Genomic DNA, 72,089 nt, shown 5'->3' with positions numbered 1-72,089 from the left:
GCTGTCATTACGGCAAAAAGTGGCTACTTTGAAGAATCTAAAATATATTTTGATTTGTTTAACCTCTCTTGGGTAGGGGGAATTATTTTCACCTCCGGATGAAAAGCGTGCCCAAAGTAAACTGCCTGCTACTCAGACCCAGAAGCTAGGATATGCATATACCATGGGGCAAAAAAGTATTTAGTCAGCCACCAATTGTGCAAGTTCTCCTACTTAAAAAGATGAGAGAGGCCTGTAATATTCATCATACGTGCACTTCAACTATAACAGACAAAATGAGGGGGAAAAAAATCCAGAAAATTACATTGTAGGATTTTTTATGAATTTATTTGCAAATTATTCCGGTTGAAATATTATCGATTATTTAGGCTAAAAATAACCTGAGGATGGATTATAAACATCGTTTGACATGTTTCTACAGACTTTATCTATTTGGAATTTTCGTCTGCCTGTTATGACCGCATTTGAGCCATTGGATTACTTAACAATTCGCGCCAACAAAATTGAGGTTTTTGGATATAAAGCGGAACTTTATCGAACAAAACAAACATTTATTGTCTAACTGGGAGTCTTTTGATTGCAACCATATGAAGATCAAAGGTAAGTGATTCATTTTATTGCTATTTCTGACTTTCGTGACTAATCTACTTGGCTGGTAACTGTATGTAATGTTTTGTGTGCTGGGCTCTGTCCTTAGATAATCGCATGGTTTGCTTTCACCGTAAAGCCTTTTTGAAATCTGACACAACGGCTGGATTAACAACAAGTTAAGCTTTATTTATTACACTTGTGATTTCATGAAAGTTAAATATTTCTAGTAATTTAATTTGCATTCGGCGCTCTGCAATTTCACCGGATGTTGGCCAGTGAACCCTATAGAGGTTAACACTTTTTTTATAACTACATGATTCCATGTGTGTTAATTCACAGTTTTGATGTCTTCACTATTATTCCACAGTGTAGAAAATCGTAGAAAATAAAGAAAAACCCTGGAATGAGTAGGTGTGTCCAAACTGTTAACTGGTACTGTATATAGTTTGAGTGCGCGATCCTACTGAAGTCAATATTTACAGCTCCATATTGTTGTCAGGTGCAGACCCATCGTCTTACCTGTATTCCTGGTTGCTCCCAGAACAGAGGAATGGAACCACGGATCTGGATGAAGGAAGACACCTGGTCATCCAGGAAAATCACCTGCAGACAGAAGAAGAAGAAGGAAGAAGACGGAAGAAGACAGAAGAAGAAGGTGACAGAAGAAGAAGACGACAACGGAAGACAGAAGAAGAAGGAAGAAGACAAAAGAAGAAGAAGACGTAAAACAGAAGACAAAAGAAGAAGGTGACAGAAGAAGACAAAAGAAGAAGAAGACAAAAGAAGATGACAGAAGAAGAAGGAAGAAGACAAAAGAAGAAGAAGACGTAAAACAGAAGAAGACAAAAGAAGAAGAAGACAAAAGAAGAAGAAGACGTAAAACAGAAGAAGACAAAAGAAGAAGAAGACAAAAGAAGATGACAGAAGAAGAAGGAAGAAGACAAAAGAAGAAGAAGACGTAAAACAGAAGAAGACAAAAGAAGAAGAAGACAAAAGAAGATGACAGAAGAAGAAGGAAGAAGACAAAAGAAGAAGAAGACGTAAAACAGAAGAAGACAAAAGAAGATGACAGAAGAAGAAGGAAGAAGACAAAAAGAAGAAGACGTAAAACAGAAGAAGACAAAAGAAGAAGGTGACAGAAGAAGACAGAAGCAGAAGAAGACCGAAGACAGAAGGAAGAAGACAAAAGAAGAAGGTGACGGAAGAAGAAGAAGACCGAAGAAGACAAAAGAAGGAGACAGAAGACAGAAGAAGGAAGAAGACAGAAGAAGACAAAAGAAGATGACAGAAGAAGAAGGTGACAGAAGAAGAAGAAGACCGAAGAAGACAAAAGAAGGAGACAGAAGAAGGTGACAGAAGAACAAGGAGACAGAAGAAGAAGAAGACCGAAGACAGAAGGAAGAAGACAGAAGAAGAAGGTAACAGAAGAAGACAAGGAGAACAATACTTTAGTCATCCATAGAAGACAGTCATTTGTCTCCCAGGTCCTCCGACATACACAACCATACATTTATTTACTTTTTTTTTTTTAACCCTTTATTTAACTAGTCGAGTCAGTTAAGAACAAATTCTTATTTTCAATAACGGCCTAGGAACAGTGGGTTAACTGCCTGTTCAGGGGCAGAACGACAGATTTTTACCTTGTCAGCTCGGGGATTCGATCCAGCAACCTTTCAGTTACTGGCCCAAATGCTCTAACCACTAGGCTACCTGCCTCCTCTACACTCTAACCACTAGGCTACCTGCCGCCTCTACACTCTAACCACTAGGCTACCTGCCGCCCCTCCACTCTAACCACTAGGCTACCTGCCGCCCCTCCACTCTAACCACTAGGCTACCTGCCGCCCCTCCACTCTAACCACTAGGCTACCTGCCGCCCCTCCACTCTAACCACTAGTCTACCACTCTAACCACTAGGCTACCTGCCGCCCTCCACTCTAACCACTAGGCTACCTGCCGCCCCTCCACTCTAACCACTAGGCTACCTGCCGCCCCTCCACTCTAACCACTAGGCTACCTGCCGCCCCTCCACTCTAACCACTAGGCTACCTGCCGCCCCTCCACTCTAACCACTAGGCTACCCTGCCCCCTCTACACTCTAACCACTAGGCTACCTGCCGCCCCTCCACTCTAACCACTAGGCTACCTGCCTCCTCTACACTCTAACCACTAGGCTACCTGCCGCCTCTACACTCTAACCACTAGGCTACCCTGCCGCTACCTGCTCCACACTCTAACCACTAGGCTACCCTGCCGCCTCTAACACTCTAACCAACCACTAGGCTACCCTGCCGCCTCTACACTCTAACCACTAGGCTACCTGCCGCCCCTCCACTCTAACCACTAGGCTACCTGCCGCCCCTACACTCTAACCACTAGGCTACCCTGCCGCCTCTACACTCTAACCACTAGGCTACCCTGCCGCCTCTACACTCTAACCACTAGGCTACCCTGCCGCCTCTACACTCTAACCACTAGGCTACCCTGCCGCCTCTACACTCTAACCACTAGGCTACCCTGCCGCCTCTACACTCTAACCACTAGGCTACCTGCCGCCCCTACACTCTAACCACTAGGCTACCTGCCACCCCTCCACTCTAACCACTAGGCTACCTGCCACCCCTCCACTCTAACCACTAGGCTACCTGCCGCCCCTACACTCTAACCACTAGGCTACCCTGCCGCCTCTACACTCTAACCACTAGGCTACCTGCCACCCCTCCACTCTAACCACTAGGCTACCCTGCCGCCTCTACACTCTAACCACTAGGCTACCTGCCACCCCTCCAGTCTAACCACTAGGCTACCTGCCACCCCTACACTCTAACCACTAGGCTACCTGCCACCCCATACTATAGTCAGAGAGATATGCATGGACACACAGACTCAGACACTAGTGTGGATAGGCTGGAGTAGAGGACAGCCACAGTCCCTAGAGAAACGTTAGTTATTGCCTTCTGTAATTGTTGTGATTAAGGTTGGTACGAAATGAAATATGAATGCATAGGACAGTGTTAATGTTGATATTACAGATGGGCATGATTATAGCTCAGTTGGTAGAGCATGGCGCTTGTAACGCCAGGGTAGTGGGTTCGATCCCCGGGACCACCCATACGTAGAATGTATGCACACATGACTGTAAGTCGCTTTGGATAAAAGCGTCTGCTAAATGGCATATATTATTATTATTATATATTATTCGAATATCAGAGCGGAAGTTAGTATTCGATTAATTGGGAGAGTATACCTTTTTTTTTTGATAATTACAAAGTGACATTGCTACAATAGACCATTTACATTTAAAACGTGAATAGTAAAACAAACATTTTTATGACATTTTTTTTCTTCCGTCTCCCTCCCACGAGACCAACCTGTTCAGTCTCTACGAAGTTGGCCACCTGTCCGTCATCGTTGGCCCCTCGGACGTTGAAGCGCGTCCCGGCCCTCTCTGAGCTGAGGCGGGAGATGACGCAGGCCTTGGCCTGTTTGTGACCTGCGTAGATCGTCCTGATCTCCACCCCGCCGCACATCAACCTCAACAACCAGTCATCACAGTTCACACCGTAGTGCTTTAGGTGAAGGTGAAGGGACTGGTTCCTAGGGGAGACGAGACACACGTCAAGCGCAACACCAGCAGATCAGCCACACTATGAGACTGCATATGAGATGCAATATGAGCTTTAGGATAATGAGGTGCAATATGAGCTGCGATAATGAGGGGCAATATGAGCTTTAGGATAATGAGGTGCAATATGAGCTTTAGGATAATGAGGTGCAATATGAGCTTTAGGATAATGAGGTGCAATATGAGCTGCGATAATGAGGTGCAATATGAGCTTTAGGGTAATGAGGTGCAATATGAGCATTAGGATAATGAGGTGCAATATGAGCATTAGGATAATGAGGTGCAATATGAGCTTTAGGATAATGAGGTGCAATATGAGCTTTAGGATAATGAGGTGCAATATGAGCTTTAGGATAATGAGGTGCAATATGAGCTGCGATAATGAGGTGCAATATGAGCTTTAGGATAATGAGCTGCGATAATGAGGTGCAATATGAGCTGCGTTATGAGGTGCAATATGAGCTTTAGGATAATGAGGTGCAATATGAGCTGCGATAATGAGGTGCAATATGAGCATTAGGATAATGAGGTGCGATATGAGCTTTAGGATATGATATGAGTTTTAGGATATGATGTGTACGGTACAATAATACGACTTGGATTGAGAAAATAAATCATTTGTATTGAGGTTTCCATTTTAGTGACTGAACAGATGCTCTAATCCTGTCAGTTCATTCATCTGAAAGTAGTAGCAGCAAGACGAGACTAGGTAGGACCTAGGTTAGGACTAGGTTAGGACTAGGTAGGACCTAGGTTTAGGACTAGGACCTAGGTTAGGACTAGGTAGGACCTAGGTTAGGACTAGGTAGGACCTAGGTTAGGACTAGGTAGGACCTAGGTTAGGACTAGGTAGGACCTAGGTTAGGACTAGGTTAGGACCAGGTTAGGACTAGGTAGGACCAGGTTAGGACCAGGTTAGGACCAGGTTAGGACCAGGTTAGGACTAGGTAGGAACTAGGTTAGGACTAGGTAGGACCAGGTTAGGACCAGGTATGACCTAGGTTAGGACTAGGTAGGACCTAGGTTAGGACTAGGTAGGACCTAGGTTAGGACTAGGTTTGAACTAGGTAGGACCAGGTTAGGACCTAGGTTAGAACTAGGTAGGACCTAGGTTAGGACTAGGTATGACCTAGGTTAGGACCAGGTTAGGAACTAGGGTAGGAACTAGGGTAGGACTAGGTAGGAACTAGGTTAGGACCAGGTTAGAACTAGGTTAGGACTAGGTCGGAAGTAGGTCAGGACTAGGTAGGACCAGATAAGGTAAACCAGGTAAGGGCTAGGTAGACCAGGTAAGGACTAGGTAAACCAGGTAAGGGCTAGGTAGACCAGGTAAACCAGGTAAGGACTAGGTAAACCAGGTCAGGGCTAGGTAGACCAGGTAAGGACTAGGTAAACCAGGTAAGGGCTAGGTAGACCAGGTAAGGAATAGGTAAACCAGGTAAGGAATAGGTAAACCAGGTAAGGACTAGGTAGACCAGGTAAGGACTAGGTAGACAAAGGTAAGGGCTAGGTTGACCAGGTAAGGGCTAGGTTGACCAGGTAAGGGCTAGGTTGACCAGGTAAACCAGGTAAGGGCTAGGTAAACCAGGTAAGGGCTAGGTAGACCAGGTAAGGGCTAGGTAGACCAGGTAGACCAGGTAAGGGCTAGGTAGACCAGGTAAGGGCTAGGTAGACCAGGTAGACCAGGTAAGGGCTAGGTAGACCAGGTAAGGGCTAGGTAGACCAGGTAAGGGCTAGGTAGACCAGGTAAGGGCTAGGTAGACCAGGTAAGGGCTAGGTAGACCAGGTAGACCAGGTAGACCAGGTAGACCAGGTAAGGGCTAGGTAGACCAGGTAAGGACTAGGTAGACCTGGTAAGGACTAGGTAGACCAGGAAGGACTAGGTAGACCAGGAAAGGACTAGGTAGATCAGGTAAGGACTAGGTAGATCAGGTAAGGACTAGGTAGATCAGGTAAGGACTAGGTAGATCAGGTAAGGACTAGATATGGACTAGTAAGACATCATACTCAATCACTTTCAGCGAAACACATTTAGGATTCTCAGAATCACTTTAATATTGTGAGTATAAAAATATAATTGTCCCACCAGAAGAAGCTGTTTTATATATATATATATATATATAATATGTGTTCCACTCCCCACTAGAAGAGGTTAGTATATATAATGTGTTCCACTCCCCACTAGAAGAGGTGAGTATATATAATGTGTTCCACTCCCCACTAGAAGAGGTGAGTATATATATACTATGATATATACTCCCCACTAGAAGAGGTATATATATAATGTGTTCCACTCCCCACTAGAAGAGGTAGTATATATAATGTGTTCCACTCCCCACTAGAAGAGGTTAGTATATATAATGTGTTCCACTCCCCTACTAGAAGAGGTGAGTATATATAATGTGTTCCACTCCCCACTAGAAGAGGTGAGTATATATAATGTGTTCCACTCCCCACTAGAAGAGGTGAGTATATATAATGTGTTCCACTCCCCACTAGAAGAGGTTAGTATATATAATGTGTTCCACTCCCCACTAGAAGAGGTTAGTATATATAATGTGTTCCACTCCCCACTAGAAGAGGTTAGTATATATAATGTGTTCGACTCCCCACTAGAAGAGGTTAGTATATATAATGTGTTCCACTCCCCACTAGAAGAGGTTAGTATATATAATGTGTTCCACTCCCCACTAGAAGAAGAGGTTCCACTCCCCACTAGAGTAGTATATAATGTGTTCCACTCCCCACTAGAAGAGGTTAGTATATATAATGTGTTCCACTCCCCACTAGAAGAGGTGAGTATATATAATGTGTTCCACTCCCCACTAGAAGAGGTGAGTATATATAATGTGTTCCACTCCCCACTAGAAGAGGTTAGTATATATAATGTGTTCCACTCCCCACTAGAAGAGGTGAGTATATATAATGTGTTCCACTCCCCACTAGAAGAGGTGAGTATATATAATGTGTTCCAGAAGAAGCTCCCCACACTAGAAGAGGTGAGTATATATAAAGAGGTTAGTATGTTCCACTCCCCACTAGAAGAGGTGAGTATATATCATGTGTTCCACTCCTCACTAGAAGAGGTTAGTATATATAATGTGTTCTACTCCCCACTAGAAGAGGTTAGTATATATAATGTGTTCTACTCCCCACTAGAAGAGGTTAGTATATATAATGTGTTCCACTCCCCACTAGAAGAGGTTAGTATATATAATGTGTTCTACTCCCCACCAGAAGAAGAGGTGAGTATATATAATCCCCACTAGAAGAGGTGTTATATATATGTGTTCCACTCCCCACTAGAAGAGGTGAGAAGAGGTAGTATATAATGTGTTCCACTCCCCACTAGAAGAGGTTATTATATATAATGTGTTCCACTCCCCACTAGAAGAGGTGAGTATATATAATGTGTTCCACTCCCCACTAGAAGAGGTGAGTATATATAATGTGTTCCACTCCCTACCAGAAAAAGCTGTTTTGTATATATATATATATAATATGTGTTCGAAGAGGTGAGTGTCCACTGAAGAAGCGGTTGTCTGTCCTCTTTGATCCGGCGGTGAGCGTTGAGGCTGAGGTCCATGCTGATGCCGCTAGAGGACCAAGCAAAATAAAAATTCCCAGAGTTCAGGACTTTCCTGACGTCAGTGATGCGGTCCTCGTCACTCGGGTCGTTCTTCAGAGAAACAAACTCTGTAGACGTGACCCGGAACACCTCAGAGTCCTGCACCTTCCCTACGGAGCTACAGCCTGCTGCTACTACCAAGCTGTGGAGCATGGAATCACCTGGAGAGAGGGAAGAGGAGGGGAGGAGAGAAAAGGAGATGGAGGAGAGGTGGGAGGGGAGGATGGAGAGGAGAGTTGAGGAAAGGAGGAGATAGGGAGGAAGAGAAGAGAGAGGAGACGAGGAGGAAGGAGGAGAGGCGGGAGGGGAGGATGGAGAGGAGAGTTGAGGAAAGGAGGAGATAGGAGGAAGAGATGAGGATGAAGGGAAGAGAAGAGAAGAGGAGATGAGGAGGAAGGAGGAGAGGAGGAAGCAGGAGAGAGGGAGAGGAGACAAGGAGAAGGAGAGGAGTCGAGGAGGAAGAGGAGAGGCAGATGAGGAGGAGGAGAGGGAGAAGGAGGGGAGATGAGGAGGAAGAGGGAGAGGGAGGGGAGATGAGGAGGAAGAGGAGAGGCAGATTAGGAGGAGGAGAGGAGGAGGAGAGGGGGTTGAATGATAAGAGAGAGAACAGGAGGAAGAGGAGGAGAAAGTAAAAACATGGGGAGATGGAAATAGCAGGAGGGAAAAGAGAGATGATAGGATGAGAAGAGAGATAGAGGGAGAGGAAGAACAGTGTGTTAAACCCCATGCCATCATACTGTCATTACCAGTATAGGGTTAACTGAGCTTGTTGTTTGCCTTCCCTTCCTTCAGAGTCAGTAAACAAGTAGTGTTATATCAGCGTGATCTGATCTGTAAAACTGGCTTTAATCTGTTTGAAGCGCAGCTTCCTACCATGTTATCATAACAGGCAGGCTTTCAAGATCAAGCAGAGGGCAGGAGACAGAGAAGCTCTGCAGTCAACAGGCAGGACTTACTATATAGACTACAGGCTCCCTAAAGAAGAAGGCTTCTCACAACCCTACAGTTCAACACATTGTTTTAGCAACCCTCTGTAATGGCATTGATTACAACTAGGAAGAATGTTGTGCACTTGCCATGTGATCAACCATGCTTCATTGGGCTGGGCGATATGGCCAAGATATCATATCACATTTTGACGTTATCTGGCAGTATTTTATATTTATTAATAATAAAAATGTTTAATATTCATGACCCTAGGGTGGTAAACACAAACATAAGCGATTTAAAATGGGTATTTCTATATTTTGATGGTTTTATACAGTTCAACCAAACCATTTTCAGCATTATCATAAAGATTTCAGCATTACCATAGCGCTTTTTCAGCATTATCATAAAGATTGTCGGTGTTACCTTAAAGATTTCGACATTGGCATACAGATTTCAGCATTATCATAGAGATTCGACAGTATCGCAATGGCTTCCGCATTATCGTAAAGACCTTCGGCATTATCATACAGATTTCAGCATTGCCGTAAAGACCTCAGCATTATCGTAAATGCTTCAGCATTATCGTTGAGATTTTTGACATTGTCGTAAAGATTTCAGCATTAGCGTAAAGGTCTCCACATTATCGTAAAGGCCTCAGCATTGTCGTAAATGCCTCTGCATTATCATAACTGCTTTGGCATTATCGTAACGATTTCAGCATTATCGTACCTGCTTCGGCATTATCGTAGAGATTTCGGCATTATCGTAAAGATTGCCACATGATCATAAAGATTTTCATTATTTCCTGCACTTTTTTTGTTATCCTTTCCACACTGTGCCACTCAGGGCTGCATGATATGGACAAAACATCCAGGCCTTGTTATATTGGTGAACTGTTGAAATCATGGAAATGTAAAGATTATTCTAATTCAATAGTTGGAATATAGTGGGCAGCGCCTTGAATTAGAGGTCGACCGATTTCAAGTTTTCATATCAAGGTAAAGAAAAAACCCAAACCGGTCCGTACATCAATACCGGTATCCACGGAGTGGACAAAACATTAAGAACACCTTCCTAATATTGAGTTGTACCACCCACTTCAGCCTTCAGAAACCCTTCCGAAATGGACTCTATAAGGTGTTTAAACCTTTATGTTGACTCCAATGCTTCCCACAGTTGTCAAGTTGGCTGGATGTCCTTTGAGTGGTGGACCGTTCTTGATACACACGGGAAACTGCTGGGTGTGAAAAGCCCCAGCAGCGTTGCAGTTCGTGACTCAAACCGGTACGCCTGGTACCTACCAACATACCCTGTTCAAAGGCACTTAAATATTTTGCCTTGTCCGTTCACCCTCTGAATGGCACACATACACAATCCATGTCTCAATTGTCTCAAGGATTAAAAATCCTTCTTTAACCTGTATCCTCCCCTTCATCTACACTGATTGAAGTGGATTTAACAAGTGACATCAATAAGGGATAATAGCTTTCATCTGGATTCACCTGGTCAGTCTATGTCATGGAAAGAGCGGGTGTTCTTAATGTTTTGTACACTCAATGTATAGTAAAATACATTACACCACCCAGCCCTAATACTTCTCAAAGGGTAGGCGGACCCATCCTCACAGGGATAACATTAGATCCATGCTAGGCTATATGATTACACGGTGTTGCATCCAATAGGGTGTTTTACAGTAATCAGACCCCCCCCCCCCCCCTGGGTGTGAAGTGACTCACCCAGGTTGAGGCGTAGGACTCCCAGAATCCCATAGGCGTCCATCATCTTGGTGTAGGTGTTCTTAATGGCCTCCTTCTCTGCAGCCGCTGGCGGGTGGACAAGAGACAGGACATTATACGAAAAGACAACACTAATAATGTAACGTAAAATAGTTACTGGACAAGGCCTCAGAAAGTGTTCACAACCCTAGACTTTTACATAATTTGTGGGATTAAAATGGATTTAATTGTCTTTTTTTTGTGTCAACGATCTACACAAAATACACTAATGACAAATTGGAAGAACAAATTTGAACATTTGTTTAAAAAAGATATGACAAATTAAATCTTGAATAGGTAAATATTCAACCCCTGAGTCAATATATGTTAGAATCACCTTTAGCACCTTTAGCAGTGACTACAGCTGTGAGTCTTTCTGGTTGAGTCTCTAAGAGCTTTCCACACCTGGATTGGGCAACTTTTACCCATTTATTCTTTAGAAAATTATTCAAGCTCTGTCACAATTGGTTATTGATCGTTTCAAACAGATTTAAGTCAAAACTGTAACTCAGCCACTCAATGTCTTCTTGGTAAGCAACTCCAGTGTAGATTTGGCCTTGTGTTTTACATTATTGTCCTGCTGACGGGTGAATTTATCTCCCAGTGTCTGGTGGAAAGCAGACTGAACCAGGTTTTCCTCTAGGATTTTGCCTGTCCCCAGTCGTTAACGATTACAAGCATACCCATAACATGATGCAGCTACCACTATGCTTGAAAATATGGAGAGTGGTACCACAACGGTGTAGTCCTCAGTCCCCTCGTGTACACTCTGTATACCCACAACTGCATCGCCTCACACGGTTCCAACTCCATCATCAAGTTCTCTGATAACAACGACAGTAGTAGGCCTGATTACCAACAACAACGAGAGTGCCTACAGGGACGAGGAAGGCATTCTGACGATGTGGTAAACAATCCCATCAATGTCAGCAAAACAAAGGAGCTCATTATGGACTTCAGGAGGAACCAGGATGGGCACGCCCCCCCATCCTCATCAAAGAGGCCGCTGTTGTGATTGTACAAAATGTCCAAGTTCCTCTGAGTCTTCGAAAAGCTGAAACGGTCAAACCACACGGACACTTCAACCTCACAGAGCACCATCGAGAGCATACTGTCGGGCTGCATCACATTGTTCTACAGGAGCACCATCGAGAGCATACTGTCGAGCTGCATCACTGTGTTCTACAGGAGCACCATCGAGAGCATACTGTCGGGCTGCATCACAGTGTTCTACAGGAGCACCATCGAGAGCATACTGTCGGGCTGCATCACAGTGTTCTACAGGAGCACCATCGAGAGCATACTGTCGAGCTGCATCACCGTGTTCTACAGGAGCACCATCGAGAGCATACTGTCGGGCTGCATCACAGTGCTCTACAGGAGCACCATAGAGAGCATACTGTCAGGCTGCATCGCAGTGTTCTACAGGAGCACCATAGAGAGCATACTGTCGGGCTGCATCACAGCCTGGTACGGCAACTCCACCGCCGCGGACCACAAGATGCTACAGGAGGTGCACTAAGCTGAACGCATCACTGGGTTCACACTGCCTGCCCTCCAGGACACCTACAACACAAGGTGTTGCAGGAAGGCCAAGAAGTTAATCAGGTACCACCGCCACCCGAGCCACGGCCTGTTTTTCCCACTTTCATCACTCAGACATGGGCAGTACAGGAGCATCATGGCTAAGAATGAGACTGGCCAATAGCTTGTATCTTATGATCATATGATCGTATCTTATGATGTTATGATCGTATCTTATGATCGTATCTTATGATCGTATCTTATGATCTTATGATGATCTTATGATGTTATGATCGTATCTTATGATCGTATCTTATGATCGTCTTATGATGTTATGATCGTATCTTATGATGTTATGATCGTATCTTATGATCTTATGATCGTATCTTATGATGTTATGATCTTATGATCTTATGATCGTATCTTATGATGTTATGATCGTATCTTATGATGTTATGATCGTATCTTATGATGTTATGATCGTATCTTATGATGTTATGATCGTATCTTATGATCGTATCTTATGATGTTATGATCGTATCTTATGATGTTATGATCGTATCTTATGATGTTATGATCGTATCTTATGATCTTATGATCGTATCTTATGATCTTATGATCGTATCTTATGATCGTATCTTATGATCGTATCTTATGATCTTATGATCGTATCTTATGATCGTATCTTATGATCTTCTTATGATCTTATGTATCTTATGATCGTATCTTATGATGTCTTATGATCTTATGATCGTATCTTATGATGTTATTATGATGTTATGATCGTATCTTATGATCGTATCTTATAATCGATCTTATGATGTTATGATCGTATGTTATGATCGTATCTTATGATCGTATGTTATGATCGTATCTTATGATGTTATGATCGTATCTTATGATGATCTTATGATCGTATCTTATGATCGTATCTTATGATGTTATGATCGTATCTTATGATCGTATCTTATGATCTGCATGTTGATGACATTCTCCCGTATAATCAATCTATCCAAACACAGCGTGGTTTAAGGTGGGGAATGTCAATTTAAGCATTTTTATTAAATTGGCCTTTAAAAAAAATATGTATTTAACGAAAGTATCTGTGATAATCTATTAGACCAATCAGTGTGCGTCTTACATAGCACGGCGACGGCGCCCGACTCGAACATGAGGCATTCATCTCTGTTCCTGGTTTCCACGATGACGCTGTACGGGGGCGGGTCCAACTTGTGGTAGATGCGATATCCTTTGCTGAAGGCCATGCTAGATCCAAGATGAGGCTGCCAATGATGTCACACCTGGAACAAAAAAGGACACAGGAAGTAAGTGCTGATTTACAATGACTGTGATGTGGTTGTTTTAAATGCACTGACTGTGAGTCGCTCCGGATAAGAGCGTCTGTTAAATGACCAACATGTAATGAATGCTAAATGTATGACAGCTAGCCTGTTTCACCAGGAGAGGAGAGATACTGTACGTGTGAGCGTAGGAGTCAGATTTGGACCGCCCCCCACAAAAAAAAACATTTGCAAAATGCATATCTGCATGCTGAGTGTTCGTGCTCCTTACATGCTGACCACATCGCTCGCGTTGCAAAATAAATTGTACATGTTATTCAATCATTGCACCCACATTGCTAGCGAGGTTATGCGTAGCCAGGCGCTAAAATAGAACTTTGTTCTATTTGTGACGCTTGACGTGCTGCAAGTGCATTTCAGGTATCCCAGGACAAATGCAACAGCAAGCTAGCTAGCTAAATGGCCGTGAATGTTTCATGTGTTTCGACCTGTCGCCAAAATAATATAGTTGGTTCAGAGTTCGTTTTGATATTTCAACCTGTATGTCCTGATCGCGTCTGGTGTGGGTGGACAAAAATCAACATCCACGCAATGGGGAACGCACGCGCCCGGTCTAGTCAGGATGTCGCACGCGCCCGGTCTAGTCAGGATGTCGCACGCGCCCGGTCTAGTCAGGATGTCGCACGCGCCCGGTCTAGTCAACCACCCGAACCACTGCCTGTTCACCCCACTATCATCCAGAAGGCGAGGTCAGTACAGGTGCATCAAAGCTGGGACCGAGAGACTGAAAAACAGCTTCTATCTCAAGGCCATCAGACTGTTAAACAGCCACCACTAACACTGAGTGGCTGCTGCCAACACACTGTCATTGACACTGACCCAACTCCAGCCATTTTAATAATGGGAATTGATGGGAAATGTAAATATATCACTAGCCACTTTAAACAATGCTACCTTATATAATGTTACTTACCCTACATTATTAATCTCATATGCATATGTATATACTGTACTCTACATCATCGACTGCATCCTTATGTAACACATGTATCACTAGCCACTTTAACTATGCCACTTTGTTTACTTTGTCTACACACTCATCTCATATGTATATACTGTACTCGATACCATCTACTGTATGCTGCTCTGTACCATCACTCATTCATATATCCTTATGTACATGTTCCTTATCCCCTTACACTGTGTATAAGACAGTAGTTTTGGAATTGTTAGTTAGATTACTTGTTGGTTATCACTGCATTGTCGGAACTAGAAGCACAAGCATTTCGCTACACTCGCATTAACATCTGCTAACCATGTGTATGTGACAAATAAAATTTGATTTGATTTGATTTGATGTCGCACGCGCCCGGTCTAGTCAGGATGTCGGACAAGCGCCCCCGGTCTAGTCAGGATGTCGGACAAGCGCCCCCGGTCTAGTCAGGATGTCGGACAAGCGCCCCCGGTCTAGTCAGGATGTCGCACGCGCCCGGTCTAGTCAGGATGTCGGACAGGCGCCCCCGGTCTAGTCAGGATGTCGGACAGGCGCCCCCGGTCTAGTCAGGATGTCGGACAGGCGCCCCCGGTCTAGTCAGGATGTCGGACAGGCGCCCCCGGTCTAGTCAGGATGTCGGACAGGCGCCCCCGGTCTAGTCAGGATGTCGGACAGGCGCCCCCGGTCTAGTCAGGATGTCGGACAGGCGCCCCGGTCTAGTCAGGATGTCGGACAGGCGCCCCCGGTCTAGTCAGGATGTCGGACAGGCGCCCCGGTCTAGTCAGGATGTCGGACAGGCGCCCCCGGTCTAGTCAGGAAGTCGGACAGGCGCCCCCGGTCTAGTCAGGAAGTCGGACAGGCGCCCCCGGTCTAGTCAGGAAGTCGGACAGGCGCCCCCGGTCTAGTCAGGATGTCGCACGCGCCCGGTCTAGTCAGGATGTCGCACGCGCCCGGTCTAGTCAGGATGTCGCACGCGCCCGGTCTAGTCAGGATGTCGCACGCGCCCGGTCTAGTCAGGATGTCGGACAGGCTCGCCCGGTCTAGTCAGCATGTTAGGCTACGGGACTAACTGTCAAAAAGGCTCCAAAGTGTTCTAGTTCTGAAAGACTTCAACTTACAGTTGTGATCATATTTCTGATCATCTCTTGTCTGTTCTACCGCACCGTGGAAAGGCCAAGGAACTACTATACTCTCTGCTGACAGACCATCACCATTTCTATTGTCAGTCCATCAAGTAGGCAGGGTAGCCTTGTGGTTAGAGCGTTGGACTAGTAACCGGAAGGTTGCCAGTTCAAACCCCCGAGCTGACAAGGTACAAATCTGTTCCTAGGCCGTCGCTGTAAATAAGAATTTGTTCTTAACTGACTTGCCTAGTTAAATAAAGGTTAAAAAAAATGTTATTTTTTATTTTATTTTTTAAGTAGGGTGATGGACAAATAAGGCACATAACATGTGCAGTATAAAGGATTGGAAGCATTTCATACAATCACAGGCTACGGCTTTCCATATAGAAATATAGAGAGTATTCAGACCCCTTGAATTTTTCCAGATTTTGTTACATTACAGCATTATTCTAAAATGTATTAAAATTGTCACTCTCTCAATCTATACACAATACCCAATAATGACAAAGCAAAAACAGGTTTAGAAATTTTTGCAAATGTTTTTTTTTTTTTTAAATACAAAAACTGAAATATCACGTTTACATAAGTATTCAGACCCTTTACTCAGTACTTTGTTGAAGCACCTTTGGCAGCGATTACAGCCTGGAGTCTTCTTGGGTATGACGCTACAAGCTTGGCACACCTGTATTTGGGGAGTTTCTCCTCATTCTTCTCTGCAGATCCTCTCAAACTCTGTCAGGTTAGATGGGTTGTGTTGCTGCACAGCTATTTTCAGGTCTCTCTAGAGATGTTAGATCGGGTTCAAGTCAGGGCTCTGGCTGGACCAATCAAGGACATTCAGAGACTTGCCCCGAAGCCACTCCTGCGTTGTCTGGACCAGGTTTTCATCAAGGATCTCTCTGTACTTTGCTCGAGACTATAAGTGCTGCACAACGTGCATCAACAAAGTACTGTATACATGGTCTGAATACTAATGATATGTCTGGGTTTTTTTTGTGCAAAAATGTCTAAAAAACTGTTTTTGCTTTGTCACTACGGGGTATTGTGTGTAGACTGATGAGGGGAAAAAAATGTGGGAAAAAATCAAGGGGGTCTGAATACTTTCTGAATGCCCTGTGTATAGGGGGATAGAACCATCCCAGCTATACAGATTTTTCTATGAAAAGTCAGAATCATTAAATCAACATTTGAAAATAAATAACCAAATTAAATATTAAAAAAGAATATAATCAAATAAAAAATAAAATACATTTGGTACTGTCCGTATAGAACTTATTTTGGGGTAGCAGGTTCAGGAATGGCTGAAGAATTGAAACATTTACCTATATTGAAGTCAACTCTGCAAATAGCACTGCTGGGTGATTTGAAAAGTCATAGTCAATCGATCAATAGCATAATAATACTCAATACTCAAAAATGTCTATCTTTAAATTTACAATCTCTCAAAACTATGAGAATAAAAAGGTTGAGCTTTTGTGAAACATCATAGCGGAAAAATATATGGCAAATAGAAATCCAAAATGGATGGTGTTGAGAGACAGATGGGAGGAGTTGAAGGATGGGACTGGATGATGTTGAGAGAAAGATGGGAGGAGTTGAAGGATGGGACTGGATGGTGTTGAGAGAAAGATGGGAGGAGTTGAAGGATGGGACTGGATGATGTTGAGAGAAAGATGGGAGGAGTTGAAGGATGGGACTGGATGGTGTTGAGAGAAAGATGGGAGGAGTTGAAGGATGGGACTGGATGGTGTTGAGAGAAAGATGGGAGGAGTTGAAGGATGGGACTGGATGATGTTGAGAGAAAGATGGGAGGAGTTGAAGGATGGGACTGGATGATGTTGAGAGAAAGATGGGAGGAGTTGAAGGATGGGACTGGATGGTGTTGAGAGAAAGATGGGAGGAGTTGAAGGATGGGACTGGATGGTGTTGAGAGAAAGATGGGAGGAGCTGAAGGGTGGGACTGGATGGTGTTGAGAGAAAGATGGGAGGAGTTGAAGGATGGGACTGGATGGTGTTGAGAGAAAGATGGGAGGAGTTGAAGGATGGGACTGGATGATGTTGAGAGAAAGATGGGAGGAGTTGAATGATGGGACTTGATGGTGTTGAGAGAAAGATGGGAGGAGTTGAAGGATGGGACTGGATGATGTTGAGAGAAAGATGGGAGGAGTTGAAGGATGGGACTGGATGGTGTTGAGAGAAAGATGGGAGGAGTTGAAGGATGGGACTGGATGGTGTTGAGAGAAAGATGGGAGGAGTTGAAGGATGGGACTGGATGGTGTTGAGAGAAAGATGGGAGGAGTTGAAGGATGGGACTGGATGATGTTGAGAGAAAGATGGGAGGAGTTGAAGGATGGGACTGGATGATGTTGAGAGAAAGATGGGAGGAGTTGAAGGATGGGACTGGATGGTGTTGAGAGAAAGATGGGAGGAGTTGAAGGATGGGACTGGATGGTGTTGAGAGAAAGATGGGAGGAGCTGAAGGGTGGGACTGGATGGTGTTGAGAGAAAGATGGGAGGAGTTGAAGGATGGGACTGGATGGTGTTGAGAGAAAGATGGGAGGAGTTGAAGGATGGGACTGGATGGTGTTGAGAGAAAGATGGGAGGAGTTGAAGGATGGGACCGGATGGTGTTGAGAGAAAGATGGGAGGAGTTGAAGGATGGGACTGGATGGTGTTGAGAGAAAGATGGGAGGAGTTGAAGGATGGGACTAGATGGTGTTGAGAGAAAGATGGGAGGAGTTGAAGGATGGGACTGGATGGTGTTGAGAGAAAGATGGGAGGAGTTGAATGGAGCTGAAGGGTGGGACTGGATGGTGTTGAGAGATAGATGGGAGGGGTTGAATGATGGGACTGGATGGTGTTGAGAGAAAGATGGGAGGAGTTGAATGGAGCTGAAGGGTGGGACTGGATGATGTTGAGAGAAAGATGGGAGGAGTTGAATGGAGCTGAAGGGTGGGACTGGATGGTGTTGAGAGAAAGATGGGAGGAGTTGAATGGAGCTGAAGAGTTGGACTGGATGGTGTTGAGAGATAGATGGGAGGGGTTGAGGGTAGCTGAAGGACTGGATGGTGTTGAGAGAAAGATGGGAGGAGTTGAATGGAGCTGAAGGGTTGGACTGGATGGTGTTGAGAGAAAGATGGGAGGAGCTGAATGGAGCTGAAGGGTTGGACTGGATGGTGTTGAGAGATAGATGGGAGGGGTTGAGGGTAGCTGAAGGACTGGATGGTGTTGAGAGAAAGATGGGAGGAGTTAAATGGAGCTGAAGGGTGGGACTGGATGGTGTTGAGAGATAGATGGGAGGAGCTGAATGGAGCTGAAGGGTGGGACTAATAACAACAAGATAACCAATGTAAAACATATGATGTCTGTAAAATGTGTATAGTATGTACAGTCTATTAGATGGAAGTAGAAGCCTAAGTTTGGTTGTCCATTAGTTTACTCCAATTAGGGAAGGGGTGGTAGGGTTAGGGGACAATAAAGGAAATATAAAAATGGATGCAGACAATTATACTGATGGAAGACCTCAATCTGAAATATTAAAGCTGATCTATCCCTTAAAAATGGTTTAGCCTACACTGCATTACACACTACAATGGACAGGTTGTCCCAATCATAATCCCTGGTGATTTAAACCTTAACTAATGGCTCTATGTGGCCAGTCAAATGGTTCTTCAAAAAAGTTCAAATGTATTCGTCCTAAAAAAAAGGCAATATCTGTACCCGTGTACTAGGTACTGATGTCCCGTTCAGTTAGAGAGGGAAGACTAGGTCCTACTGATGTCCCATTCAGTTAGAGAGGGAAGACTAGGTCCTACTGATGTCCCATTCAGTTAGAGAGGGAAGACTAGGTCCTACTGATGTCCCATTCAGTTAGAGAGGGAAGACTAGGTCCTACTGATGTCCCATTCAGTTAGTTGAGAACACCTTTATTTAGCCAGGTAGGCTAGTTGAGAACAAGTTCTCATTTACAACTGTGACCTGAAGTTAAAACCAGGGCTCGAATCGAGGGCGTATATGCTGAGGGTATATCGAGGGGGCATGCTGAGGGTAAAACGAGAGGGCATGCTGACAGTATATCGAGGGGTATGTCGAGGGGGCATGCTGAGGGTATGTCGAGGGGGCATGCTGAGGGTATGTCGAGGGGGCATGCTGAGGGTATGTCGAGGGGGCATGCTGAGGGTATATCGAGGGGGCATGCTGAGGGTATGTCGAGGGGACATGCTGAGGGTATGTCGAGGGGACATGCTGAGGGTATGTCGAGGGGACATGCTGAGGGTATATCGAGGAGGCATGCTGAGGGTATATCGAGGGGGCATGCTGAGGGTATATCGAGGGGGAATGCTGAGGGTATATCGAGGGGGGTATGCTGAGGGTATGTTAAGGTAAATGGCTAAAAGCATAGGCTTTTATCCCTGTTAGCTTAACATTGAAAATAATTAAATGGACCTGATTATAAAAAGCGATCTATAACAATGCTTTATGCTAGAAACAAGCTGTAAAATGTCGTGGAAAGACTGGTGACGCCGAGGCATATATGGGATATATTCAGAGTCTGCGCTACAACCTTCTACATTTACATTTACATTTAAGTCATTTAGCAGACGCTCTTATCCAGAGCGACTTAGTCGAGGAGAGAAAATATTTACTTTGCTTAGGAAGTAAATGTGTAATTCTGTCACTATCAATTGACATTGAAAATTTCAATAGGCTGTAGAAAACTAAATTAAAAATACATGTATATATATTTCAATAGGCTGTAGAAAACTAAAAAAAAAATATATATATTTCTTAGAATTACATAATAAGTAAACATAAAATGCCTTATTAGGCTATATGGTCATTCTAGAGTGCCTTTCCATTCACTTTTATAAGCAGGAGTTTAGCCAGTGTTTGGTTTGAGAATCATGCAGTGAGCTATGCATGCCGAGTTGGTTCATTTAGCCTAGCAGATGTTCTTATATTTCCATGCCCTAATCACAGCCAACACAAATCTATTTTATTACAATATCATGGAATTAAATACATTAAAATAAGAAAAAGATCGTTTTCCAAATAGAAGATTTGTGTTCGCTGTGTAAAAAAAAAAAAAAAGAAAGTACTTTTCTTTAATTCATTGATGACCAGATAGTTCAGTTGTTCCTGGTTCTGTTGTTCCTGGTTCAGTTGTTCCTGGTTCAGTTGTTCCTGGTTCTGTTGAGCTAAAATGTTTAGAGTTGATAGACAACTTTATCATTGTTCCAAACTTTTTTTAAACAATAGCCTGAATAGAAATTAAAATGTCTCCGGTGTTCCAGCAATGTGCTCATTGGTCGTCATGCTCTGTGGTGGATTATTTTGTTATTTTATTTTTAAGTTCCTGCTCGTCTCCAGTCATGTAAAATGATGTAGAACTGCATGAAATGCGTTTATAAAAGGCCCTTTTTTCCCCCATTCGGACCGTAAATAAGAGTAGTAAGTGTATATCTAATGCTCTGGTCTGTGTTGGGAGTCAGGGTAAACGGTAGACATGTTCTCTGCTGTCCACGTTATGTTTTAATTATTGTTTTGGGTAGAGGGTCGCCTGTTATTTTTCATTCTTAACTGCTGCATCAGATTCATAGCTTTAAATATATCAGGCCAACTGGTTGTAGGAATTGGGGATCTATCGTCCCACAACTGTCCCCAGAGTCTGTTTGGGCTATTTCTTTGTCGACAAAGACCAATAGAATAGGTCAACGTCTCTGATACCAGCTGTAGCCTGGTACACTACACGCGCTCAGCCATGCCGTAGTTTTTTTGCTTACAGTGATTGAGTTATATTATTATTAAGAATAAATTATGACAATCTACCCATCATATTACGAATAGTACACTATCTTACATAAGTCTGCAAATGCTATGATGCACGTGAAGCATTATTACAATAGTTGCATTTTTTATGGTGACAATTCACCATCCCCAAACTTGAAAATCGCACTCAGCCCAATGCATAACCTAGTGATTTTGCTGTTCGTCACTCGGCAGTAAAATGTGGATAGTTATACTAAAAAGTACACATATGTTAACTTTATTTAACTAGGCAAGTCAGTTAAGAAAAAAAATTATTATTTTCAAATGACGGCCTAGGAACAGTGGGTTAACTGCCTGTTCAGGGGCAGAACGACATATTTTTACCTTGTCAGCACAGGGATTTGAACTTGCAAACATTCGGTTACTAGTCCAACGCTCTAACCACTAGGCTACCTGCTGGTTACTAGTCCAACCACTAGGCTACCTGCTGGTTACTAGTCCAACCACTAGGCTACCTGCTGGTTACCGGCCCAACGCTCTAACCACTAGTCTACCTGCTGGTTACCGGCCCAACGCTCTAACCACTAGTCTACCTGCTGGTTACCGGCCCAACGCTCTAACCACTAGGCTACCTGTCTCTAACCACTAGGCTACCTGCTGGTTACTAGTCCAACGCTCTAACCACTAGAATACCTGCTGGTTACTAGCCCAACGCTCTAACCACTAGGCTACCTACTGGTTACTAGTCCAACGCTCTAACCACTAGGCTACCTGCTGGTTACTAGTCCAACGCTCTAACCACTAGGCTACCTGCTGGTTACTAGTCCAACGCTCTAACCACTAGGCTACCTGCTGGTTACTAGTCCAACACTCTAACCACTAGGCTACCTGCTGGTTACTAGTCCAACGCTCTAACCACTAGGCTACCTGCTGGTTACTAGTCCAACGCTCTAACCACTAGGCTACCTGCTGGTTACTAGTCCAAGGCTCTAACCACTAGGCTACCTACTGGTTACTGGCCCAACGCTCTAACCACTAGTCTACCTGCTGGTTACCGGCCCAACGCTCTAACCACTAGGCTACCTACTGGTTACCGGCCCAACGCTCTAACCACTAGGCTACCTGCTGGTTACCGGCCCAACGCTCTAACCACTAGGCTATCTGCTGGTTACCGGCCCAACGCTCTAACCACTAGTCTACCTGCTGGTTACCGGCCCAACGCTCTAACCACTAGTCTACCTGCTGGTTACCGGCCCAACGCTCTAACCACTAGGCTACCTGCTGGTTACCGGCCCAACGCTCTAACCACTAGGCTATCTGCTGGTTACGAGTCCAACCACTAGGCTACCTGCTGGTTACTAGCCCAACGTTCTAACCACTAGGCTACCTGCTGGTTACTTGCCCAACGCTCTAACCACTAGGCTACCTACTGGTTACTGGCCCAACGCTCTAACCACTAGGCACCCTGCTGGTTACCGGCCCAAAGCTCTAACCACTAGGCTACCTACTGGTTACTAGTCCACCGCTCTAACCACTAGTCTACCTGCTGGTTACTAGTCCAACGCTCTAACCTCTAGAATACCTGCTGGTTACTAGCCCAACGCTCTAACCACTAGGCTACCTACTGGTTACTAGTCCAACGCTCTAACCACTAGGCTACCTGCTGGTTACTAGTCCAACGCTCTAACCACTAGGCTACCTGCTGGTTACTAGTCCAACGCTCTAACCTCTAGAATACCTGCTGGTTACTAACCAACCACTAGGCTACCTACTGGTTACTGTCCAACGCTCTAACCACTAGGCTACCTGCTGGTTACTAGTCCAACGCTCTAACCACTAGGCTACCTGCTGGTTACTAGTCCAACGCTCTAACCACTAGGCTACCTGCTGGTTACTAGTCCAACGCTCTAACCACTAGGCTACCTGCTGGTTACTAGTCCAACGCTCTAACCACTAGGCTACCTGCTGGTTACTAGTCCAACGCTCTAACCACTAGGCTACCTGCTGGTTACTAGTCCAACGCTCTAACCACTAGGCTACCTGCTGGTTACTAGTCCAACGCTCTAACCACTAGGCTACCTGCTGGTTACTAGTCCAACGCTCTAACCACTAGGCTACCTGCTGGTTACTAGTCCAACGCTCTAACCACTAGGCTACCTGCTGGTTACTAGTCCAACGCTCTAACCACTAGGCTACCTGCTGGTTACTAGTCCAACGCTCTAACCACTAGGCTACCTGCTGGTTACTAGTCCAACGCTCTAACCACTAGGCTACCTACTGGTTACTGGCCCAACGCTCTAACCACTAGTCTACCTGCTGGTTACCGGCCCAACGCTCTAACCACTAGGCTACCTACTGGTTACCGGCCCAACGCTCTAACCACTAGTCTACCTGCTGGTTACCGCCCAACGCTAGGCTACCTGCTGGTTACCGGCCCAACGCTCTAACCACTAGGCTATCTGCTGGTTACCGGCCCAACGCTCTAACCACTAGTCTACCTGCTGGTTACTGCCCAACGCTCTAACCACTAGGCTACCTGCTGGTTACCATCACTAGGCTATCTGCTGGTTACTCCAACCACTAGGCTACCTGCTGGTTACTAGCCCAACGTTCTAACCATTACCTGCTGGTTACTTGCCAACGCTCTAACCACTAGGCTACCTACTGGTTACTGGCCCAACGCTCTAACCACTAGGCACCCTGCTGGTTACCGGCCCAAAGCTCTAACCACTAGGCTACCTGCTGGTTACCGGCCCAACGCTCTAACCACTAGGGTACCTGCTGGTTACCGGCCCAACACTCTAACCACTAGGCTACCTGCTGGTTACTAGCCCAACGCTCTAACCACTAGGCTACCTGCTGGTTACTAGTCCAACGCTCTAACCACTAGGCTACCTGCTGGTTACCAGTCCAACACTCTAACCACTAGGCTACCTGCTGGTTACTAGTCCAACGCTCTAACCACTAGGCTACCTGCTGGTTACTAGTCCATCGCTCTAACCACTAGGCTACCTGCTGGTTACTAGTCCAACGCTCTAACCACTAGGCTACCTGCTGGTTACTAGGCCATCGCTCTAACCACTAGGCTACCTACTGGTTACCAGTCCACCGCTCTAACCACTAGGCTACCTGCTGGTTACAGGCCCAACGCTCTAACCACTAGGCTACCTGCTGGTTACTAGGCCATCGCTCTAACCACTAGGCTACCTACTGGTTACTAGTCCACCGCTCTAACCACTAGGCTACCTGGCACAAAACCACTAGGCTACCTGCTGGTTACTAGCCCAACGCTCTAACCACTAGGCTACCTTGGTTATCGGCCCAACGCTCTAACCACTAGGCTACCTGCTGGTTAAAGTCAACGCTCTAACCACTAGGCTATCTGCTGGTTACTTTCCAACCACTAGGCTACCTGCTGGTTACTAGCCCAACGTTCTAACCACTAGGCTACCTACTGGTTACTGGCCCAACGCTCTAACCACTAGGCACCCTGCTGGTTACCGGCCCAACGCTCTAACCACTAGGCTACCTGCTGGTTACCGGCCCAACGCTCTAACCACTAGGCTACCTGCTGGTTACCGGCCCAACACTCTAACCACTAGGCTACCTGCTGGTTACTAGTCCAACGCTCTAACCACTAGGCTACCTGCTGGTTACTAGTCCAACGCTCTAACCACTAGGCTACCTGCTGGTTACTAGTCCAACGCTCTAACCACTAGGCTACCTGCTGGTTACTAGTCCATCGCTCTAACCACTAGGCTACCTACTGGTTACTGGCCCAACACTCTAACCACTAGGCTACCTACTGGTTACTAGTCCAACACTCTAACCACTAGGCTACCTACTGGTTACTGGCCCAACACTCTAACCACTAGGCTACCTACTGGTTACTGGCCCAACACTCTAACCACTAGGCTACCTACTGGTTACTGGCCCAACACTCTAACCACTAGGCTACCTACTGGTTACTGGCCCAACGCTCTAACCACTAGGCTACCTACTGGTTACTAGGCCACCGCTCTAACCACTAGGCTACCTGCTGGTTACTAGTCCAACGCTCTAACCACTAGGCTACCTACTGGTTACTAGTCCAACACTCTAACCACTAGGCTACCTACTGGTTACCAGTCCAACACTCTAACCACTAGGCTACCTACTGGTTACCGGCCCAACACTCTAACCACTAGGCTACCTACTGGTTAGGCCTATTTAACACTCTAACCACTAGGCTACCTACTGGTTACTGGCCACTCTAACCACTAGGCTGGTTACTAGTCCAACACTCTAACCACTAGGCTACCTGCTGGTTACTAGTCCAACACTCTAACCACTAGGCTACCTGCTGGTTACTAGTCCAACGCTCTAACCACTAGGCTACCTACTGGTTACCGGCCCAACGCTCTAACCACTAGGCTACCTACTGGTTACTAGTCCAACGCTCTAACCACTAGGCTACCTGCTGGTTACTAGGCCAACGCTCTAACCACTAGGCTACCTGCTGGTTACTAGTCCACCGCTCTAACCACTAGTCTACCTGCTGGTTACTAGTCCAACGCTCTAACCACTAGGATACCTGCTGGTTACTAGTCCACCGCTCTAACCACTAGGCTACCTGCTGGTTACTAGTCCACCGCTCTAACCACTAGTCTACCTGCTGGTTACTAGTCCAACGCTCTAACCACTAGGATACCTGCTGGTTACTAGTCCAACGCTCTAACCACTAGGATACCTGCTGGTTACTAGTCCAACGCTCTAACCACTTACCTACTGGTTACTAGGCCAATGCTCTAACCACTAGGCTACCTGCTGTTTACTAGTCCAACGCTCTAACCACTAGGATACCTGCTGGTTACTAGTCCAACGCTCTAACCACTAGGCTACCTGCTGGTTACTAGGCCAACGCTCTAACCACTAGGCTACCTGCTGGTTACTAGTCCACCGCTCTAACCACTAGTCTACCTGCTGGTTACTAGTCCAACGCTCTAACCACTAGGATACCTGCTGGTTACTAGTCCACCGCTCTAACCACTAGGCTACCTGCTGGTTACTAGTCCACCGCTCTAACCACTAGTCTACCTGCTGGTTACTAGTCCAACGCTCTAACCACTAGGCTACCTGCTGGTTACTAGCCCACCGCTCTAACCACTAGGCTACCTGCTGGTTACCGATCACTCTAACCACTAGGCTACCTACTGGTTACTAGTCCAACGCTCTAACCACTAGGCTACCTGCTGGTTACTAGTCCAACGCTTAACTAACCACTAGGCTACCTGCTGGTTAATTCACTCTAACCACTAGGCTACCTACTGGTTACTAGGCCAACGCTCTAACCACTAGGCTACCTACTGGTTACTAGTCCATCACTCTAACCACTAGGCTACCTACTGGTTACTAGTCCATCACTCTAACCACTAGGCTACCTACTGGTTACTAGGCCAACGCTCTAACCACTAGGCTACCTACTGGTTACTAGTCCAACGCTCTAACCACTAGGCTACCTACTGGTTACCGGCCCAACGCTCTAACCACTAGGCTACCTACTGGTTACTAGTCCAACGCTCTAACCACTAGGCTACCTACTGGTTACCGGCCCAACGCTCTAACCACTAGGCTACCTACTGGTTAAGGCCCAACGCTCTAACCACTAGGCTACCTACTGGTTACTAGTCCAACGCTCTAACCACTAGGCTACCTACTGGTTACCGGCCCAACGCTCTAACCACTAGGCTACCTGCTGGTTACTAGTCCAACCACTAGGCTACCTACTGGTTACCGGCCCAACGCTCTAACCACTAGGCTACCTGCCGCCCCGAACATCGTGTGCGGTAAGGACACATGTCATTGCATCCTAGACTTGCATGTTCTGTTAAAAATGAATGACCATCATCTACATGTAATGTCTGTCATTCTGAGCACCGTGGGTGGACACCCTAATCGGGTTACACACCCAATGCACATGGGTACGGTACATTTCTCAAATGTCCAGTAAAAAAAATTTTGAAGTTGCCTTTTAAATGTCCGGCGCCACATTTCATAACGGAAACCCTGATACATGAACATATTTACAATTCAAATAAATACAAACTTCAAGAGTTGAGCAGTTTGATAGGATGTTGGCACAAAACTAGTAGCTGCTCTCAGATTTGTATGCCTGGAGGTCGTTCAGTGTGTGTGTTTTAAAGTCAAAAAGGTTATCAGTTCCTCTTCTTTCCCACTCTTTTTTTTGTAACTGTCATTTATCGTCATCATCATCATCATCACCACCACACCTTGCTGTAGAAAAAAAAAAAACATTGCCAGTGTGTGCATCTGCAATATCCTGGTGCCGCAGGGGCATACAACGCTGCTATCAGACATCACACAGCGATGATGCTGTCTTGGATTGGGGTCACAATCCCTACCCAGCCCTATTGATAAACATGAGCTAACTGCCCATCGGTAGGTTGACTCACAAAGTTTTAATACCGACAAAAATAAAAACAACCATTAGCTACGTATTCGGTAGTACAATATATTATTTACCAATGACTTCCAAAATATTGTAATAATGAGTGACACATTGCGACATACAGTGTAGGCCTATTTAATAGCAAGGTAGATTATAATTGCCAAGGCTGCAGTCCGCAAGATACCTGGAGGTTTACCAACGACTAGGCCGAGAAGGAAAGACCGAACAAAACAATAACAAACCAAATAATGATAAATCTATCGAGCCAGTCACGACTTGTGTGTAAACCCGACTGAGTGCCCAAGATGCGCAGCTCTCTTTCCAAGTGGCCACGACAGATCGGGTTTTTATTTTATTTGTGTTGTTGATCTTTGCCTAGTGCTGCATTGCGAAGATGACAGCCTCCCCATCCCCCCTTTTTTAGATTTCAATAGCTTAACACCTCTTGTCACGAAGGGGGGAAATGTATGACTTTTGTCTTTCCCTTGTCTTGGGGATGATTAGGGGACAATCTAGTTAACGTTAACTAACGATAGGCGCGGTGGGAATTCACACCGGATGGATTTAGTTAGTTAGTAATCACATCAGCAGCTCACGGTAACTCATTTCATTTAACAAATTGCTGCAAATAATATTGAAATGTTTCTCTTGCTCATGACAGCTTATGTAGCTAGCCACAAAAAAAACACATCACCAGCTAAGGAAGGCTAACGTTTGCTTATTTCCTCGTATTCATCCATCGCTTTTGAATGGTCGATTTCTTTGAGCAAATGTCCGCAACTTGACACATTGCGAGCAAACAAACTGCAGACTGACTATTGTTGTTCAATCGTCTTTTGAAGTGTTTCATACACCGTAGGGGGAAAAAAAAAATGTATATTTGCTAAACCTCTTACCGTTTCTCCCCGCCGGGTTTTTCGTCTCACAATCCCCTCCTGGTCCGTCTTCTTCTTCTTCTTCTTCTTCTTGAAATTTGTATTGGCAGATCGCTTCCAATTGAAAAGGTGAAAACACCACCACCTACTGTCCTGGAGTGTGAGGCCGGTGTTAAATATCTATTTCTCTTACCTTGCCCTGTGTTTCCGCCTACCGTTCTGGAGGGTGAATTCATTCCACTTTGTGACAACAACAAAAAGAAGGGGGAGAGGATTGCTCTACCAACCACCTTACAATCATTAAAACATCACACTATTCTACTACTTGGCCCTATCCAGGCTGCAGAAGGGAGGATTGCCCTACCAACCACCTTACAATCATTAAAACATCACACTATTCCACTACTTGGCCCTATCCAGGCTGCAGGGGGGAGGATTGCCCTACCAACCACCTTACAATCATTAAAACATCACAGTATTCCACTACTTGGCCCTATCCAGGCTGCAGGGGGGAGGATTGCCCTACCAACCACCTTACAATCATTAAAACATCACACTATTCCACTACTTGGCCCTATCCAGGCTGCAGAGGGGAGGATTGCCCTACCAACCACCTTACAATCATTAAAACATCACACTATTCCACTACTTGGCCCTATCCAGGCTGCAGAGGGGAGGATTGCCCTACCAACCACCTTACAATCATTAAAACATCACACTATTCCACTACTTGGCCCTATCCAGGCTGCAGAGGGGAGGATTGCCCTACCAACCACCTTACAATCATTAAAACATCACACTATTCCACTACTTGGCCCTATCCAGGCTGCAGAGGGGAGGATTGCCCTACCAACCACCTTACAATCATTAAAACATCACACTATTCCACTACTTGGCCCTATCCAGGCTGCAGGGGGGAGAATTGCCCTACCAACCACCTTACAATCATTAAAACATCACACTATTCCACTACTTGGCCCTATCCAGGCTGCAGAGGGGAGAATTGCCCTACCAACCACCTTACAATCATTAAAACATCACACTATTCCACTACTTGGCCCTATCCAGGCTGCAGGGGGGAGAATTGCCCTACCAACCACCTTACAATCATTAAAACATCACACTATTCCACTACTTGGCCCTATCCAGGCTGCAGAGGGGAGGATTGCCCTACCAACCACCTTACAATCATTAAAACATCACACTATTCCACTACTTGGCCCTATCCAGGCTGCAGGGGGGAGAATTGCCCTACCAACCACCTTACAATCATTAAAACATCACACTATTCCACTACTTGGCCCTATCCAGGCTGCAGAGGGGAGGATTGCCCTACCAACCACCTTACAATCATTAAAACATCACACTATTCCACTACTTGGCCCTATCCAGGCTGCAGAGGGGAGGATTGCCCTACCAACCACCTTACAATCATTAAAACATCACACTTGTCATGTTTGTCATTTATTATCATGTCTTGTCCCTGTGCTCCCCATTCTGTTCGTTTCCCTCTACTGGTCTTGTTAGGTTCTTTCCCTCTTTCTATCCCTCTCTCTCCCCCTCCCTCTCTCACTCTCTCGCTCTCTCTTCTCTCTGTCGTTCCGTTCCTGCTCCCAGCTGTTCCTATTCCCCTAATCATCATTTAGTCTTCCCACACCTGTTCCCGATCTTTTCCCCTGATTAGAGTCCCTATTTCTTCCTTTGTGTTCCGTTCCTGTCCCGTCGGTTCCTTGTTTAGTATTCACCGTGCTGTGATTGTGTTTCGCCCTGTCCTGTCGTGTTTTTTGCCTTCATCAGATGCTGCGTGTGAGCAGGTGTCTCTGTCAACTACGGCCTGCGCCTACCCGAAGCGACCTGCAGTCTGTGGCCGCTTCTCCTGTTATTCCCCTCTACAGACTAGAGGATTTCTGTTATTCCCTGTTTGGACTTGAATAAACTCTGTTTCTGTTAAGTCGCTTTTGGGTCCTCTTTCACCTGCATGACAGAAGGAACCGACCAAGGAATGGACCCAGCGACTTCAGACGCTCGTTACACTGCCGTCAAGATCCAAGGAGCCATGCTCGGCAGACACGAGCAGGAATTGTCTGCTGCTCGCCATGACGTGGAGAACCTGGCCGCTCAGGTTTCCGACCTCTCTGGACAGTTCCAGAGTCTACGTCTCGTGCCACCTGTTACTTCCTGGCCTGCCGAGCCTCCAGAACCTAGGGTTAATAACCCACCTTGCTACTCCGGGCAGCCCACTGAGTGCCGCTCCTTTCTCACGCAGTGTGAGATTGTGTTCTCTCTCCAACCCAACACATACTCTAGAGAGAGAGCTCGGGTTGCTTACGTCATTTCACTCCTTACTGGCCGGGCTCGAGAATGGGGCACAGCTATCTGGGAGGCAAGGGCTGATTGCTCTAACAAGTTCCAGAACTTTAAAGAGGAGATGATTCGGGTTTTTGACCGTTCAGTTTTTGGTAGGGAGGCTTCTAGGGCCCTGGCTTCCTTATGCCAAGGTGAACGGTCCATAACGGATTATTCTATTGAGTTTCGCACTCTTGCTGCCTCTAGTGAGTGGAACGAGCCGGCGCTGCTCGCTCGTTTTCTGGAGGGACTCCACGCAGTGGTTAAGGATGAGATTCTCTCCCGGGAGGTTCCTTCAGATGTGGACTCTTTGATTGCTCTCGCCATCCGCATAGAACGACGGGTAGATCTTCGTCACCGGGCTCGTGGAAGAGAGCTCGCATCAACGGTATTTCCCTGCTCCGCATCGCAACCATCTCCCTCCTCTGGCTTTGAGACTGAGCCCATGCAGCTGGGAGGGATTCGCATCTCGACTAAGGAGAGGGAACGGAGGATCACCAACCGCCTGTGCCTCTATTATGGGAGTTGCTGGACATTTTGTTAATTCATGTCCAGTAAGAGGCCAGAGCCCATCAGTAAGCGGAGGGCTACTGGTGAGCGCTACTACTCAGGTCTCTTCATCTAGATCTTGTACTACTATGTCGGTCCATCTACGCTGGACCGGTTCGGGTGCTACATGCAGTGCCTTGATTGACTCTGGGGCTGAGGGTTGTTTCATGGACGAAGCATGGGTTCGGAAACATAACATTCCTTTCAGACCGTTAGACAAGCCTACGCCCATGTTTGCCTTAGATGGTAGTCATCTTCCCAGTATCAAATTTGAGACACTACCTTTAACTCTCACAGTATCTGGTAACCACAGTGAGACTATTTCTTTTTGATTTTCCGTTCACCGTTTACACCTGTTGTTTTGGGTCATCCCTGGCTAGTATGTCATAATCCTTCTATTAATTGGTCTAGTAATTCTATCCTATCCTGGAACGTTTCTTGTCATGTGAAGTGTTTAATGTCTGCCATCCCTCCCGTTTCTTCTGTCCCTACTTCTCAGGAGGAACCTGGCGATTTGACAGGAGTGCCGGAGGAATATCATGATCTGCGCACGGTCTTCAGTCGGTCCCGAGCCAACTCCCTTCCTCCTCACCGGTCGTATGATTGTAGTATTGATCTCCTTCCGGGGACCACTCCTCCTCGAGGTAGACTATACTCTCTGTCGGCTCCCGAACGTAAGGCTCTCGAGGATTATTTGTCTGTGTCTCTTGACGCCGGTACCATAGTGCCTTCTTCTTCTCCGGCCGGGGCGGGGTTCTTTTTTGTTAAGAAGAAGGACGGTACTCTGCGCCCCTGCGTGGATTATCGAGGGCTGAATGACATAACGGTTAAGAATCGTTATCCGCTTCCCCTTATGTCATCAGCCTTCGAGATTCTGCAGGGAGCCAGGTGCTTTACTAAGTTGGACCTTCGTAACGCTTACCATCTCGTGCGCATCAGAGAGGGGGACGAGTGGAAAACGGCGTTTAACACTCCGTTAGGGCATTTTGAGTACCGGGTTCTGCCGTTCGGTCTCGCCAATGCGCCAGCTGTTTTTCAGGCATTAGTTAATGATGTTCTGAGAGACATGCTGAACATCTTTGTTTTTGTCTATCTTGACGATATCCTGATTTTTTCTCCGTCACTCGAGATTCATGTTCAGCACGTTCGACGTGTTCTACAGCGCCTTTTAGAGAATTGTCTCTACGTAAAGGCTGAGAAGTGCTCTTTTCATGTCTCCTCCGTTACTTTTCTCGGTTCCGTTATTTCCGCTGAAGGCATTCAGATGGATTCCGCTAAGGTCCAAGCTGTCAGTGATTGGCCCGCTCCAAGGTCACGTGTCGAGTTGCAGCGCTTTTTAGGTTTCGCTAATTTCTATCGGCGTTTCATTCGTAATTTCGGTCAAGTTGCTGCCCCTCTCACAGCTCTTACTTCTGTCAAGACGTGTTTTAAGTGGTCCGGTTCCGCCCAGGGAGCTTTTGATCTTCTAAAAGAACGTTTTACGTCCGCTCCTATCCTCGTTACTCCTGACGTCACTAGACAATTCATTGTCGAGGTTGACGCTTCAGAGGTAGGCGTGGGAGCCATTCTATCCCAGCGCTTCCAGTCTGACGATAAGGTTCATCCTTGCGCTTATTTTTCTCATCGCCTGTCGCCATCTGAGCGCAACTATGATGTGGGTAACCGTGAACTGCTCGCCATCCGCTTAGCCCTAGGCGAATGGCGACAGTGGTTGGAGGGGGCGACCGTTCCTTTGTCGTTTGGACAGACCATAAGAACCTTGAGTACATCCGTTCTGCCAAACGACTTAATGCCCGTCAAGCTCGTTGGGCGTTGTTTTTCGCTCGTTTCGAGTTTGTGATTTCTTACCGTCCGGGTAGCAAGAACACCAAGCCTGATGCCTTATCCCGTCTGTTTAGTTCTTCTGTGGCTTCTACTGATCCCGAGGGATTCTTCCTTATGGGCGTGTTGTCGGGTTAACAGTCTGGGGAATTGAAAGACAGGTTAAGCAAGCACTCACGCACACTGCGTCGCCGCGCTTGTCCTAGTAACCTCCTTTTCGTTCCTGTTTCCACTCGTCTGGCTGTTCTTCAGTGGGCTCACTCTGCCAAGTTAGCTGGTCATCCCGGTGTTCGAGGCACTCTTGCGTCTATTCGCCAGCGCTTTTGGTGGCCGACTCAGGAGCGTGACACGCGCCGTTTCGTGGCTGCTTGTTCGGACTGCGCGCAGACTAAGTCGGGTAACTCTCCTCCTGCCGGTCGTCTCAGACCGCTCCCCATTCCTTCTCGACCATGGTCTCACATCGCCTTAGACTTCATTACCGGTCTGCCTTTGTCTGCGGGGAAGACTGTGAGAGCCGCCAATAAACGCAGGATTAAGAGTCCAAGGTATTGTTGCGGCCAGAGAGTGTGGCTTTCCACTCGCAACCTTCCTCTTACGACAGCTTCTCGTAAGTTGACTCCGCGGTTCATTGGTCCGTTCCGTGTCTCCCAGGTCGTCAATCCTGTCGCTGTGCGACTGCTTCTTCCGCGACATCTTCGTCGCGTCCATCCTGTCTTCCATGTCTCCTGTGTTAAGCCCTTTCTTCGCACCCCCGTTCGTCTTCCCTCCCCCTCCCGTCCTTGTCGAGAGCGCACCTATTTACAAGGTACATAAGATCATGGACATGCGTTCTCGGGACGGGGTCACCAATACTTAGTGGATTGGGAGGGTTACGGTCCTGAGGAGAGGAGTTGGGTTCCGTCTCGGGACGTGCTGGACCGTTCACTCATCGATGATTTCCTCCGTTGCCGCCAGGATTCCTCCTCGAGTGCGCCAGGAGGCGCTCGGTGAGTGGGGGGGTACTGTCATGTTTGTCATTTATTATCATGTCTTGTCCCTGTGCTCCCCATTCTGTTCGTTTCCCTCTACTGGTCTTGTTAGGTTCTTTCCCTCTTTCTATCCCTCTCTCTCCCCTCCCTCTCTCACTCTCTCGCTCTCTCTTCTCTCTGTCGTTCCGTTCCTGCTCCCAGCTGTTCCTATTCCCCTAATCATCATTTAGTCTTCCCACACCTGTTCCCGATCTTTTCCCCTGATTAGAGTCCCTATTTCTTCCTTTGTGTTCCGTTCCTGTCCCGTCGGTTCCTTGTTTAGTATTCACCGTGCTGTGATTGTGTTTCGCCCTGTCCTGTCGTGTTTTTTGCCTTCATCAGATGCTGCGTGTGAGCAGGTGTCTCTGTCAACTACGGCCTGCGCCTACCCGGCGACCTGCAGTCTGTGGCCGCTTCTCCTGTTATTCCCCTCTACAGACTAGAGGATTTCTGTTATTCCCTGTTTGGACTTGAATAAACTCTGTTTCTGTTAAGTCGCTTTTGGGTCCTCTTTCACCTGCATGACAACACTATTCCACTACTTGGCCCTATCCAGGCTGCAGAGGGGAGGATTGCCCTACCAACCACCTTACAATCATTAAAACATCACACTATTCCACTACTTGGCCCTATCCAGGCTGCAGGGGGGAGAATTGCCCTACCAACCACCTTACAATCATTAAAACATCACACTATTCCACTACTTGGCCCTATCCAGGCTGCAGAGGGGAGAATTGCCCTACCAACCACCTTACAATCATTAAAACATCACACTATTCCACTACTTGGCTCTATCCAGGCTGCAGGGGGGAGAATTGCCCTACCAACCACCTTACAATCATTAAAACATCACACTATTCCACTACTTGGCCCTATCCAGGCTGCAGAGGGGAGGATTGCCCTACCAACCACCTTACAATCATTAAAACATCACACTATTCCACTACTTGGCCCTATCCAGGCTGCAGGGGGAGAATTGCCCTACCAACCACCTTACAATCATTAAAACATCACACTATTCCACTACTTGGCCCTATCCAGGCTGCAGAGGGGAGGATTGCCCTACCAACCACCTTACAATCATTAAAACATCACACTATTCCACTACTTGGCCCTATCCAGGCTGCAGAGGGGAGGATGGCTCATAATAATGTATGGAACAAATAGAATGTCATCAACACCATGGAAACCATGTTTTTTTTAAATATGTTTATTTATTTCACCTTTATTTAACCAGGTAGGCTAGTTGAGAACACCTTTATTTAACCAGGTAGGCCAGTTGAGAACACCTTTATTTAACCAGGTAGGCTAGTTGAGAACACCTTTATTTAACCAGGTAGGCTAGTTGAGAACACCTTTATTTAACCAGGTAGGCAAGTTGAGAACAAGTTCTCATTTACAACTGTGACCTAGCCAAGAATAAAGCAAAGCAGTGTGACACAGACAACAACACAGAGTTACACATGGAATAAACAATAAACAAGCCAATAACACAATAAACAAGTCAATAACACAATAAACAAGTCAATGACACAAAAAAATAAAGTCTATATACATTGTGTGTAAAAGGCAATAAATAGGCCATAGGAGCGAAAAATTACAATTTAGCATATTAACACTGGAGTGATAAATGAGCAGATGATGATGTGCAAGTAGAGATACTGGTGTGCAAAAGAGCAGAAAAGTAAATAAGAACAGTATGGGGATGAGGTAGGTAAAATTGGGTGGGCTATTTACAGATGGACTATGTACAGCTGCAGTGATCGGTTAGCTGCTCAGATAGCTGATATTTGAAGTTGGTGAGGGAGATAAAAGTTTCCAACTTCAGCAATTTTTGCAGTTCGTTCCAGTCACAGGCAGCAGAGGACTGGCAGGAAAGGCGGCCAAATGAGGTGTTGGCTCTAGGGATGATCAGTGAGATATACCTGCTGGGACGTGTGCTACGGGTGGGTGTTACTATGGTGACCAGTGAGCTGAGATAAGGTGGAGCTTTACCTAGCTTAGACTTATAGATGACCTGGAGCCAGCAGGTCTGGCGACGAATATGTAGCGAGGGCCAGCCGACTAGAGCATACAGGTCGCAGTGGTGGGTGGTTTAAGGTGATTTGGTAACAAAACTAATGGCACAGTGATAGACTGCATCCAGTTTGCTGAGCAGAGTATCGGAAGCTATTTTGTAGATGACATCGCCGAAGTCGAGGATCGGTAGGATAGTCAGTTTTACTAGGGTAAGTTTGACGACGTGAGTGGAGGCTTTCTGGCAAAATAGAAAGCCGATTCTAGATGTGATTTTGGATTGGAGATGTTTGATATGAGTCTGGAAGGAGAGTTTACAGTCTAGTCAGACACCTAGGTATTTATAGTTGTCTACATATTCTAGGTCGGAACCGTCCAGGGTGGTGATGCTAGTCGGGCGGGCGGGTGCGGCGAATGAACGGTTGAAAAGCATGCATTTGGTTTTACTAGAGTTTAAGAGCAGTTGGAGGCCACGGAAGGAGTGTTGTATGGCATTGAAGCTCGTTTGGAGGTTAGTTAGAACAGTGTTGGAGGAAGGGTCAGAAGTATACAGAATGGTGTCGTCTGCGTAGAGGTGGATCAGGGAATCTCCCGCAGCAAGAGCAACATCATTGATATATACAGAGAAAACAGTCGGCCCGAGAATTTGACCCTGTGGTACCCCCATAGAGACTGCTAGAGGTCCGGACAACATGCCCTCTGATTTGACACACTGAACTGCAAAGTAGTTGGTGAACCAGGTGAGGCAGTCATTAGAAAAACCATGGCTATTGAGTCTGCCGATGAGAGTACGGTGATTGACAGAGTCAAAAGCCTTGGCCATGTCGATGAAGACGGCTACACAGTACTGTCTTTTATCGATGGCGGTTATGATATCATTTAGTACCTTGAGCGTGGCTGAGGTGCAACTGGCTGGCTCGGAAACCGGATTTCTCAGCGGAGAAGGTACGGTGGGATTCGAAATGGTCAGTGATCTGTTTATTAACTTGGCTTTCGAAGACTTTAAAGAGGCAGGGCAGGATGGATATAGGTCTATAACAGTTTGGGTCTAGAGTATCACTGTAACTTAAATGTTTATTTCTGGTGGCGCAATGCACAAGAGCTACAACGCTACAACAGTGCTACTCAGTGACATCCACAGAACACAGCTGTGAAGAGTTTACACAAATATTAGCATTGTAACTCTTGTTATTATTATATTATTATATTATTATTATATTTATATTATATTATTATATTATTATTATATTATTATTATTATTATTATATTATTATATTATTATTATATTATTATTATATTATTATTATTATTATTATATATTATATTATTATATTTATTATTATTATTATTATTATATTATTATTATTATTATTATAACTCTTATTGAAGGACTTTAACTGTTGGAAATTAACTCCCCAGTCAGTCTATTGTCCGTATTGGACATTTATATTTGTATTTATTAGGGATCTCCATTAGGTGCTGTACTCCACCCAAATACAATGCTTTTATTTATTTTTTAATATTTAGGATTAGCTTATTACTTGCCACCAATTCTGAAACAGACTGCAGCTCTTTGCTAATTGTTGCAGTGCGTTCACTTGCTGTGGTGGCTGACATGTATAATGTTGAGTCATCAGCATACATAGACACAACGGCTTTACTCAGAGCCAGTGGCAGGTCATTAGCAATGTTCCCTCAAAAAGATGTGGGCACTGAGCAAATGTAATGTCGGCTGAGCCACACACTTGAACGTTTTTGAAAGTTCTGTGGAGCTTCTGGCGCGTGTTTACTGTGAACACTGAGGCCACTGTGAACACTGAGTTTACTGTGAACACTGAGTTTACTGTGAACACTGAGGTCACTGTGAACACTGAGTTTACTGTGAACACTGAGGTCACTGTGAACACTGAGGTCACTGTGAACACTGAGGTCACTGTGAACACTGAGTTTACTGTGAACACTGAGGTCACTGTGAACACTGAGATCACTGTGAACACTGAGTTTACTGTGAACACTGAGTTTACTGTGAACACTGAGGTCACTGTGAACACGGAGTTTACTGTGAACACTGAGGTCACTGTGAACACTGAGGTCACTGTGAACACTGAGGTCACTGTGAACACTGAGTTTACTGTGAACACTGAGGTCACTGTGAACACTGAGGTCACTGAGAACACTGAGTTTACTGTGAACACTGAGGTCACTGTGAACACTGAGTTTACTGTGAACACTGAGGTCACTGTGAACACTGAGGTCACTGTGAACACTGAGGTCACTGTGAACACTGAGGTCACTGTGAACACTGAGTTTACTGTGAACACTGAGGTCACTGTGAACACTGAGGTCACTGTGAACACTGAGTTTACTGTGAACTCTGAGGTCACTGTGAACACTGAGGTCACTGTGAACACTGAGTTTACTGTGAACACTGAGGTCACTGTGAACACTGAGGTCACTGTGAACACTGAGGTCACTGTGAACACTGAGTTTACTGTGAACACTGAGGTCACTGTGAACACTGAGGTCACTGTGAACACTGAGGTCACTGTGAACACTGAGTTTACTGTGAACACTGAGGTCACTGTGAACACTGAGTTTACTGTGAACACTGAGTTCACTGTGAACACTGAGGCTGTAGCCGCTTTAAGTTACAGTTATAACAGTGGCCAAGTGTGATACTGTGGCTATTTGATCATAATGTAGGTCTACCAGAGTGACCCACAATCTAAAACAGTGGAGAAAAGCATCCCATAATATTTTTAACATGGAAATAGCTGTTCTATCATTCAGCCTACAGTAGCAGCCAATGTGTGGTGTTCAATGTTAGGACTACATTCCAGAGTGACCTACAATCTAAAACAGTGGAGAAAATGCATCCCATAATATTTTTAACATGGAAACAGCTGCTCTATGGTTCAGCCTACATTCCATGAGACGGAAACATGTAGGGATCGACGTTAACCATCTTATCCACTTGTCCTTCAGACAGGGAGTTGCTGACAATGGATCAAATATCAAATATATTTGGATTTGTTTTACACTTTTTTGGTTACTACATGATTCCATATGTGCTACTTCATAGTTTTGATGTCTTCATTATTATTCTACAATGTAGAAAATAGTAAAAATAAAGAAAAACCCTTGAATGAGTAGGTGTATCCAAACTTTTAATTGGTACTGTGTGTGTGTATATATATAAATAAATAAATATATAAACAAATATATAAATAAATATATATATAAATAAATATATAAATATATATACATAAATAAATATATAAATATATATATATAAATAAATATATAAATAAATAAATAAATACATATATAAATAAATAAATATATAAAGAGAGAGAGAGATAGAGAGAGAGAGAGAGAGAGAGAGAGAGAGAGAGAGAAGAGAGAGATTATCTACCTCACTTGCTTTGGCAATGTTAACACATGTTTCCCATGCCAATAAAGCCCTTGAATTGAATGTAATTGATATTTACGTGTTGGCAAATTGGCTTAGTTTCATAGTGAGGCGCCAATAAAACATATTTTGTAAACATATCGCCTTTAAGTAGCTGCAGTTGCTTCTCACCGACTGCACCATGCAGCCATCACCTAAACTGTGGGAGGCACTATTTGTAAACCAATCGTTATGGTGTTTTTGTTTGACTCACACGAATGTGGCCAAAGACATGCCTGAAACAGACCAACTTTTCACTTTATGTTTTCAGTTAGTGAGTGTGTGATATGGGCGTATATCATTAGATTTGAGCATTTTTACAGAAATACTTTTTTTTTTAACTTGCCTAATGTTAACCTTACCCTAACCTTAACCTTTTAAACGTCAACTTCAATGGAGTAGAGACGTCCCAAGGATCCCGGATTGCACAAGCCCTGTTTATTGAGTCCGTTGAGAAAGGGTACGTTCAAACGTAACGTCGCAAAGACACGCTCTCTCATACGTTACCGTAAATTGCTTACAAATGTGACATTTTAATAGTGTTATTACACAAAGTTATGGATATGTTTTGATTAAGGCAAATTAAATTAACTGAAGGAGAAAAAGGGTAAAACAGCAACACCAATAGAAACGGAAGAGGTGATTTCACAAAGGTGAATTCGTTCCCTTTAAAAGTTATCTTTTGGTTAAATAATTAATAATTCATACTAATACAACAATACATTCCTGAGGGAACCTGTTTTGCTATATATATTCAAAAGAACCCTCATGCGGTCTATATGACTGACAGAAGCTCTGGCCATAGCTAATGATGCTCTACTGGGAACCATCCAATCATAGGACAAGAGGGGCGGAATAATCTTTCATAAGCGGTCGGATTTGGGTTGTACCACAGCCGCAAAGTCAAAACTGTCTATATCGTAAAAATTCATGAAAACAAACATTTTATTTTTGGTTTTAATTTAAGGTTAGGGTTAGACATAAGGTTATCATTGAGGTTAAGGTTCGCGTAAGGCTTAACGTTTGATTTTAATTAGATAAATTGTAGAAATAGGCGGGGTTTAGTCATGAGTATGACTTTGTCGCTGTGGTAACTAGCCGTGGACCGTGGATCGGGAAGTATAGCGCCATAAACACGGTACAGATGTCAGTAGGAATGGTCTAAACATCCAAGAAGAGCGATCTGGTATTTTTTGGAGAGAGAGAGATAGTTTGTAGATAATCACTCTTCACCAAATGACGAACTAAAAGGTGAGACATTGTTTCTGTTTTTGAACACTGATGTCATGCATTTCCCTTGTCCTATAAAAGTGATCAGTCAGTGAAATGTATTGTCTGTGTTTCAGATAATACAGACACATCATCATCATCATGTAACTTAAACCAGTATCTGGGCAGGAGAAATTAATCGTCTCTGCCCAGTTACAGGTTCACATGTAACTGAACTAGCTATAGGTCAGAACGGGAACATTTGTTTGACAAATGTGTTGTTGTTTAATTATTTTTAATTGTTTACAATAAGTCAGTGTTTTTATTTGATACTCGTTGGCAAAAATACTCTATGTTGGCTGATATTCCAATCTCTAAACATATCCCGATGAATTAATTAAGACCGTAGCGTACAGTAAGCTCGGAACTTATTGGCACCGGCGTTGTCTTAATTGCATGTACAGTGTATATACAGGCTGGGTCTACCCATATAAATCCTCAACGATAGCAAGCCATAACCTCATTAGGCTGGGTATGACTTCTTGAAGAGGAGTGTAGGCTTCTACATATCACAGCTGGTGTGACTTGACATTCTTTGTCTGTCTCTCTCTGTCTGTCTCTCTGTCTCTGTCTCTCTCTCTCTGTCTGTCTCTGTCTCTCTCTCTTGTCTCTCTTGTCTGTCTCTGTCTCTCTCTCTCTTGTCTGTCTCTGTCTGTCTCTCTTGTCTCTCTTGTCTCTCTGTCTATCTTGTCTCTCTGTCTCTCTCTCTGTCTCTCTCTCTGTCTCTGTCTCTCTCTCTCTGTCTGTCTCTGTCTCTCTCTCTTGTCTCTCTTGTCTGTCTCTGTCTCTCTTGTCTCTCTTGTCTGTCTCTGTCTCTCTCTCTCTCTTGTCTGTCTCTGTCTGTCTCTGTCTGTCTCTCTTGTCTCTCTGTCTCTCTTGTCTCTCTGTCTCTCTTGTCTCTCTGTCTCTCTTGTCTCTCTGTCTCTCTCTCTCTGTCTGTCTCTGTCTCTCTCTCTTGTCTCTCTTGTCTGTCTCTGTCTCTGTCTCTGTCTCTCTCTCTGTCTGTCTCTCTGTCTGTCTCTCTTGTCTCTCTGTCTCTGTCTCTCTCTGTCTGTCTCTGTCTCTGTCTGTCTCTCTTGTCTCTCTCTGTCTGTCTCTCTTGTCTCTCTGTCTCTCTTGTCTCTCTGTCTCTGTCTCTCTCTCTGTCTCTGTCTCTGTCTCTCTCTCTGTCTCTCTCTCTCTGTCTCTCTGTCTCTGTCTCTCTGTCTCTCTCTCTGTCTCTCTCTCTCTCTCTCTCTCTCTCTCTGTCTCTCTGTCTCTGTCTCCGTCTCTCTCTCTCTCTCTCTCTCTCTCTCTCTCTCTCTCTCTCTCTCTCTCTCTCTCTCTCATATTCTCCTTTCCCACTGCATGGTTCTTCATAGGGAACATCTAGCCACGTGAGTAAGAAGAGTGTATTTAACTATGCTGTTGTTTGCTGAGACAATGATGAAAACAACAGGATAAATACACGTGTGCTCCTCTGACTCTCTTGTTTTAGAATCCGTCTCCAGGTTACACCTGTATTAAAGAAACAATACATTAAAATAGTCAAGTGTTTTAAAGGCCCAGTGCAGTCAAAAACATGATTTTTTCCTTTGTTTTAAATATATTCGCACTGTGTTCTATATATATTTCCACACTATGAGGTTGGAATTAATACTGTGAAACTGAAAATTATGATAATGCCCTTTTAGTGTAACTGCTGTTATGAAAAGACTTCCTGACATTTCAGCCTGATTATTTATATACAGTGGGGCAAAAAAGTATTTAGTCAGCCACCAATTGTGCAAGTTCTCCCACTGAAAAAGATGAGAGAGCCCTGTAATGTTCATCATAGGTACACTTCAACTTTGACAGACAAAATGAGGGAAAAAAATCCAGAAAATCACATTGTAGGATTTTAAATTAATTAATTTGCAAATTATGATGTAGTAGTAGCAAACTACGGGATTGTACAAAGAGTTGTACTCCGTTCAAAAGTTTGGGGTCACTTAGAAATGTCCTTGATTTTGTCCATTAAAATAACATAAAATTGATCAGCAATACAGTGTAGACATTGTTAATGTTGTAAATGACTATTGTAGCTGGAAACGGTAGATTTTTTATGGAATATCTACATAGGCGTACAGAGGCCCATTATCAGCAACCATCACTCCTGTGTTCCAATGGCACGTTGTGTTATAGCTAATCCAAGTTTATAATTTTTAAAAGGCTAATTGATCATTAGAAAACCCTTTTGCATTTATGTTAGCAGAGCTGAAAACTGTTGTTCTGATTTAAAGAAGCAATTACAACAGGCTTCTTTAGACTAGTTGAGTATCTGGAGCATCAGCATTTTTGGGTTTGATTACAGGCTTAAAATGGCAGGAAACAAAGAACTTTCTTCTGAAACTCGTCAGTCTATTCTTGTTCTGAGAAATGAATGCTATTCCATGCGAGAAATTGCCAAGAAACTGAAAATCTCATACAATGCTGTGTACTACTCCCTTCACAGAACAGCACAAATTGTCTCTAACCAGAATAGAAAGAGGAGTGTGAGGCCCCGGGGCACAACTGAGCAAGAAACAGACGCCTCACAAGTCCTCAACTGGCAGCTTCATTAAATAGTACCTTCAAAACACCAGTCTCAATGTCAACAGTGAAGAGGCGATTCTGGGATGCCGGCCTTCAAGACAATATATCATATTTTCCTTTATTATTGTCCCCTAACCTCCCCTAACCCTACCACCCCTCCCCTAACCCTTTAAACAGGGTATGTTAGTAGGTGCCAGGCACACCGGTTTGAGTCACGAACTGCAACACTGCTGGGTTTTTCACGCTCAACAGTTTCCCGCGTGTATCAAGAACGGTCCACCACTCAAAGGACATCCAGCCAACATGACACAGCTGTGGGAAGCATTGGAGTCTACATGGGCCAACATCCCTGTGGAACGCTTTCCGTTTAGAGTCCATGCCCCGACCAATTGAGTCTGTTCTGAAGGCAAAAGTGCAACTCAATATTAGTTAGTGTGTCCGTAATATTTTGTAGACTCAGTGTATGTTGTTGTTTTAAGTAACAATAAGGAAAGCAACAGGATAAATATGTAGGGTAAACGTTCCCAGTAACTCCCGAGTGACGCAGCGGTCTAAGGCACTGCATCTCAGTGCAAGAGGCGTCACTGCAGTCCCTGGTTCAAATCCAGGCTGTATCACATCCGGACGTGATGGGGAGTCCCATAGGGCGGTGTACAATTGGCCCAGCGCTGTCCAGGGTAGGCCGTCATTGTAAATGAGAATGGGTTCTTAACTGACTTGCCTACTTAATTAAAGGTTAACTAAAATGTTTTTAAAAATACAAACAATAAATTAATGCTGCCATCTCTTCTTAGTGTCTAGGATCTATTATGTTGCCAGGTTTGTATTTATCTACTAACCTTGGCTTCCAGGGGTCGGTCTGTCATTCTGTCTGTATACTGAACTCTCCTACCTTGTCTTCCAGGGGTCGGTCTGTCATTCTGTCTGTATACTGAACTCTCCTACCTTGTCTTCTAGGGGTCTGTTTGTCCACTCCCCCTGAGAAGAATGAAGGGGTTATTCCTGGTAGAGCCACTGGTAGCCTTCTATTCCTTTGCCAGTTTCCTGATCTACCCCTTGGTACAACAGTATGTGTACAGGAGACTATGGCAGGAGATGACCAACACAACCTACCCTGTCTCTGACAACACCTCACGCTGCGATCCTTCCAACACCAGCAGCCACCATGAGGTTAGTTACTGTAGAAACCCAAACCAACACCACCTACCCTGTCTCTGACAACAACCAACAGGTTAGTTACTATAGAAACCCAAACCAACACCACCTACCCTGTCTCTAACAACAACCAACAGGTTAGTTACTGTAGAAACCCAAACCAACACCACCTACCCTGTCTCTAACAACAACCAACAGGTTAGTTACTGTAGAAACCCAAACCAACACCACCTACCCTGTCTCTAACAACAACCAACAGGTTAGTTACTGTAGAAACCCAAACCAACACCACCTACCCTGTCTCTAACAACAACCAACAGGTTAGTTACTGTAGAAACCCAAACCAACACCACCTACCCTGTCTCTAACAACAACCAACAGGTTAGTTACTGTAGAAACCCAAACCAACACCATCTACCCTGTCTCTAACAACAACCAACAGGTTAGTTACTGTAGAAACCCAAACCAACACCACCTACCCTGTCTCTAACAACAACCAACAGGTTAGTTACTGTAGAAACCCAAACCAACACCACCTACCCTGTCTATGACAACAACCAACAGGTTAGTTACTGTAGAAACCCAAACCAACACCACCTACCCTGTCTCTGACAACAACCAACAGGTTAGTTACTGTAGAAACCCAAACCAACACCACCTACCCTGTCTCTGACAACAACCAACAGGTTAGTTACTGTAGAAACCCAAACCAACACCACCTACCCTTTCTCTGACAACAACCAACAGGTTAGTTACTATAGAAACCCAAACCAACACCACCTACCCTGTCTCTAACAACAACCAACAGGTTAGTTACTATAGAAACCCAAACCAACACCACCTACCCTGTCTCTAACAACAACCAACAGGTTAGTTACTGTAGAAACCCAAACCAACACCACCTACCCTGTCTCTAACAACAACCAACAGGTTAGTTACTGTAGAAACCCAAACCAACACCACCTACCCTGTCTCTAACAACAACCAACAGGTTAGTTACTGTAGAAACCCAAACCAACACCACCTACCCTGTCTCTAACAACAACCAACAGGTTAGTTACTGTAGAAACCCAAACCAACACCACCTACCCTGTCTCTAACAACAACCAACAGGTTAGTTACTGTAGAAACCCAAACCAACACCACCTACCCTGTCTCTAACAACAACCAACAGGTTAGTTACTGTAGAAACCCAAACCAACACCACCTACCCTGTCTCTGACAACAACCAACAGGTTAGTTACTGTAGAAACCCAAACCAACACCACCTACCCTGTCTCTGACAACAACCAACAGGTTAGTTACTATAGAAACCCAAACCAACACCACCTACCCTGTCTCTAACAACAACCAACAGGTTAGTTACTATAGAAACCCAAACCAACACCACCTACCCTGTCTCTAACAACAACCAACAGGTTAGTTACTGTAAACCAACACCACCTACCCTGAAACCCAAACCAACACACACCTACCCTGTCTCTAACAACAACAGGTTAGTTACAACAGGTTAGTTACTGTAGAAACCCAAAAACAAACCAACACCACCTACCCTGTCTCTAACAACAACCAACAGGTTAGTTACTGTAGAAACCCAAACCAACACCACCTACCCTGTCTCTAACAACAACCAACAGGTTAGTTACTGTAGAAACCCAAACCAACACCACCTACCCTGTCTCTAACAACAACCAACAGGTTAGTTACTATAGAAACCCAAACCAACACCACCTACCCTGTCTCTAACAACAACCAACAGGTTAGTTACTGTAGAAACCCAAACCAACACCACCTACCCTGTCTCTGACAACAACCAACAGGTTAGTTACTATAGAAACCCAAACCAACACCACCTACCCTGTCTCTGACAACAACCAACAGGTTAGTTACTATAGAAACCCAAACCAACACCACCTACCCTGTCTCTAACAACAACCAACAGGTTAGTTACTATAGAAACCCAAACCAACACCACCTACCCTGTCTCTAACAACAACCAACAGGTTAGTTACTGTAGAAACCCAAACCAACACCACCTACTAGTAACAGGTTAGTTACTTAGAAACCCAAACCAACACCACCTACTCTGACAACAACCAACAGGTTAGTTACTATAGAAACCCAAACCAACACCACCTACCCTGTCTCTAACAACAACCAACAGGTTAGTTACTGTAGAAACCCAAACCAACACCACCTACCCTGTCTCTAACAACAACCAACAGGTTAGTTACTGAAACGCAAACCAACACCACCTAGAAACCCAAACCAACACCACCTACCCTGTCTCTAACAACAACCAACAGGTTAGTTACTGTAGAAACCCAAACCAACACCACCTACCCTGTCTCTAACAACAACCAACAGGTTAGTTACTATAGAAACCCAAACCAACACCACCTACCCTGTCTCTAACAACAACCAACAGGTTAGTTACTGTAGAAACCCAAACCAACACCACCTACCCTGTCTCTAACAACAACAACCAACAGGTTAGTTACTGTAGAAATATTTATTTATTTATTATTATAATTATAATAATTATTAATATAATAAATATTATGTATAATTATTATTATAATGCTCACATGAATGTCATGCATAAACTCTGTTCATGTCATTGTTACTTAAAAATAATTATAATTTATTAGAATAACGACAACATTGCAGTGCAAATGTCATGTGTAAAATAGTACATTTTTTTTTAATGTAAGTTTTGGAAGTAAACCTCCTTCCCTGCACTGCTTTGTAAAACCTTTGGCTTCGTTGTTCCTGTGGGCTGGCCCTCATCTGCTTTGTAATCCAAGTATTCCCATAGTTTGCTTCTGTTCGGTCAACAAGCTGGGAGCGTGGAGGCACGATGTCAGCGTTTCTGCTCTTCTCTTCTGATCCTCTAAATCATTTATGTAGATAGAGCCCCACAGCGGAGGTGTCATAGTACCCATAAAACCTAGCGGTCAAACGGGGAAATGGTTCCAATAGTTTTTCCACCATTTGTTTTTTCCCTTAGGGGATTTTAGAAACATAAGTATGTGGACACTGACTCGTCAAACATCTCATTTCCAAAATCGTGGCCATTAATATGGAGTTGGTGCCTCCGTTGCTGATATAACAGCCTCCACTCTTCTGGGAAGGCTTTCCACTAGATGTTGGAACATTGCTGCTATAACAGCCTCCACTCTTCTGGGAAGGCTTTCCACTATAACAGCCTCCACTCTTCTGGGAAGGCTTTCCACTAGATGTTGGAACATTGCTGTTATAACAGCCTCCACTCTTCTGGGAAGGCTTTCCACTAGATGTTGGAACATTGCTGTAGGGACTTGCTTCAATTCAGCCACGAGCATTAGTGGGGTCAGGTGATTAGGCCTGGCACGTAGCCGGTGTTCCAATTCATCCCAGAGGTGTTCGGTGTGGTTGAGGTCAGGGCTCTGTGCAGGCCTGTCAAGTTCTTCCACACCGATCTCGACAAACCATTTCTGTATAGACCTCGATTTGTGTACGGGGGCATTGAAACAGGAAAGGGCCTTCCGCAAACTGTTGCCACAAAGTTGGAAGCACAGAATCGTCTAGAATGTCATTGTATGCTGTAGTGTTAAGATTTCCCTTCACTGGCTCTAACGGGCCCGAACCATGAAAAACAGACCCAGACCATTATTCCTCCTCCACCAAACTTTACAGTTGGCACTATGCATAGGGGCAGGTAGCATTCTCCTGGCATCCGCCAAACCCAGATTAGTCCGTCGGACTGCCAGACAGTGAAGCGTGATTCATCACTCTAGAGAACGCATTTCCACTGCTCCCCAGTCCAATGGCAGCGAGCTTCACACCACTCCAGCTGACCCTTGACATTGTGCATGGTGATCTTAGGCTTGTGTGCAGCTGCTCGTCCATGGAAACCCATTTCACGAAGCTTCCGACGAACCCGTATTTTACTGACGTTGCTTCCAGAGGCAGTTCGGAACTCGCTAGTGAGTGTTGCAACCTAGAACAGACGATTCTTACGCGCTACAGCACTCGGCGGTCCCGTTCTGTGAGTTTGTTTGGCCAATCACTTCGCGGCTAAGCCTTTGTTGCTCCTAGACGTTTCCACTTCACAATAACCATATTTACAGATGACCGGGGGGCAGCTCTAGAAGGGCAGAAACAGACTTGTTGGAAAGGTGGCATCCTATGACGGTGCCATGTTGAAAGTCACTGAGATCTTCTACTGCCAATGTTTTGTCTATGGAGATTACATGGCTGTTTGCTCTATTTTATACACTTGTCAGCAACGGGTGTGGCTGAAATAGCCCGGATCCATTCATTTGAAAGGGTGTCCACATACTTTTGTCCACGTAGTGTTTATAGTTGTGAAATTTCCCTTCCTTATGTTATAAAATTCTTCTTCTTTTTTTTTACCAAGACAAATATGGTTCTTCATGTTCTGAATCATATATATACAGGGAGTATCAGTACCATTGTCGATGTGCAGGGGTACGAGGTAGTTGAGGTAGATATGTACATATATACAGTATAGGTAGGGTTAAAGTGACCAGGCAAAAGGATTATATAATGAACAGTAGCAAAATATGTATACATTTGTGCAAAAAGGGTCAATGCAGACAGTCCGGGTAGTTATTTGGTTAACTATTCGTCAGTCTTATGGCTTGGGGGGGTAGAAGCTGTTCAGGGTCTTGATAGTTCCAGACTTGGTGCGTTGGTACCGCTTTCCGTGCTGTAGCAGAGAGAACAGTCTATGACTTGGGTGGCTGAAGTCTTTGACCATTTTTAGGGCCTTCCTCTGACACCGCCTGGTATAGAGGTCCTGGATGGCAGGGAGCTCGGCCCCGGTGATGTACTGGGCCGTACCCACTACCCTCTGTAGGGCCTTCCTCTGACACCGCCTGGTATAGAGGTCCTGGATGGCAGGGAGCTCGGCCCCGGTGATGTACTGGGCCGTACCCACTACCCTCTGTAGGGCCTTCCTCTGACACCGCCTGGTATAGAGGTCTGGGCCGTACCCACTACTCTCTGTAGCGTCCACTGTTTGATGCCAAACAGTGTCCATACCAGGTGGTGATGGAGATTGTCAAAATGGTATCAATGGTGCAGCTGTAGACCTTTTTTGAGGATCTGCAAGCCCATGACAAATCTTTTCAGCCTCTTGAGGGGGAAAGAGACATTGTCATGCCCTCTTCACGACTGTGTTGGTGAATTGGAGGGTATCTGGGATGATGTTGTTCATGTGAGCCATGGTCAGCCTTTCAAAGCATTTCATGGCTACAGATGTGAGTGCTACAGGGTGATAGTCATTTAGACAGGTTACTTTGGCGTTCTTGGGTACAGGGACTTGTGTTGGTCTGATTTAAACATGTTGTTATTACAGACTGGGTCAAGTAGAGGTCAGAGCATGCTTGGAATATACTTCCTGGTAATCTGTCTGGCTTGTTAACGTTAACCTGTTTAAAGTTATTACTCACATCGGCTACTTATAGCGTGATCACACAGTCGTCCGGACTAGCTGGTGCTCTCATGCATGGTTCGGTGTTGCTTGCCTCGTAGCAAGCATAGAAGGCATTTAGCTCATCCGGTAGGCTCGCGTCACTGGGGCAGCTCACGTCTGGGCTTCCCTTTGTAATCGGTGATAGTTTGCAAGCCGTGCCTCATCCAATAAGTGTCAGAGCCAGCTAGCAGGCTACTGTAATTATTAACATGGTTAGACTGTAACCAACTAGGAAAGGTCACGTCTCATTAGACTGGTTTCAACTGGTTTCTCCAGTTGATTTGGTTGATTGGCTAAGCAGAGCCTTCATGCTATTCTGTTATAGCCTAGTCTGAAAAGACCGTCAGTGGCCATTGAAAGACACAGAGAAAAGATGTCTGAATGACTTGTTGATCAGGGGGAAAAAAAGCCTTCTTGTTTTGGGTTTGAAAAGTCAAGAACCACATCTACACCTGTTGTGGTTGAGACGAGAGTTAAGTTTATTTCTGCTTGAAGCCTGATTGACATAAATAACATTATATTTCCCTGTAGAGCTGTCTACTGGCCTATAACAGAGCAGAGCGTTGTCACATTTCTCCTTTTTTCTGTTGTATACTTCCTCTCTTTTTATTTTTATGATTTTGCGTCAAATCAGAAGTGAATCACTGTGGATAAAGAGAGTCTGGTGTTCTGTGGAATGTAGTCCGTAATTTGTCATGGTTACAGTGCCTTGCGAAAGTATTCGGCCCCCTTGAACTTTGCGACCTTTTGCCACATTTCAGGCTTCAAACATAAAGATATAAAACTGTATTTTTTTTTGTGAAGAATCAACAACAAGTGGGACACAATCAATGAAGTGGAACGACATTTATTGGATATTTCAAACTTTTTTAACAAATTAAAAACGGAAAAATTGGGCGTGCAAAATTATTCAGCCCCTTTACTTTCAGTGCAGCAAACTCTCTCCAGAAGTTCAGTGAGGATCTCTGAATGATCCAATGTTGACCTAAATGACTAATGATGATAAATACAATCCACCTGTGTGTAATCAAGTCTCCGTATAAATGCACCTGCATTGTGATAGTCTCAGAGGTCCGTTAAAAGCGCAGAGAGCATCATGAAGAACAAGGAACACACCAGGCAGGTCCGAGATACTGGTGTGAAGAAGTTTAAAGCTGGATTTGGATACAAAAGATTTCCCAAGCTTTAAACATCCCAAGGAGCACTGTGCAAGCAATAATATTGAAATGGAAGGAAGGAGTATCAGACCACTGCAAATCTACCAAGACCTGGCCGTCCCTCTAAACTTTCAGCTCATACAAGGAGAAGAGTGATCAGAGATGCAGCCAAGAGGCCCATGATCACTCTGGATGAACTGCAGAGATCTAAAGCTGAGGTGGGAGACTGTCCATAGGACAACAATCTGTCATATATTGCACAAATCTGGCCTTTATGAAAGAGTGGCAAGAAGAAAGCCATTTCTTAAAGATATCCATAAAAAGTGTTGTTTAAAGTTTGCCACAAGCCACCTGGGAGACACACCAAACATGTGGAAGAAGGTGCTCTGGTCAGATGAAACCAAAATTGAACTTTTTGGCAACAATGCAAAACGTTATGTTTGGCGTAAAAGCTCATCACCCTGAACACATCGTCCCCACTGTCAAACGTGGTGGTGGCAGCATCATGGTTTGGGCCTGCTTTTCTTCAGCAGGGACAGGGAAGATGGTTAAAATTGATGGGAAGATGGATGGAGCCAAATACAGGATCATTCTGGAAGAAAACCTGATGGAGTCTGCAAAAGACCTGAGACTGGGACGGAGATTTGTCTTCCAACAAGACAATGATCCAAAACATAAAGCAAAATCTACAATGGAATGGTTCAAAAATAAACATATCCAGGTGTTAGAATGGCCAAGTCAAAGTCCAGACCTGAATCCAATCGAGAATCTGTGGAAAGAACTGAAAACTGCTGTTTACAAATGCTCTCCATCCAACCTCACTGAGCTCGAGCTGTTTTGCAAGGAGGAATGGGAAAAATGTCAGTCTCTCGGTGTGCAAAACTGATAGAGACATACCCCAAGCGACTTACAGCTGTAATCGCAGCAAAGGGTGGCGCTACAAAGTATTAACTTAAGGGGGCTGAATAATTTTGCACGCCCAATTTTTCAATTTTTGATTTGTTAAAAAAGTTTGAAATATCCAATAAATGTCGTTCCACTTCATTGATTGTGTCCCACTTGTTGTTGATTCTTCACAAAAAAAATACAGTTTTATATCTTTATGTTTGAAGCCTGAAATGTGGCAAAAGGTCGCAAAGTTCAAGGGGGCCGAATACTTTCGCAAGGCACTTTATCTCCTGGTCCGACTGTGTGTTTTCCTCCTGTGGCTATTATCCATTACCTTGTGTGTTTTAACTGATTGTGTTTTTATTATCTGGGGTAAACACACACGGCACTCCAGCTAAAAACAACGATTTTGCTTCAGTCACAAAATCTCTGCTCCATGATCCCCTCCCTCACCTTCATGTTGTTTGTTTGTTTGTCTCTTCTCCCTCGATACCGAGCTCTTCTCCATGTTGATGTTAATATAGTTTGTCTCTTCTCCCTCGATACCAAGCTCTTCTCCATGTTGATGTTAATATAGTTTGTCTCTTCTCCCTCTACACTGAGCTCTTCTCCATGTTGATGTTAATATAGTTTGTCTCTTCTCCCTCGATACCGAGCTCTTCTCCATGTTGATGTTAATATAGTTTGTCTCTTCTCCCTCTACACTGAGCTCTTCTCCATGTTGATGTTAATATAGTTTGTCTCTTCTCCCTCTACACTGAGCTCTTCTCCATGTTGATGTTAATATAGTTTGTCTCTTCTCCCTCTACACTGAGCTCTTCTCCATGTTGATGTTAATATAGTTTGTCTCTTCTCCCTCTACACCGAGCTCTTCTCCATGTTGATGTTAATATAGTTTGTCTCTTCTCCCTCGATACCGAGCTCTTCTCCATGTTGATGTTAATATAGTTTGTCTCTTCTCCCTCTACACCGAGCTCTTCTCCATGTTGATGTTAATATAGTTTGTCTCTTCTCCCTCTACACTGAGCTCTTCTCCATGTTGATGTTAATATAGTTTGTCTCTTCTCCCTCTACACCGAGCTCTTCTCCATGTTGATGTTAATATAGTTTGTCTCTTCTCCCTCTACACCGAGCTCTTCTCCATGTTGATGTTAATATAGTTTGTCTCTTCTCCCTCGATACCGAGCTCTTCTCCATGTTGATGTTAATATAGTTTGTCTCTTCTCCCTTGATACCGAGCTCTTCTCCATGTTGATGTTAATATAGTTTGTCTCTTCTCCCTCGATACCGAGCTCTTCTCCATGTTGATGTTAATATAGTTTGTCTCTTCTCCCTCGATACCGAGCTCTTCTCCATGTTGATGTTAATATAGTTTGTCTCTTCTCCCGATCGATCTTCTCCATGTTGATGTTAATATAGTTTGTCTCCGAGCTCTTCTCCATGTTGATGTTAATATAGTTTGTCTCTTCTCCCTCTACACTGAGCTCTTCTCCATGTTGATGTTAATATAGTTTGTCTCTTCTCCCTCTCGAGCTCTTCTCCATGTTGATGTTAATATAGTTTGTCTCTTCTCCCTCGATACCGAGCTCTTCTCCATGTTGATGTTAATATAGTTTGTCTCTTCTCCCTCGATACCGAGCTCTTCTCCATGTTGATGTTAATATAGTTTGTCTCTTCTCCCTCGATACCGAGCTCTTCTCCATGTTGATGTTAATATAGTTTGTCTCTTCTCCCTCGAGCTCTTCTCCATGTTGATGTTAATATAGTTTGTCTCTTCTCCCTCTACACTGAGCTCTTCTCCATGTTGATGTTAATATAGTTTGTCTCTTCTCCCTCTACACTGAGCTCTTCTCCATGTTGATGTTAATATAGTTTGTCTCTTCTCCCTCGACACTGAGCTCTTCTCCATGTTGATGTTAATATAGTTTGTCTCTTCTCCCTCTACACCGAGCTCTTCTCCATGTTGATGTTAATATAGTTTGTCTCTTCTCTGTCTCTCTCTCTCTCTGTCTCGCTCTCTTTCTCTCTCTTTACCTTGTTCTTTTTCATGTTTGTTATAGGAGGTGCAGAAGGCGGCGTCTCTCTTCTCCCTCTACACTGAGCTCTTCTCCATGATCCCCTCTCTGGCAGTCACCCTCATCCTCGTTGCCTACAGCGACCAGCGCGGACGCAAGATCACCATCATCCTGCCTCTGATTGGCTCTCTCTTCTACGCCCTGTCTTTCCTGGCCGTCTCCTTCTTCGAGCTCGACCTCTACCTCCTCATCGTCTCGTCGTTCGTCAGCGCCCTGTTCGGGGGCTCGGGGACATTACTGGGTGGCTGTTTCTCCTACATCGCTGACCTGTGTGAGGACGGACAGCAGAAGACCCTGCGTATGGCCGGGATAGACATGGTGATCGGCCTGCTGTCTGGAGTGGCCTCTCTCTCTACGGGATACTTCCTCCAAGCAGCAGGCTTCAACTGGCCCTTCTTCACCTCTGCTCTGTTGCAGTGTTTCAACCTGCTCTACGCCGTCTTCATCCTGGAGGAGACGCTCCAACGACCTCCAGATGACCCCCTGGACGGATCTCCGCGCCGCACCGCCATGCATCAGCTGGCCTGCGGGGTCTACCAGCTGTTTGCAGGGGCCAGCAGGAGGCGCAATATCCTCCTTGTGCTCCTCCTGCTCCTCTTCTCCTCCTTCTCCTTCGCCAACATGGGCGGGCTCTCCATGATCACGCTGTACGAGCTCAATCAGCCGCTGTGCTGGACCGAGATTCTGATTGGCTACGGCTCGGCGCTGTCCACCACGGTGTTCCTGACCAGCTTCGTGGGCGTGACGGTGTTCTCTCGCTGCGGCGTGCCCAACCTCGTCATCATTCTCATAGGGATACTGAGTGTCATGGCGGGCATGACCCTGGTGGCCTTCGCCAAGACCACGCTCATGATGTTCCTGGGTAAGGAATAAAGAGGATTTTCAATGGTAACATAGTTTTGTGAAAAGAGAACTCTACACTGTGAGCCAGGGTTGGGGTCAATTCCATTTTAATTCAGCAAGTAAACTGAAATTCCTATTCTGAATTTTTTGTCAATATAATTCAATGGAAATATGAGTTAACTGAATTTAATTTAAATGGAATTGACCCCAACCCTGATGTGAGCCAAGTGTTGGTTAACTTATGCCTTGGGCCTGGAGTTATTCCTGAGCTGGAACACCTCTGGGCCCCATTTAGTCTGGTCTGGTGTTTAGGAACAACTCTGGGCCCCAGTTAGTCTGGTCTGGTGTTTAGGAACAACTCTGGGCCCCAGTTAGTCTGATCTGGTGGTCAGGAACACCTCCGAGCCTACCTCGGAGCCTACCTCTAGCTACCTCGTGTCGATCTGAAAGGATAAGTGTAAGCAGAAAGGGCAAATTGAAGGCCATAAACATCACCTGTAAAGGTTTATATGGTCGTATAAATGGAACCATATAGTTTTACTGTGACATGACTGACCGGTCGTTTCATGTCACGACGCCCACCATCTCAGATTGTTCTGAAATGGTTTCCGTACTTAGAAATGGATAAGATTAGCATTCATACAACATTATTTTCTTGAAGTATAATTTGAAGCTAATTTATTACACCCAAATTGGCCTATTTTTCATTTATATAATTAATCTAATATTCAATAAATATAGTAAATATAATATTCAATAAATATAGTACCCAACATCCCATTTGGGCCTACTTTTTTTCTTCTAATAATAGGTTTGACATGAGGAATAAAAATGAAGTGGTCACCCAGCCACCCACTGACTGAGTGTACAGTATCAGTTCTCTGTTTGACTGGTAGTATGGTGCTGCGGTTCGGGGGTTTTAGATTATTCTTTTTCTCCCTTGTTCAGAGAAATTAGTCATTACATTTGTTAGATTTGTGTCCGACATGCTGATATTACCAGATTCTGACCACTAGATGGTGCAGTTCCTGCTATTGGGTGATTAAGAGAATCACCCTCACCCCACCTCAATGTTAAAGGGATAGTTCACCTAAATTACATTTACACTAAATTAACCAAATTAGATTTGATCATGAAGTGTGAACATGCTAATATAGGTACCATTGACTTGCATTGGACTTTTTCCCACAGTTGCTAAAAAAGTTAGCATTTGAAACGGCACCTCAGTACCTCCAGGCTCTGATCAGGCTCTGATCAGGCCCTACACCCAAACAAGGGCACTGCGTTCATCCACCTCTGGCCTGCTCGCCTCCCTACCACTGAGGAAGTACAGCTCCCGCTCAGCCCAGTCAAAACTGTTCGCTGCCCTGGCCCCCCAATGGTGGAACAAACTCCCTCACGACGCCAGGACAGCGGAGTCAATCACCACCTTCCGGAGACACCTGAAACCCCACCTCTTTAAGGAATACCTAGGATAGGTTAAGTAATCCTCTCACCCCACCCCCCCTAAGTTTTAGATGCACTATTGTTAAGTGACTGTCCCACTGGATGTCATAAGGTGAATGCACCAATTTGTAAGTCGCTCTGGATAAGAGCGTCTGCTAAATGACTTAAATGTAAATGTAATGTAAAATGAAACAGTGGCCAACAAAACCAAAGGATGGGTTGCTGACATACCTTGTCGATAGTCTTCTTGCAGGGTAAGGAAACCAATGTAGCAGGAGCAGCACCATCTAGTGGCCAGAATCTGGTAATATCAGGATGTAGGATGGGACAACCTGGACTCGAGGGTAGACGTCACATAGTAAACGTAAATCCGGGACACTCCAATTAGTATGATATGTTATATTTTGTATGGTATGTATTAATTTGTGGATGTCCATCATCCATTTTGTGAGCTAGGTGTCTAATGTTAGCTAGGTGTCTAATGTTAGCTAGGTGTCTAATGTTAGCTAGGTGTCTAATGTTAGCTAGGTGTCTAATGTTAGCTAGGTGTCTAATGTTAGCTAGGTGTCTAATGTGAGCTAGGTGGTTAATGTTTAGCTAGGTGGTTAATGTTAGCTAGGTGGCTAACATTAGGGTAAGGGATTAAGGTTAGGTTAGGGTAAGGGTTAGCTAACATGCTAAGAAGTTGCAAAGTAGCTACAAAGTAGTAAGTAGTTGCAAGGTTGCTAATTAGGTCAAATGCTAAAGTTGTCCGTGATTCGATTCGAACACACAACCTTTGGGTTGCTAGACGTTCACGTTACACGATCACCCATCCACCCTGACCAACCACCTTACGTTTTTTTTGCCTTAAGTAACTTTGTCTTATGCAACCATACCAAACGTAACATATCATACTAGTTTGAGTGTCCAGGATTTACTTTTACTATGTTACGTCTAGTCTATGAGACTAGTCTATCAGGCTGGGTGGGACATCATACCCTGATGAAAACAGCTTGTCTGTCTAAACGTTGTTTATTAGGTTATTGCATCTGAGCTCCGAGAGCGTGCGGCTCACCTATTAATTTTTCAAGTGTTCTACTCCGCTAGCCAGCACCCCGGCTTAAATAGTTGTGTGTTTCTTTCGCCTCTAGATGGGACATAAAACCTAGCAACTTCAATGACTAATTTTCTCTGAACAGGGGAGGGGGGGGTGGAAACCTCACCAAATTCACTGAGAATACATTACGTAGTATAAAGAAACAGTACTCTAAGCAGCAGCTCCATATTAATGGTCAGACAGAGAGAACTGATACTGTTGTTGGTGTAGGGGTTCCGTAGGTTATGGGGGGGTAGGGTGTGGGGGGTCCGTGGGATATGGGGGGGGGGGGTCCATGGGTGGTTTTAACCATTCCTTTGGATTCCTCATCTCTAAGTTCTTGTTAGAAGAAAGTTAGGTCCAAATCGCATGTTAGATACTATATTTATTTAAAATGATCTGAATCACCTAAATTAAAATGGTCAATTTCGATGCAATCACATTAGCTTAGAGAGCAAATTACATTTCTATCAAATAATGTTGCAGGAATGTTAATATTATCTGTTTCGAACAACATAAATGATTTCAGAACAATCTGACGTGATGGGGTGTTGAAATCCACTTTATGGGGCTTTTTGAGGTGGAATGACCCTGACTGCGTTTCTTTATCATTGTGAAACCAGATAGAAAGACAACAAACCATAATATTCAGGTCTTTATCTTGGCTCTTTTCCAAAAAGGGGAGAAACTAAAAAAGACAAACTTACATAACCTCTGTTCAGTCAATTGCGAACCCAGCGAGTCAATCATGTGATGTTAATCCTCTCTCAGTTGAATTTCAATTGAATGGGTTTTATTGGTATGGGAAACATATGTTTACATTGCCAAAGCAATATAAAAAGTGAAATCCACAATAATATATATATATATATATGAACAATAAAAATAAACAGTAAACATTACACTCACAAAGGTTCCAAAATAATAAAATGTCATTATGTGCAAATAGTTAAAGTACAAAAGGGAAAATAAATAAACATAAATATGGGTTGTATTTACAATGGTGTTTGTTCTTCACTGGTTGCTCTTGTGGCAACAGGTCACAAATCTTGCTGCTGTGATGGGACACTGTGGTATTTCACCCAGTAGATATGAGAGTTTATCAAATTTGGATTTGTTTTAAAATTATTTGTGGGTCTGTGTAATCTGAGGGAAATATGTGTCTCTAATATGGTCATACATTTGTCAGGAAGTGCAGTTCAGTTTCCACATAATTTTGTGGGCAGTGAGCACATAGCCTGTCTTCTCTTGAGAGCCAGATCTGCCTGCAGCGGCCTTTCTCAATAGCAAGGCTATGCTCATTGAGTCTGTACATAGTCAAAGCTTTCCTTACTTTTGGGTCAGTCACAGTGGTCAGGTATTCTATCGCTGTGTACTCTCTGTTTAGGGCCAAATAGCATTCTAGTATGCTCTGTTTTTTGTTAAATTCTTTCCAATGTCTCAAGTAGTTCTCTTTTTGTTTTCTCATGATCTGGTTGGGTCTAATTGTGTTGCTGTCCTGGGGCTCAATGGGGTCTGTTTTTGTCTGTGGGCTCTCTCTATCTCTCCCTGTCTCTCTGTCTCTCTGTCTCTGTGTCTCTCTGTGTCTCCCTCTGTCTCTCTCTCTCCCTCTGTCTCTCTCGCTCCCTCCCTCTGTCTGTCTGTCTGTCTCTCGGTGTCTCTCGGTGTCTCTCGGTGTCTCTCGGTGTCTCTCGGTGTCTCTCTCGGTGTCTCTCTCGGTGTCTCTCTCGGTGTCTCTCTCGGTGTCTCTCTCGGTGTCTCTCTCGGTCTCTCTCTCTGTCTCTCTCGGTCTCTCTCTCGGTCTCTCTCGGTCTCTCTCTCGGTCTCTCTCTCTGTCTCTCTCGGTCTCTCTCTCTGTCTCTCTCTCTCGGTCTCTCTCTCTCTCGGTCTCTCTCTCTCTCGGTCTCTCTCTCTCGGTCTCTCTCTGTCTCTCTCTCTCGGTCTCTCTCTGTCTCTCTCTCTCTCTCTCTCGGTCTCTCTCTCTCGGTCTCTCTCTCTCTCTCTCGGTCTCTCTCTCTCGGTCTCTCTCTCTCTCTCGGTCTCTCTCTGCCTCTCGGTCTCTCTCTGCCTCTCGGTCTCTCTCTGTCTCTCTCTGTCTCTCTCTCGGTCTCTCTCTCTCGGTCTCTCTCTGCCTCTCGGTCTCTCTCTGTCTCTCTCGGTCTCTCTCTCGGTCTCTCTCGGTCTCTCTCTCGGTCTCTCTCTCTCTCTCGGTCTCTCTCTCGGTCTCTCTCTCGGTCTCTCTCTCTGCCTCTCGGTCTCTCTCGGTCTCTCTCTGCCTCTCGGTCTCTCTCTCTCTCGGTCTCTCTCTCTCTCGGTCTCTCTCTCTCTCGGTCTCTCTCTCTCTCGGTCTCTCTCTCTGTCTCTCTCTCTCTCGGTCTCTCTCTCGGTCTCTCTCTCCTCTCGGTCTCTCTCTCGGTCTCTCTCTCTCTCGGTCTCTCTCTCGGTCTCTCTCTGCCTCTCGGTCTCTCTCTCGGTCTCTCTCTCTCTCGGTCTCTCTCTCTCTCGGTCTCTCTCTCGGTCTCTCTCTCGGTCTCTCTCTGCCTCTCGGTCTCTCTCTCGGTCTCTCTCTGCCTCTCGGTCTCTCTCTCGGTCTCTCTCTGCCTCTCGGTCTCTCTCTCGGTCTCTCTCTGCCTCTCGGTCTCTCTCTGCCTCTCGGTCTCTCTCTCGGTCTCTCTCTGCCTCTCGGTCTCTCTCTCGGTCTCTCTCTGCCTCTCGGTCTCTCTCTCGGTCTCTCTCTGCCTCTCGGTCTCTCTCTCGGTCTCTCTCGGTCTCTCTCTGCCTCTCGGTCTCTCTCTCGGTCTCTCTCTGTCTCTCTCTGTCTCTCGGTCTGTCTCTGTCGCTCTGTCTCTCTCTCTGTCTGTCTCTGTCTGTCTCTGTCTCTCTGTCTCTCTGTCTGTCTCTCTGTGTCTCTGTCTCTCTGTCTCTCTCTCTGTCTCTCTCTCTGTCTCTCTGCCTCTCTGTCTCTCGGTCTCTCTTTCTTTGTTTATGTTGTCTGTTTGTTCTCCTCAGTGAGGCTTCCAATGCTGCTGGCTATCATGCCATTCCCCGTGCTGAGATCCATGATGTCAAAGATTGTATCGAAGAACGAGCAGGGTGAGTGTTTTGGACATGTTTAGTTTAACTAGTAACTTAATAACTAATGCGTTCAAACTCATTCCTCGAAAGGGCTGCGTGTTTGTAGTTTTTTTAAAACTTTCAATTAGACCTTAGACAATCAAATAAGGGGACGTTCCTTACTAATTATTGACTTAATTAATCAATTAAGTACAAGGGTGGAGCGAAAACCCGCAGACACTCGGCCCAACTTGGAATGAGTTTGACGCATGTAAGCCATCCTAGCATTGCTGAGCAATGGTTTGTTTAAACAGAGGTTGTTAGACCAGAGAGGGGTTGGCCCTTGTCTGTTCACGGGGCCCTTGTCTGGTCACGGGCCCTTGTCTGGTCACGGGGCCCTTGTCTGGTCACGGGGCCCTTGTCTGGTCACGGGGCCCTTGTCTGGTCACGGGGCTCTTGTCTGGTCACGGGGCCCTTGTCTGGTCACGGGGCCCTTGTCTGGTGTCGTGTCTGGTCGACCCCGCCCCACCTTTGAGTGTTGGACCAAGTAACCTAACCTTTACACAAATGCAGAGTCAGATAGCTGACACTAAGAATGCTTCGTCATGGTTGGTTCAACCCCCCTCATGCAGACCAAAGAGCATCATACGCCACTCTGGGTTCATCCGGTCGTTATCTGCACAGGGTTGTTGTCTTAACCCTGGCTTAGTTTCCCAGTTGCAAGGATGATTTTGAGACCGTGAGGGCTTGTTCTACTCCTAAGCTATCTCTAGTAAAACACATTGTCTATGTAATGCAGTCTTTAGCTCATTTGTCAGCTCAAGCCATCTCTGGTGACCATACGCCCAGATTAGCCGCAGGGAACTAGAGCGGAGACCATAAAAACACTACTATTTAGTTAAATATGAATTGTTAGAGATCATAATAATCCTCAATGTATTTTATATTGTGATTTCAATCTTAGTCTCGTTAAAAACAAAATAAACAAAAAACAAAACAATTTACCAATGTAGGGATCTGACAGTTATAGGGCGACGGTCTTCCTCAGCTTTAGATGATAAGCAGTGCTGTATATTGAGAGAAGCCTAGTGGTTAGATCGTAGGTGCGGCAGGTAGACTAGTGGTTAGAGTGGAGAGGCGGCAGGTAGCCTAGTGGTTAGAGTGTAGGTGCGGCAGGTAGCCTAGTGGTTAGATCGTAGGTGCGGCAGGTAGCCTAGTGGTTAGAGTGTAGGGGCGGCAGGTAGACTAGTGGTTAGAGTGTAGGGGCGGCAGGTAGACTAGTGGTTAGAGTGTAGGGGCGGCAGGTAGACTAGTGGTTAGAGTGTAGGGGCGGCAGGTAGACTAGTGGTTAGAGTGTAGGGGCGGCAGGTAGCCTAGTGGTTAGAGTGTAGGGGCGGCAGGTAGCCTAGTGGTTAGAGTGTAGGGGCGGCAGGTAGCCTAGTGGTTAGAGTGTAGGTGCGGCAGGTAGCCTAGTGGTTAGAGTGTAGGGGCGGCAGGTAGCCTAGTGGTTAGAGTGTAGGGGCGGCAGGTAGCCTAGTGGTTAGAGTGTAGGGGCGGCAGGTAGCCTAGTGGTTAGAGTGTAGGGGCGGCAGGTAGACTAGTGGTTAGAGTGTAGGGGCGGCAGGTAGACTAGTGGTTAGAGTGTAGGGGCGGCAGGTAGACTAGTGGTTAGAGTGTAGGGGCGGCAGGTAGACTAGTGGTTAGAGTGGAGGGGCGGCAGGTAGCCTAGTGGTTAGAGTGGAGGGGCGGCAGGTAGCCTAGTGGTTAGAGTGGAGGGGCGGCAGGTAGCCTAGTGGTTAGAGCGTAGGGGCGGCAGGTAGCCTAGTGGTTAGAGTGTAGAGGTGGCAGGTAGCCTAGTGGTTAGAGCGTTGGGCCAGTAACTGAAAGGTTTCCAGATCGAATCCCCGAGCTGACAAGGTAAAAATCTGTCGTTCTGCCCCTGAACAAGGCAGTTAACACACTGTTCCTCCAGTAGGCTGCCATTGTAAATAAGAATTTGTTCTTAACTGACTTGCCTAGTTAAATAAATAAATAAATATGTAACAAGTAGGCAGGTAGACATCTGAGAGACGGGCCTCGTAAAATGGTCAATATCGACGCAATAAATTAGCTTAGAGACAAAATAACAAAAGAAAATAATGTTGCAGGAATGTTAATCTTATCTGTTTCTAGAAACAAAAACGATTTCAGAATCTGACATGGTGGGTGTTGAAATCCTCTTTCGGGTGCTTTTTGAGGTGGAACGACCCTCGCTTTGTGCCTCTTCCGTAGCTAGGCTGGATCGTCCTCTACTGAGATGTAGCAACCACCTGGGTAATGTTTTTTTTGTTGTGACTTTAAATAATCCATTAAGACCACCACACCTCAGCAGTGGTTCAGAAAAGCCTCCTACGAAGAAGCAGGCCTCTGTATCCCCCTCACACCGCACTCCACTTCCTCTAGGAAATGGGGCAAAAGAGGGCCGAATCCGATGTTGTTGATTTGGTGTTGCTGCGTCATTCAAATCATATTAGCAAGCTAGCTAGCTAGCCAAGCCAAACAAAATATCATAATGTCATAATCAGTCCTACAATTTCATGAGTCACCGCCGGATATTACAGTTAATCAATCTATCAACAAGTTATCAAAAACCAAAAAAGTTGATTTTCAAATATACAATTACAAAAACAACACTAAAAAAACAATCAAATATGTACAATATTTACAGAGCTCTCTGCCTAGGCTACCTCACGACGCTATGGCAACCATGGAACTTGCGGCAATAATGTGGAAGCAAGGCAACCATTATGACATGTCTCACAACGCTTGGCTACAGTATTTTAATGTAGGGGGATTTACCTACAGTGGGGAGAACAAGTATTTGATACACTGCCGATTTTTCAGGTTTTCCCACTTACAAAGCGTGTAGAGGTCTGTAATTTGTATCATAGGTAACACTTCAACTGTGAGACGGAATCTAAAACAAAAATCCAGAAAATCAAATTGTATGATTTTTAAGTAATTAATTTGCATGACATAAGTATTTAATGACCTACCAACCAGTAAGAATTCCGGCTCTCACAGACCGGTTTAGTTTTTCTTTAAGAAGCCCTCCTTTTCTCCACTCATTACCTGTATTAACTGCACCTGTTTTAACTAGGGTGATTTACCTATGTGGTAACGCTAGGCTACAGTATTTTAATGTAGGGTGATTTACCTATGTGGTAACGCTAGGCTACAGTATTTTAATGTAGGGTGATTTACCTATGTGGTAACGCTAGGCTACAGTATTTTAACGTAGGGTGATTTACCTATGTGGTAATGTTAGGCTACAGTATTTTAATGTAGGGTGATTTACCTATGTGGCAACGCTAGGCTACAGTATTTTAATGTAGGGTGATTTACCTATTTGGTAAAGTTAGGCTACAGTATTTTAATGTAGGGTGATTTACCTATTTGGTAAAGTTAGGCTACAGTATTTTAATGTAGGGTGATTTACCTATTTGGTAAAGTTAGGCTACAGTATTTTAATGTAGGGTGATTTACCTATGTGGTAATGTTAGGCTACAGTATTTTCATGTAGGGGGATTTACCTATGTGGCAACGTTAAGCTACAGTATTTTAATGTAGCTTTGAACTTATATCTGACAGTATATTGTCTTTCTCTCGTGTGTGTGTGTGTGTGTGTGTGTGTGTGTGTGTGTGTGTGTGTGTGTGTGTGTGTGTGTGTGTGTGTGTGTGTGTGTGTGTGTGTGTGTGTGTGTGTGTGTGTAGGAGCGTTGTTTGCGTGCTTGGCATGCCTGGACAGTGTGAGCATCAGTGTGGCGATAGCTGTGTTCAGTAGTCTCTATGCTGCCACGGTAACCTGGTACCCTGGATTCTGCTTCCTGTTGTCTGCTGGACTCTGTGTCATCCCCTTGGCAATGCTAGCGTGAGTATTATATACTACTACCCCTATTCTCCTGCGACCTATACTACTACTATACTACCGCTATTCTCCTGCCCCTATCATACTACTTCTATACTACCCCTATACTACTTCTATACTACCCCTATACTACTTCTATACTACCCCTGTACTACTACTCTACTACCCCTATACTACTACACCTATACTACCCCTATGCCACTACTTTACTACCACTATGCCACTACTTTACTACCCCTATACCACTACTATAATCCCCTTATACTACCACTATACTGCCCCTACACTACTACACTACCCCTATACCACTACTTTACTACCCCTATACTACCCCCATACTACTACTATACTACCCCTATACTACCCCTATACCACTACTTTACTACCCCTATACTACCCCTGTACTACTTCTATACTACCCCTATACTACTACTATACTACTACTTTACCCCTATACACTATACTACTACCCCTGTACTACTACTTTACCACCCCTATACTACTTCTATACTATACTACCCCTATGCTACTACACTACCACTATACTACTATACTACCCCTATGCTACTACACTACCACTATACTACTATACTACCTATATACTACCCATATACTACTTCTATACTACCCCTATACTACTACTATACTACCCCTATACTACTACTATACTGCCCCTATACTACTTCTATACTACCCATATACTACTACTATACTACCCCTATACTACTACACTACCACTATACTACTATACTACCCCTGTACTACTATACTACCCATATACTACCCCTATACTACTTCTATACTACCCCTATACTACTACTATACTACTACTATACTGCCCCTATACTACTTCTATACTACCCATATACTACTACTATACTACCCCTATACTACTACTGTACTACCCCTATACTACTTCTATACTACCCATATACTACTACTATACTACCCCTATACTACTTTACTACCCCGATACTACTTCTATACTACCCCTATACCACTACTTTACTACCCCCATACTACTACTATACTGCCCCTATACTGCTACTATGCTGACCCTATACTGCTACTATACTGCCCCTATACTACTACTATACTGCCCCTATAATGCCCCTGTGCTATTACTATACTGCTACTATGCTACTACTATACTACCCCTACACTACTACTATACTACCCCTATGCTGCCCCTATGCTGCCCCTATGCTGCCCCTATACTTCCCCTATACTACCCCTACACTACCATTGTACTGCCCCTATACTGCCCTTATACTGCTACTATACTACCCCTATACTACCCTTATACTGCTACTATACTACCCCTAAACTGCTACTACACTACCCCAATACTACCCCTATACTACCCTTATACTGCTACTATACTACCCCTATACTGATACTATACTACCCCTACAGTACCCTATACTGCTACTATACTGCCCCTATACTACCCCTATATGGCTACTATACTATCGATATACTGCCCCTATACTGCCCCTATATTGCTACTATACTTCCCATATACTACCTCTATACTGCCCCTATACTGCTACTATACTACCCCTATACTAACCCTATACTGCCCGCATACTGCTACTATACTACGCCTATACTACCCCTGTACTGCCCCTATACTGCTACTATACTATCCCTATACTGCCGCTATACTGCCCCTATAGTACCCCTATACTGCCCCTATACTGCCCCTATACTGCCCCTATACTGCCCCTATACTGCCCCTATACTGCCCCTATACTGCTACTATACTGCCCTACTATACTGTCCCTATACTGCCCCTATAGTACCCTATACTGCTACTATACTGCCCCTATACTACCCCTATACGGCTACTATACTACCCCTATACTACCCCTATACTACCCCTATACTGCTACTATACTGCTACTATACTGCTACTATACTGCTCCTATACTGTCCCTATACTGTCCCTATACTGCCCTATACTGCCCCTATACTGCTACTATACTGTCCCTATACTGCCCCTATAGTACCCCTATACTACCACTATACTGCCCCTATACTGCAACTATACTGTCCCTATACTGCCACTATACTGCCCATATACTGCTACTATACTACCCCTATACTACTACACTACTACTATACTACTTATATACTACCCCTATACTACTACACTACTACTATACTACCCCTATACTACTACACTACTACTATAATACCCCTATACTACTACACTACTACTATACTACTACTATACTACCCCTGTACTATACTACTACACTACTACTATACTACCCCTGTACTACTACTATACTGCCCCATATACTGCTACTATACTGCCCCTATACTGCTACTATACTACCCCAATACTACCCCCATACTGCTACTATACTACCCCTATACTACCCCTATACTGCTACTATACTACCCCTATACTGCCCCATACTACCCCTATACTGCTACTATACTGTCCATACACTACTACTACACTGCTGCTATACCCCTACTATACTGTCCCATATAGTACTGCTATACTACCCCTATACTACTACACTACCCCATAATACTACACCAACCCTATTCTACTGCTATACTACTACACTACTACTATACTACTGCACTACTACTATACTACCCCTATACTACTACTATACTAATACACTACTGCTGTACTGCCCCTATACTGCAGCTATACTACCCCTGTACTACTACACTACTGCTATATTTTTGTTTTTGTCTTTGTCTGCCGCTACCCATGACCACCTCTCTCGCTCTCGCTCTCTAATCAAATAGTAACCAAAAAAAGTGTTCAACAAATCTAAATATATTTAATATTTTTGATTCTTCAAAGTTAGCCACCCTTTTCTCTTGATGACAGCATTGTTTTAGGCATTTCATTGGACAGGTGAGTCATTGCTTAGCTACTATGACTTCCCTGTCCCCTCGCTATCCCTCATTTCCTTATATATTTTTTTCTTTATTATTTGCTCATCTTTTCTTACTTTATAACTCTGCATTGTTGGTTAAGGGCTTGTCAGTAAGCATTTCATGGTAAAGTCTACACATGTTCTATTCGGCACATGTTTTAATTTGACCTTTATTTAACCAGGCAAGTCAGTTAAGAACAAATTCTTATTTTCAATGACGGCCTGTCTCTCTCTCTGTGTGTGTCTGTCTCTGTGTGTCTGTCTGTGTCCTCCAGGGGTGTGGGGCTGCTGGGAGTGGAAGAAGGTAAAGAGGCCAAGGAGACGGAGGCCCTCATCCCTGGAGAGGAAGGTCTCGCTGGGGAAGAGAACGATAATCCTCCCCTCACCTGAGACGAGGCCTGGAGCACTTTTCTCTTTTCTCTCTCTATGTCTGTTCTGACAGACGGAGCTACACTTTTAATCCTCGGAGGATAAATCCATCGGAGAGATAGATTACCTCAGGTCAACTGCTCTGCTATTAAAGCCCTATATGCACCATTAGCACGTGTGTCACCCACTTACAACCTTGGAAGCACTTTGATTATTAAGCATGACAGAAACATTTTTAAAGGAAATACAATGTGTGAATATGTGCCATGTGTAACTATGTTTTTACATATATGTGTGTGTGTGTGTGTGTTTTCAGAGGTATTCAACTCTGACCCTACGAGGTCCTGATTCCTGCTGGTTTTCTGTTCTACCTGATAATAATTGCACCCACCTGGTGTCCCAGGTTAGAGGTGAAATTATGGGAGAAAAGCAGTGGAACTGGCTTCCAGGTCTCTACTGTATATAGTGCACACTACTTTAGACCTGATCCCTATGCACCCTGGTCTAAAGTAGTGCACTATATATAGGGTGCAATAGGGCTCTGGTCTAAAGTAGTGCCCTATATAGGGAATAGGGTGCCATTTTTATGGCACATATTTATGTTTTTATTAACTGATGCAGTCATTCCAATGCATCTTAAATCTAATTTAAGGTTGAACTAGGTTTGTTTGGGAGGGGGTTGGTTTTTATTTTTCTAGTCCCTGTACTCTCCTAGTCCCTTTACTTTCCTGTACTTTCCTAGTTCCTGTACTCTTCTAGTCCCTTTACTTTCCTGTACTTTCCCAGTCCCTATACTTTCCCAGTTCCTGTATTTTCCTAGTCCCTGTACTCTCCTAGTCCCTGTCCTCTCCTAGTCCCTGTCCTCTCCTAGTCCCTGTACTCTCCTAGTCCCTGTACTCTCCTAGTCCCTGCACTTTCCTGTACTCTCCCAGTCCCTATACTTTCCCAGTCCCTGTCCTCTCCTAGTCCCTGTCCTCTCCTAGTCCCTGTCCTCTCCTAGTCCCTGTACTCTCCTAGTCCCTATACTTTCCTTGTCATTATCCGTATCATTGCAGAAGGTAAATTAGCAAATCGATTGTTAATTACGTACAATTACTCCGATTCCTAGAACACCTTGTGAAGTGAAAGTCATAATGGTTTACGGTAGCCTCCCTGTGCACAGAAGGGTATGGGTCTATGTAGTATTAGCAGGTTTAAGGTAGCCTCCCTGTGCACAGAAGGGTATGGGTCTATGTAGTATTAGCAGGTTTAAGGTAGCCTCCCTGTGCACAGAAGGGTATGGGTCTATGTAGTATTAGCAGGTTTAAGGTAGCCTCCCTGTGCACAGAAGGGTATGGGTCTATGTAGTATTAGCAGGTTTAAGGTAGCCTCCCTGTGCACATGGGTCACGTGTTTGTTTCACCTCCCCGCTTATAACAAACAACCTGTTCAGCACTTCCTCAATGTTTTCTCACTGAAACACAACATGATAGGCTTGTAATAGACGCTCAAGGAAATACACGTTCTGTCTGGCCTGTGTAATGCATTCTGTCTGGCCTGTGTAATGCATTCTGTCTGGCCTGTGTAATGCATTCTGTCTGGCCTGTGTAATGCATTCTGTCTGGCCTGTGTAATGCATTCTGTCTGGCCTGTGTAATGCATTCTGTCTGGCCTGTGTAATGCATTCTGTCTGGCCTGTGTAATGCATTTTGTCTGGCCTGTGTAATGCATTTTGTCTGGCCTGTGTAATGCATTTTGTCTGGCCTGTGTAATGCATTTTGTCTGGCCTGTGTAATGCATTTTGTCTGGCTGGCCTGTGTCATTTGTCTGGCCTGTGTAATGCATTCTGTCTGGCATTCTGTCTGTAATGCATTCTGTCTGGCCTGTGTAATGCATTTTGTCTGGCCTGTGTAATGCATTTTGTCTGGCCTGTGTAATGCATTTTGTCTGGCCTGTGTAATGCATTTTGTCTGGCCTGTGTAATGCATTTTGTCTGGCCTGTGTAATGCATTCTGTCTGGCCTGTGTAATGACTCGTCAGCCCTCCCGGTGAGCCAAACTGGTTGAAAAGACCAGGCTGGTCCCAGATCTGTTTGCGCTGTCTTGCCAACTCCATTGCTGTCATTGTCAATGACGGCACAAACAGATGTCTCTCAGGCCGATGACGTTGTTGAGTTGAACCGAATGCTGGTTGACACATCCACTTCAATGCTACACAATAGTTTACTTCCACTTCCATTGATTTTAAGCGCATTGATCAATAACTCAGAGATGATCAATTGATCGTGTAAAAACCAGCGTAGTCAAACGGATGTAAAGGACAGTATTGGGGAAATACTACTTTAGGTACAAATGTTTTAAAACTTTTAATTTGAGCCATTGGTTGTGTGCTGTTGATTTGTATTTTTTAATATAATTGGAGAATGCCACAAATGTTTGTAATTGTAACAACAACACAAAGTTGTATTTAAAAATATAGATGTGTCTACAATGTCTGACAGACTTTAAGAAAGTCTGTGTCATTTTTCATCTGTTTTTTTTGGACAACTAAACATGTTTGGCTGGATTGCAGTATTTGCTTTCATTGGTTTTGCTTTATGAGAAACTGGCATGTAATGTATATAGTAACCACCAGGGGTCACTCTTGGTTTAGGATAAAGCCTCACACAGCCATTTCCTACCCAGTACCCATCAGATATAAACCCAGCCATATTTAGTCAGAGATACTCTATATAATGACAAGATGGTCTAGTCTCTATCCTAACAATGTGGATCATTGTCCACAAACTCTGGAATGGTTTAGGATAAAGCCTCACACAGCCATTTACTACCCAGTACCCACCAGATATAAACCCAACCATATTTAGTCAGAGATACTCTAGATGATCTAGTCTATCCTAACAATGTGAAAGTTCTGCCTAGTCCTTGTTTTTGATTGGTGGATGCCCTTATTTGAATACCTCTTTGAATATTTGATAAGGGTTGTTATCGTCAACCACCTGACTTCCTATAAGAAGGTATTTCACATTCATTGAGAAGAGAAGTGAGAACCAACTGCAACTTCTTGGAAAGGTAAGTCAGTCGTTTTAATAGCTAAATTGTAACGGCCTTCTTCGTTTGTAGAAAGAGAGTCGGACCGAAATGCAGCGTGGTGGTTACTCATGTCTTTAATGAAGAAAAAACGGAACGATACATGAAATAACTAATAAATACAAAAACAACAAACGGAACGTGAAAACCTATACAGCCTATCTGGTGAACACTACACAGAGACAGGAACAATCACCCACGAAATACACAGTGAACCCTGGCTACCTAAATACGGTTCCCTATCAGAGACAATGAGAATCACCTGACTCTGAGAACCGCCTCAGCCAGCCAAGCCTATGCAACACCCCTACTCAGCCGTAATCCCAATAACACAAAACCCCAATATGAAATACCACAAAATAAACCCATGTCACACCCTGGCCTGACCAAAATATAACGAAACACAAAATACTAAGACCAAGGCGTGACATAAATATAGGTTGTAATTTTTTTGACTTGTCAATATTATTTTTTCCAGATGAAGTAGCTATTGTTGCTTTGTAGCTGACTGTTGTCAGAGAGGAAGAGTTGTTGAGGAATGATAACATTAATGTTAGCTAATTAGCATATTCCCCAATGCACAATAAATAAAAATATCTGGAGTTAAAGCTTGTACGCTTTAGGATGTTTCATTTACTGATACAATGTTTTTATCTTTTGACCAAACAAAAATGGCCGGCCTCTACCGCGGCTACACTAAAGCAAAATGTTTCTCAGCTCCCATAACAAATGAAGTACACTGTGTAGCGCATAGTGTGTCATTTGGGGGGGACACCATGTCTAGACCGGGCATGACCAGAGACTGCATTGGGTTTGGTTTGATGTCTGAACTGAACTGGGATGTGCAGGAGAGGCAGCTCCCATAAGAACAGTGTTAATTTGACACGCAGTCCCTCTCCTCCTTGCTCCCCACCTCTTCTCTCCCATCCTCTCCTCTCCCCCTTCTCTCCCATCCTCTCCTCCCTATCTCCCCTCCTCTTGTCTCTCCCCTCCTCTTGTCGCCCCCTCTCTCCTCTTCTCCTCTCCTTCAGTGTTGGTTTTGAGTGCTATAGTAAGATGGA

At 44.6% G+C, this 72,089-nt stretch overlaps 2 protein-coding genes across 12 annotated transcripts in view; one reads left to right on the top strand and one right to left on the bottom strand.

Moving 5' to 3' along the window:
- The window catches only part of synj1 (synaptojanin 1), a 131,051-nt gene extending 102,327 nt beyond the window's left edge, over positions 1-28,724 (bottom strand). For 10 of the 11 annotated variants that reach the window (XM_046317525.1, XM_046317523.1, XM_046317524.1 and 7 more), the window contains exons 1-2: positions 3,963-4,183; positions 1,111-1,194 (exon numbers count right to left, since the gene is read on the bottom strand). In XM_046317525.1, the coding sequence (XP_046173481.1) occupies positions 1,111-1,194; positions 3,963-4,121 (243 nt within the window). In that variant the 5' untranslated portion in view covers positions 4,122-4,183. Of the gene's footprint in view, positions 1-1,110; positions 1,195-3,962; positions 4,189-7,682; positions 7,704-7,758; positions 8,006-10,510; positions 10,598-13,214; positions 13,375-28,605 lie in introns of those variants that run through there. The other variant, XM_046317536.1, reaches the window with a different exon arrangement.
- An 11,917-nt stretch (positions 28,725-40,641) lies between these two features.
- slc46a3 (solute carrier family 46 member 3) lies at positions 40,642-68,147 on the top strand. The gene is made up of 6 exons (XM_046317810.1): positions 40,642-41,026; positions 44,555-44,767; positions 54,340-55,216; positions 60,731-60,814; positions 64,529-64,685; positions 67,867-68,147. Exons 2-6 carry the CDS (start codon positions 44,585-44,587, stop codon positions 67,979-67,981), a joined length of 1,416 nt encoding a protein of 471 aa, XP_046173766.1. The 5' UTR covers positions 40,642-41,026; positions 44,555-44,584; the 3' UTR covers positions 67,982-68,147.
- The last annotated feature ends 3,942 nt before the right edge of the window (positions 68,148-72,089 follow it).

Source organism: Oncorhynchus gorbuscha, linkage group LG20 (assembly GCF_021184085.1).
Source record: "Oncorhynchus gorbuscha isolate QuinsamMale2020 ecotype Even-year linkage group LG20, OgorEven_v1.0, whole genome shotgun sequence".
NCBI lineage: Eukaryota > Metazoa > Chordata > Actinopteri > Salmoniformes > Salmonidae > Oncorhynchus > Oncorhynchus gorbuscha.
Note: the sequence above shows the minus strand (reverse complement) of the source record. Positions and strands in the feature narration are given on the sequence as shown.

What these genes read in the sequence shown, in the direction of transcription:
- slc46a3 (XM_046317810.1), top strand. Translation starts at nt 44,585, where the DNA reads ATGAAGGGGTTATTCCTGGTAGAGCCACTGGTAGCCTTCTATTCCTTT. An exon ending in CACGCTCATGATGTTCCTGG is followed by an intron (nt 55,217 to 60,730) that starts GTAAGGAATAAA and finishes TGTTCTCCTCAG; the next exon opens with TGAGGCTTCCAATGCTGCTG. An exon ending in TGTATCGAAGAACGAGCAGG is followed by an intron (nt 60,815 to 64,528) that starts GTGAGTGTTTTG and finishes GTGTGTGTGTAG; the next exon opens with GAGCGTTGTTTGCGTGCTTG.